At 39.1% G+C, this 72,089-nt stretch overlaps 4 protein-coding genes across 4 annotated transcripts; 2 read left to right on the top strand and 2 right to left on the bottom strand.

Annotated features, from left to right (window-relative positions):
- Positions 1 to 7,562: 7,562 nt before the first annotated feature.
- On the top strand, positions 7,563 to 8,495 carry LOC109554239 (olfactory receptor 8B4-like). Its single transcript, XM_019954557.2, has one exon. It carries the CDS (start codon positions 7,566 to 7,568, stop codon positions 8,493 to 8,495), a length of 930 nt encoding a protein of 309 aa, XP_019810116.2. The 5' UTR covers positions 7,563 to 7,565.
- Positions 8,496 to 27,820: 19,325 nt separating this feature from the next.
- Positions 27,821 to 29,379, bottom strand: LOC109554600 (protein SET-like). The gene is given in 2 exon segments (XM_019955221.2): positions 27,821 to 29,078; positions 29,080 to 29,379. Coding segments are annotated over 2 exon segments (876 nt in total). The 5' UTR covers positions 29,365 to 29,379; the 3' UTR covers positions 27,821 to 28,487.
- Positions 29,380 to 45,776: 16,397 nt separating this feature from the next.
- On the bottom strand, positions 45,777 to 46,709 carry LOC109554065 (olfactory receptor 8C8-like). The gene has a single exon (XM_019954363.2). The coding sequence runs from the start codon at positions 46,704 to 46,706 to the stop codon at positions 45,777 to 45,779; it is 930 nt and encodes a 309-aa protein (XP_019809922.1). The 5' UTR covers positions 46,707 to 46,709.
- Positions 46,710 to 69,509: 22,800 nt separating this feature from the next.
- On the top strand, positions 69,510 to 70,460 carry LOC109554227 (olfactory receptor 8B3). Its single transcript, XM_019954548.2, has one exon. The coding sequence runs from the start codon at positions 69,516 to 69,518 to the stop codon at positions 70,458 to 70,460; it is 945 nt and encodes a 314-aa protein (XP_019810107.2). The 5' UTR covers positions 69,510 to 69,515.
- The last annotated feature ends 1,629 nt before the right edge of the window (positions 70,461 to 72,089 follow it).

Genomic DNA, 72,089 nt, shown 5'->3' with positions numbered 1-72,089 from the left:
TGTCAGCCAGCATTCTTAACTACAAACGGAACACTGATTTTGGTTAACTTCTTCCAAAAAAAGGGAGTTGTCAGGAAATGAGGTGGTTCACAGAAACTCACAGCAGTTTTTGGAGACAGGTAGCATCTAGGAGAAGCCAGGTGGTAGAAGCCCAGCCAAGTCACACCTCAGAACTGTCTGGTTAGGCTGAGCTGGCTGCTCCTGTTGGCCACCAACACCTGACATTTGTTACCGATTGACTGATTTTTGTCTCTTTTTTTGTGCGTGTGCCAAAAAAGAATATAAATTGTTTCTCTTTTTTGTGTCACAGAAAGAGCATGGGAATATCTGAGCTGAGCTCAGGTCTTATGTTCTCAAGATTTCACAGAAAAAGGCCAAGTTCTGACTCCATCCAAGGCTTACACAAGGGAGGGTCTCCAAATGCAGGAGTGCCAATGCTGGACAGTCACGAACAACTAGTTTCATCACTATTTACTTTTTGAGTTTTAAACCTGAATTTCACTTCCTCAGGGAGGACATCCCTGACCCTCCAGATTCAGGAGAGCACCGCCCTCCCCCCCCATTAAATGGTTTCATAGCAACCCATAACTTCTTTCTGGCACACTTACTGTATTTCCAATTAATTATTAAAGTTAATTAATTATTAGACTCAATTAGAAGCAGCTGTTTATTTTCTCCATCTAAATTACCTATTTGAAAGAAAAGGGACTACGTGTTTCCACTATTGCTTTACTTTTAGTGACAAACACAGGGTCTAGAATGTGGTAGATGTGCTCTATATATCTACATTTCTTATGTTTTATTTGTTGCTATTGCTACTGCTAAGTCACTTCAGTCGTGCCTGACTCTGTGCGACCCCATAGACAGCAGCCCACCAGGCTCTCCCATCCCTGGGATTCTCCAGGCAAGAACACTGGAATGGATTGCCATTTCCTTCTCCAATGCATGAAAGTGAAAAGTGAAAGTGAAGTCGCTCAGTCATGTCCGACTCTTAGCGACCCCATGGACTGCAGCCTTCCAGGCTCCTCCATCCATGGGATTTTCCAGGCAAGAGTACTGGAGTGGGGTGCCATTGCCTTCTCCAATGTTTTATTTGTAAATGATAGCTATTCCCTCCTTCTCCCTAGTTGAGGCTGACTTCTGGATAATTTTTACTATCCAAGTTACTTACTTTTTCTTCACCTGTGTCTAACAGGCTGTTTAACATATTCAAAGGATTCCTCATTTCAACAATCATGTTTTATTTCTAAAAGCTCTGTTGGAGGGAATTCCCTGGTTGGAGAACTAAAATCCCACAAGCTGCACAGTGTAGTCAATAAATAAAGTTTAAAGTCTTTAAAAATATGTGATTTTTCCTTTATATGTTATACTTTCATTTTTTCCCCTTTGAATACATCAAATATATTTATTTTGTGTTCTGCCCCTGATAAACATAATAATTTTGCAGATCTGGCTCTATAGATTGTGATTTTTCATTTATGGTGATTATTAAGCTGGTGGCTTATTTTGTGTTTGTTTAGTAATTTTCACTAAGAGTTTATGATCCTTGGGTATTTATCATGGGAAATCCTTTGATATTTTGATTTAAATTGTATTTTCCCAAGAAAGATTTTTTTTTTTTTGGTTATATATGTAATATGGATTTTCTGCCTAAAACACAGAGGTGGTTAGAACTTTTCAGGGGATATTTTCTCTCTTTTTCTGCCCTTTTAGAGCCAAGGCCAGGACAGATACATATCTCTGCCCTCTTCCTATGTGAATTTTTTTCTTTCTCTAATTAAGCCATAGGAGATGTTTCCCTATGGGATCCAGTATTATGAGTCAATAATGACACCAAACTCCCAACCTGGCAACCCAATTAAACTCCAAATCTGGGCCACAGGGAATCGACTAGCTCCCCAAGGACAAACCCCAGGTCCAGTGCCTGTGCACCCCTCTGGATTATTCTCTTTGCTCTCACATGAATTCACTTAGTATCTGCCCCCTCAAATATCAACAAATAGATGACTTTTATATTTTATTCTGAATTCTTAGTTTGCCACAGTAGAGATTTTTCTGAATATAAAGTTTGCAAGATTGCTAGAAATAGCTAGTCTTAATAAAAATAAAAAAGTGAATACACTGACTTCTATTCTGATGAACAGAGATGATTCTTCCTTATTCGTTCATTGCTGAGCCATTGCCACATATCTGCAAAACTGTTATTTAAGAGGGAGAAATGCAGTGGGTAAGAAATTATATACTAAAGAGAAATATCTATTTTCTTCATAAAAATAAACCTCAGAAACATCATCTAAATATGGAACTGGAAAAAAGTTTCTCTGAGTAGTGAAGGGGAAACAGAATCCAGTCCTGCGAAACTGTCCTGGCAATTTCCCTTGAGTATGCATCCTGATGCAGCATGCGATCTCTAGATGGCTTCTGGGAAAAAAAAGTGAGCATTAGTTGCCCAGTCATGTCTGGCTCTTTGTGATCCCATGGATTGTAGCCAGCCAGGTTCCTTTGTTCATATAATTCTCCAGGCAAGAATACTGGAGTGAATAGTCTTTCCTTTCTCCAGGGGACCTTCTCAATTCAGGGGTTGAACCCAGGTCTCCTACATTGCAGGCAGATTCTTTACCATCTGAGCCACCAGGGAAGTCCAGAGGGCTTCTGCTCCTCCTTAGCACTGGATAAATGACCATAAACTTTCTGCTTTGTAGTTTATCTGGAGACAAAGCCAGATGGTCCAATGTAAGTGAGAGGCTGGGGATGACAAAAGAGGAATAAGAGTAAGGAGAGAGGAAGAGGGAAGGGGGACGAAGGAAGAAGGACGGAGGAAGGGAGAAGGAGGAAGGAGAGAGAGGGACAGACAGCGAATTGCAAGCTGTATTCTTCCATGGCTGAGTCACATAGCATCACTTCTGCCATATTCTTTGAGAAATCCCAAGTCCCTGCCTAGATGCAAGGGTAGAAAGCATAGACACCATCTCTTTATTGGAGGACAGCTTTCCTTCCATTGTATTAAGAGCATGTGGGATGTAAGATGTACGTGTACGTGTGTGTGTGCACGTGTGCGCATGTCTGCATGTGCTAGAATGCCATCTTTGCAAAGAATAACCTGCCACTCATGCACACTGTATAGTTGTTATAAACCCAGTATTACATACCCAGCATAAGGCTAGGACTCTGAAGTTGCTTTATATGTATTAATTCTTTTTCTTCTTGATTTACTAAGCAAAATGGCTGTCTGGGGAGGCCTTACAAATAGATGTGAAAAGAAGAGAAGTGAAAAGCAAAGCAGAAAAGGAAAGATATAAGCATCTGAATGCAGAGTTCCAAAGAATAGCAAGAAGAGATAAGAAAGCCTTCCTCAGTGATCAATGCAAAGAAATAGAGGAAAACAACAGAATGGGAAAGACTAGAGATCTCTTCAAGAAAATTAGAGATACCAAGGCAACATTTCATGCAAAGATGGGCTCGATAAAGGACAGAAATGGTATGGACCTAATAGAAGCAGAAGATATTAAGAAGAGGTGGCAAGAATATACAGAACTGTACAAAAAAGATCTTCACGACCCAGATAATCACGATGGTGTGATCACTGACCTAGAGCCAGACATCCTGGAATGTGAGGTCAAGTAGGCCTTAGAAAGTATCACTATGAACAAAGCTAGTGGAGGTGATGGAATTCCAGTTGAGCTATTTCAAATCCTGAAAGAGGATGCTGTGAAAGTGCTGCACTCAATATGCCAGCAAATTTGGAGAACTCAGCAGTGGCCACAGGACTGGAAAAGGTCAGTTTTCATTCCAATCCCAAAGAAAGGCAATGCCAAAGAATGCTCAAACTACCACACAATTGCACTCTTCTCACACGCTAGTAAAGTAATGCTCAAAATTCTCCAAGCCAGGCTTCAGCAATATGTGAACCGTGAACTTCCTGATGTTCAAGCCGGTTTTAGAAAAGGCAGAGGAACCAGAGATCAAATTGCCAACATCCGCTGGATCATCAAAAAAGCAAGAGAGTTCCAGAAAGGCATCTATTTCTGCTTTATTGACTATGCCAAAGCCTTTGACTGTGTGGATCACAATCAACTGTGGAAAATTCTGAAAGAGATGGGAATACCAGACCACCTGACCTGCCTCTTGAGAAACCTGTATGCAGGTCAGGAAGCAACAGTTAGAACTGGACATGGAACAACAGACTCGTTCCAAAATAGGAAAAGGAGTACAACAAGGCTGTATATTGTCACCCTGCTTATTTAACTTATATGCAGAGTACATCATGAGAAACGCTGGACTGGAAGAAGCACAGCTGGAATCGAGATTGCTGGGAGAAATATCAATTACCTCAGATATGCAGATGACACCACCCTTATGGCAGAAAGTGAAGAGGAACTCAAAAGCCTCTTGATGAAAGTGAAAATGGAGAGTGAAAAAGTTGGCTTAAAGCTCAACATTCAGAAAACAAAGATCATGGCACCCGGTCCCATCACTGCATGGGAAATAGTTGGGGAAACAATGGAAACAGTGTCAGACTTTATTTTTTTGGGCTCCAAAATCACTGCAGATGGTGACTGCAGCCATAAAATTAAAAGACGCTTACTCCCTGGAAGGAAAGTTATGACCAACCTAGATAGCATATTCAAAAGCAGAGACATTACTTTGCCAACAAAGGTCTGTCTAGTCAAGGCTATGGTTTTTCCTGTGGTCATGTATGGATGTGAGAGTTGGACTGTGAAGAAGGCTGAGGGCCAAAGAATTGATACTTTTGAACTGTGGTGTTGGAGAAGACTCTTGAGAGTCCCTTGGACTGCAAGGAGATCCAACCAGTCCATTCTGAAGGAGATCAGCCCTGGGATTACTTTGGAGGGAATGATGCTAAAGCTGAAACTCCAGTACTTTGGCCACCTCATGCGAAGAGTTGACTCATTGGAAAAGACTCTGATGCTGGGAGGGATTGGGGGCAGGAGGAGAATGGGGACAACAGAGGATGAGATGGCTTGATGGCATCACTGACTCGATGGACGTGAGTCTGGGTGAACTCTGGGAGTTGGTGATGGACAGGGAGGCCTGGAGTGCTGTGATTCGTGGGGTCGCGAAGAGTCAGACACGACTGAATGACTGAACTGAACTGATGGAAGATCAGTTTTCATGCTTTTGGACTTCATGTGAATCAAATCTTAAAGTATACACTCTTTTGTCTTGGCGTCTTTTGCTCTGTAATAGGTTTGTGACATTTATTTAACTTTCATGAACATTCTTGGCATATTGTTAGGTATACATATACACTTTTTTAAATTTGGTATATATCTAAGTGTATAATTTCTGGGTAAAATATATGTTCAAATTTGTTAAATACTACTCATCAATTTATTGCATCATGTATAGCAATATACAATGTTCTACTATTGTACCAATGATTATAATGTAGAATTCCGCCAATGTTTTATTCCTTGTTCCCAAATAATTCTTCACTCCCTGTTCCTCTTTCACCTATGTTAGGTGGGTAGGTGCAGTGTAAATTTATTTGCTTTAGGTTTTTTGGGCTAGGTATAAATTGGAACTAGCTTGCAGTTAATGCCCTTCCCATATTTAAGCCAAAATCTACTGACAAGAAGGTACTGGTTGGCCAGGAAGAGCAGGTTCAGTGAAAGAGAACTCTTAGGGTAAGAGAGAGCGAAAGACAGAGACTGTCTTAGTCAGAAAGTGGAGAGAAGTCAGTAGGAGACAGCAGGAGCAGGAGGATTTGAATAGTTGCTTATGCTCTTTTTAGTAGGGTGACCATATAATTTGTTACCCAAATCCAGACACTTTTGAGAGTGAGAAGGTTTGCTATTAATAATTATACAGGGATAATGGATGTAAATCAGGAATGTTCCAAGCAATCTAGGATTATTTTAGGCATCCTCAGTGGAAACTTACAAATGCAGTTGCTCACATATCTTTGAAAATTTCTTAGAATATTCATGTAGCAGATGACATGGAGAACAATTTTGCCATCTGAAAGATGACAGAATTAAAACCTTTAGGTACATCTCCTGTTAATACCTTGGCCTGCACACATCCATAGAGTAAGTTTGTGAAGGTGTGTGTGTGTGTATGCGGGTGTGAGCGCATGTGTGAGTGTTTCTTTGCATAAGTGGTACCTTAGTCTCATTTATAGTGAAAGCCAGTCTATAGCGCTTGGTAGAGCTGAGGGTAGGTGGTGTTTGTGACTGCGGTGCTGGTGGAATGTCTCCAGTGTTCTGAGCAGCTCATGGTGCTAGAAACATTTTGTCAGAGGTGCTTTTCATACCACCTACAAGTCTGACCTAACTTTTTTTTGGTCCTATTCTCAAATCTCCCTTTACAAATTTGGAAATAGTGGTTAAAATAAGTATCGGATCATCCTCCCTTAATGTCAAGTGTAAGTGCCAAGATTTAACAAAGGATAGAAAATCTGAGCCCCACCCCCCCACCTCAATTCAGCACTAAACATGAAATCCTCAGAGTTTAGGAGAAGTTTGAGTGAACACCTGAGTCCCAAGATGCTAGGTAAACATCATCATCCAGGTTGTAAACAAAGACAGTCCAATTTCTTCCCTGTAGGGACATAACTCTGAGAAATTACCTAGGGATTGAGACTGTATCTAATCAGATCCCTGAGATCAAGTAGCCCAAAGTTCTCCATGATATACCAGCTGGGGTTCTGGTGAAAATGAGGGTTGCTTTTTTTTTTTCTCCTAAAGTTGATATTTACCATCTGGGAAAATCCACCAACAGAAATCTTGGTCTATTCCTAGAGCACCTTGGAGACTGGGGTCTGTAAAAAGCTCTGATTCTCAGCACCTAGGGAATCAGAAGAGTTAAAACATGAAGCTGTCTGCTTTATGCACTAACACCATTTTATCCTTTGAGCTAATGGAAAGAGATTGCTTAATGCCCAGGACTGAAGGGCTGGGAGGAGGAAGGTGAATGTCTGACTCCCATTTTTCCTTATGGCTTTCTTTTAAATTCACAATCAAGGGGTCTGAGAAGTACTGATCCCTTCTTTACTCTTGAAACTGATTCTGGTGTCAAATTCAGTGAAGGGACTAAAAGGAGGAAGGCAGGAGGTGCAGAAAGAGGGGACAACTTTTGGCTTCCTCTCAGGTGGGGACCTCTTATGTGGTTGGGAGGGGGCGGCAGGGTGAAGGGAGACAGTATGGGAGAGGAGAGCCTGTCTCTCAGAGTCTGAGGCACAGTGGGTTCAGGTTGTACTCCTGGCTCTTGCAAGGTCTTTCTGAGAGTCGCTGGGCAGCCAGTTCAGGTGCTCCATCTCCTGATCTCCTGAGTGCAGACAGAATTCTTGCTGCCCATGCTAACAGACTCTAGCCTGGATTCATGATCAGCCCAGGGGAGCTAAGATGTAGTCACAGACACATTGTCAATAGCTTGGCAGGGCCGGGGTGGGGAGAGGGCATATAGATGAGAGAAGAAAGGCAAAAAGGAGGGCATTCATGCACTGGCTTATCTTCTAGACTTTTTTCCATCAGCTATGCTTGTGACTATAATCATTTGAAACATTTTGTCCCTTGTTTCTACAGACAGCTCCCCAGAAGAGAATGGCTCTGGTAAACAGCTCCTCATTGACTGAGTTCATCCTCGTGGGATTATCAGAACGATCAGAGCTTCAGCTCCCCCTCTTCCTCCTGTTTTTAGGGATCTATGTGTCCACGGTGGTGGGCAACTTGGGCTTGATCACCTTAATTGCGATGAATTCTAGCCTTCACACTCCAATGTACTTTTTCCTCTTCAACTTGTCTTTTATAGATTTCTGTTATTCTTGTGTGTTTACCCCCAAAATGCTAATTGATTTCATATCAGAAAATATAATTTCTTATGTGGGATGCATGACACAACTATTTTTCTTCTGTTTCTTTGTCAATTCTGAGTGCTATGTGTTGGTATCGATGGCTTATGATCGCTTTGTGGCTATTTGCCATCCTCTGCTGTACACGGTCACCATGTCCCCTCAGGTCTGTTCACTGATGATGCTTGGTTCGTACATGATAGGGTTTGCTGGGGCCATGGCCCACACCGGAAGCATGCTGAGACTGAGCTTCTGTGATTCCAACATCATCCACCACTATCTGTGTGAAGTCCTCCCCCTCTTGCAGCTCTCCTGCACCAGCACTCACATCAATGAGCTGGTGTTTTTTATTGTTGTTGGAGGGGTCATCACAATATCCAGTATCAGTATCTTCACCTCATATGCTCTGATTCTCTCCAGTATCCTCCGTATTCCTTCCGCTGAGGGCAGGTCCAAAGCCTTCAGCACATGTGGCTCCCATGTAGTTGCTGTGGCTCTGTTCTTTGGGTCGGGGGCATTCACCTATTTAACAACCTCTTTTCCTGGATCAAAGGACCAGGGTAAATTTGCCTCAGTCTTCTATACCAATGTGGTTCCCATGCTTAACCCTTTGATCTACAGTCTGAGGAATAAGGACGTTAAACTTGCTCTGAGAAAAACCCTGAAGACAGTTCTCTTCTGAAATGGTTCTGTTTGCATCAGTCACTTATTGGTAAGCATCATGCTCAAGAATATTGTATCTACATGTGGAGGACTCTTAGTCTTTCTTTTTTAAGTGAGGTCTTCTCTCTACTTAAAAAAATTGCAAATATCTTACTTGTACTCTTTTTGTTTATACCATTTCAACTGGTTCACTGCATGCAAGTTAGCATCTATTAGGTGCCTATTGTTTATTGGACTCTATATTAGGTCCAAGAGATGAGTAAGATGAGACTGTGTGCCTTCCATCCTTTTCTTGGTAGGCTAAATGGGTTTGTTCAAGCAACTTTTCTGGCTGGGAGATGGGGAAGGTGGTTGTATAAAAATCCTGGAGAATGAATTTATTTTTCTTCAGTTATGAGAACAGGCTTACCAAAGATGAAAGGTAGCTATAACTTGGGTGATAAGTAAGATAGCCTTCCAACTCCTAGAAAGGTTTGCTTGGCTAGGAGAAATGTAAATCATCTCTTTCATATACATCCACATCCATATAAGAGAAAGCCTCATTTAAGAGCTGTTTATATGGCCTGAAATGCAAGATAAATCAAACCTAAATCTTTCTTTTTAAAGTTTCAAAACTCTTAGGCCATGGATTAGTAACCATGGGGTAGGTGGTTTATAACTGGGCCAAATCCTTGGGCTCTGGGGTCTAAGTCTGAAAGCAAAATAATAAGACAGAAATTCCATGGATTTACAACATGTTGTTAACTGCTAACCTCTACCCTGCCCTGGAGGTACTGTGCATATTATAGACATTTAGGACAATTCTTTTATTCTTTACAGTAGATTTAGATTATATTGCCTCTGAGGCTGTGTGTGTGTGTGTGTGTGTGTGTACATGTGTTACAGTTAATTACTAGAGAATCAGGAAGAAAGAGGAGTCACATTACATTTTCCACTTGCAGGAAGACTTGAAAGGGACCCCAGTTTTGAGTGCCAAAGAGTGCTCTGTACTACTCTGTTGAAGACTCCCCTATTCTACAATGGATAGCTCAGATTGTGAGGAGTACAACCTCATAAAGTTCCTTGTGTGCTGGAATGAAGCTGAACTTAGGGTCAAACTAACCCATATGGGAGGCTGGAGGACCGAGACTTGTGGCGGGGTCAGAAGAATGGGATCCTCTCTGTGTAGTCTGGAACTTGGGGTGTCCATGAGGAGACTATCTGCAAAGAGCACTTAGTACTTTTGGAAGTGGGGAGCGTCACATAAAGTACTCAGTCTATATATTTTACTTTGCTCATAATTTTCCAACTCATCCATAAAACCGGATAGTTCCACAGTGTATAGCAGCATGAGAAATGAGTAAACAAAGAGAAATAAGACCTTCTTCACATTTACCTCTCTGCTGACATCTGCTCCAGTGGCAGCATCATACTAAGAGGAAAGGTAGTTCAAGTGTTCCAGGTCATGGCCAGAAGCAAGGCTCTGAGATGGAGCCAAGAACAGCAAAGAGAAGCATCTTCAGCATGAAACTAAGGAAGAGATGTGAAATAAAACTTATTTTCTCCATGTCTGGGCACTGTTTAAGGTACTTTACACATATTGTGCACATGGAGATAACCAGATGGTCAATACCAAAATCAGATTGATTATATTCTCTGCAGCCAAAGATGGAGAAGCTACATACAGTCAGCAAGAACAAGACTGGGAGCTGACTGCAGCTCACATCATGAACTCCTTACTGCAATTATCAGACTTAAATTGAAGAAAGTAGGGAAAACCACAAGACTATTTAGGTATGACCTAAATCAAATCCCTTACCATTATACACTGGAAGAGACAAATAGATTCAAGGGATTAGATCTGATAGACAGAGTGCCTGAAGAACTATGGATGGAGGTTTATGACATTGTACAGGAGGCAGTGATCAAGACCATCCCCAAGAAAAGAAATGCAAAAAGGCAAAATGGTTGTTTGAGGAAGCCTTATAAATAGCTGAGAGAAGAAGAGAAGCTAAAGGCAAAGGAGAAAAGGATAGATATACCCATTTGAATGCAGAGTTCCAAAGAATAGCAAGGAGAGATAAGAAAGCCTTCCTCAGCGATCAATGCAAAGAAATAGAGGAAAACAATAGAGTGGGAAAGACTAGAGATCTCTTTAAGAGAATTAGAGATACCAAAGGAACATTTCATGCAAAGATGGACACAACGAAGGACAAAACAGAATGGACCTAACAGAAGCAGAAGATATTAAGAAAAGGTGGCAAGAATACACAGAACTATACAAAAAAGATCTTCATGTCCCAGATAACCACAATGGTGTGATCATTCACCTAGGGCCAGACATCCTGGAATGTGAAGTCAAGTGGGCCTTAGAAAGCATCACTACGAACAAAGCTAGTGGAGGTGATGGAATTCCAGTTGAGCTATTTCAAATCCTAAAAGACGATGCTGTGAAAGTGCTGCACTCAATATGTCAGCAAATTTGGAAAACTCAGCAGTGGCTGCAGGACTAGAAAAGGTCAGTTTTCATTCCAGTTCTAAAGAAAGGAAATGCCAAAGAATGTTCAAACTACCACACAATTGCACTCATCTCACACGCTAGCAAAGTAATGCTCAAAATTTTCCAAGCCAGACTTCAATAGTATGTGAACTGTGAACTTCCAGATGTTCAAGCTAGATTTAGAAAAGGGAGAGGAACAAGAGATCAAATTGCCAACATCTGTTGGATCATCAAAAAAGCAAGAGAGTTCCAGAAAAATATCTACTTCTGCTTTACTGACTATGCCAAAGCTTTTGACTGTGTGGATCACAACAAACTGGAAAATTCCTCAAGAGATGGGCATACCAGACCACCTGACCTGCCTCCTGAGAAATCTGTATGCAGTCAAGAAGCAATAGTTAGAACTGGACATGGAACAACATACTGGTTCCAAATTGGGAAAGGAGTACAACAAGGCTGTATATTGTCATGCTGCTTATTTAAATTCTGTGCAGAGTACATCATGCAAAATGCTGGGTTGGAGGAAGCACAAGCTGGAATCAAGATTTCAGGAAGAAATATCAGTAAGATCAGATAGGCAGATGACACCACCCTTATGGCAGAAAGTGCAGAAGAACTAAAGAGCCTCTTGATGAAAGTGAAAGAGGAGAGTGAAAAAGTTGGCTTAAAATTCAACATTCAGAAAACTAAGATCATGGCATCCGGTCCCATAACTTCATGGCAAATAGATGGGGAAACAGCGGAAACAGTGTCAGACTTTATTTTTTTGGGCTCCAAAATCACTGCAGATGGTGACTGCAGCCATGAAATTAAAAGACGCTTGCTCCTTGGAAGAAAAGCTATGACAAACCTAGACAGCTTTAAGAAGCAGAGACATTACTTTGCCAACAAAGGTCCATTTAGTCAAAGCTATGGTTTTTCTAGTAGTCATGTATGGATGTGAGAGTTGGACCATAAAGAAAGCTTAGTGCCAAAGAATTGATGCTTTTGAGCAGCGGTGTTGGAGAAGACTCTTGGGAGTCCCCTGGACTGCAAGGAGATCCAACTAGTCTATCCTAAAGGAAATCAGTCTTGAATATTCATTGGAAGGATTGATGCTGAAGCTGAAACTCCAATACTTTGGCCACCTGATGCAAAGAACTGACTTATTTGTAAAGACCCTGGTGCTGGGAAACATTGAAGGCAGGGGGATAAGGAGACAACAGAGGGTGAGATAGTTGGATGGCACCACTGACTCAATGGACATGAGCCTGAGCAAGCTCTGGCAGTTGGCCATGGACAGTTAAGCCTGGTGTGCTGCAGTCCATGGTGTCACAAAAAGTCAGATGTTACTGAGCAACTGAACTGAACTGAACTAGCTGCTCAGTCACGTCCAACTCTTTGAGACCCCATGGACTGTAGCCCACCAGGATCCTGTGTCCATGGGGATTCTCCAGGACAAGATTACTGGAGTGGATTGCCATGCCCTCCTCCAGTGGATCTTCCTAACCCAGGGATTGAACACATGTCTCCTGCATTGCTGGCAGATTCTCTAGCATTGCAGGCAGATTCTTTACCATCTGAACCACCAGGAAAGCCCTCACACACATTACTACTGGAGAAACCACAGCTTTGACTATACAGACATTTGTTGGCAAAGTGATGTCTCTTTAATATGCTGTCTAGATTTGTCATAGCTTTCCTCCCAAGGAGAAAAAGTTTTAATTTCATGGCTGCAGTCACCATTTCAGTTATTTTGGAGCCCAAGAAAATAAAGTCTGTCACTGGTTCCAATTTTTCCTCTTCTATTTGCCATGGAGTGATGGGATCAGATGCCAGATCTTAGTTTTTTGAATGCTGAGTTTCAAGTCAGCTTTTTCATTCTCTTCTTTCACCCTTATCAAGAGATTTTTTAGTTCCTGTTTACTTTCTGTCAATAGGATGGTATCATCTGCATATCTGAGATTGTTGATATTTCTCCATGCAATCTTGATTCCAGCTTGAGCTTCATCCAGCCCAGCATTTCACATGATGTACTCTGCATATATGTTAAATAAGCAGGATGACAATGTACAGCCTTGATGTACTCCTTTTCTAATTTTGAGCCAGTTCCATGTTTGGTTCTAACCGTTGCTTCTTGCTCTGCATACAGGTTTCTAAGGAGACAGGTAAGGTGGTCTGGTACTCCCATCTTTTTAAGAATTGTCCATAGTTTGTTGTGATCCACACAGTCAAAGGCTTTAACAGAGTCAATGAAGCAGAAAAAGATGTTTTTCTGCAACTCCTTTCTCTATGACCTAACAAATATTGGCAATTTGATTTCTGCTTCCTCTGCCTTTTCTCAACCCAATTTTTACATCTGAAAGTTCTTGGTTCATGTACTACTCAAGCCTAGCTTGAAGGATTCTGAGCATAACTATGCTGTCATGTGAAATCCGCATAGTTGTAGAGTAGTTTGAACACTCTTTGGTATTGCTATTCTTTGGACTGTGAGGAGATCAAGACAGTCAGCCCTGACAGAAATCAACCCTAAATATTCATTGGAAGGATGATCACTGAAGCTCCAATTCTTTTGCCAACTGATTTGAAGAGCTGACTCACTGGAAAATATCCTGATTCTAGGAGAGATTGAAGGCAAAAGGAGAGGGTTGTGGCAGAGGATAAGATGCTTATATATCATCCCCGAATCAATGGACATGAATTTGAACAAACTGGGAGATAGTGGAGGAAAGAGAAGCCTGGTGCACTTTAGTCCATGGGGTGGTAAAGAGTTGAACACGACTTAGTGATTGAACAACAACGTATATTAACTCACTGAAATTGTGTTAATGCTCAGGACTGACTTTTAGTCAGTCTTCTGGACTTAGCTGAGGACTGTCTACATCTAGGCACGTGGAGACCTGGGGATATATTAGTAAGAGTCAAGAATAAGGAAGGGTAAGAATAAATAAAATTTGATATGCATTAAGGAAAAAAATTACCATTGGTATAAATGAGTGGAAATAAGGAATGTATCAGAACTATAAAGATGTGAGTGGAAAGGGATATTTAGGAGATAAGTTCATTAAAGCCTAAGAACAATTTTCTTTACATGCATCCCATATTTGCACTGAGGTGACTGGAGGTGAAGGTATAAGTACTGAATGAGACACTGGCTTGGATTCCTTTGTCACTGAAGATCTGAAATGACAAAAAACTCAGAGGCACTTTTCCTGGTTTCTGTAACAGCCAGTAGGAGCAATTTTTGCTCCCCCAGAAAAGACAACATTTTATAAATTATGAAGATCTTCACCTCTGTCACAAGCTAAGGATAGGCCATCTTGCATACCCTTTTAGGCTGGTGATGAGGAACTGTTGGTTCTTAAATGGTCAACAAATAGGAACAAGCTTGGGGACTTGCATTTAAGAGTAAGTGAAAAATATGATGTGATGCTCTGATAGGTGTCCTAAACGATGTCCCTCTGCCACAATACCAAAATTCTGTCACCTCATGACATCATGCCAATTTGACTTTCAGCAAGTAAAAGTTTCTCTTTAGGAAACATTATTAAAGTCAGGATTCCTCTGGGTTCACTCTTTGGTCTACTCTTTTGGGTTCTTCCTTGAACATCTCTCCAGCTCCCATGGGTCCAACAATCACATGCTTGATCTTAAATCCATAACGCTGGTTTAAATCTATGTTTATAACCTATAATTAATTGTAGTTGGCAATATAAAAATATTGTCAGATACCAAACAGAATTAGGTAACGATTAGGTAGTGACTCTGCATTCAGATGCTTATATCTTTCCTTTTCTCCTTTGCTTTTTGCTTCTCTTCTTTTCACAGCTATTTGTAAGGCCTCCCCAGACAGCCATTTTGCTTTTTTGCGTTTCTTTTCCATGGGGATGGTCTTGATCCCTGTCTCCTGTACAATGTCATGAACCTCATTCCATAGTTCATCAGGCACTCTATCTATCGGATCTAGGCCCTTAAATCTATTTCTCACTTCCACTGTATAATCATAAGGGATTTGATTTAGGTCATACCTGAATAGTCTAGTGGTTTTCCCTACTTTCTTCAATTTAAGTCTGAATTTGGCAATAAGGAGTTCGTAAGAGCCTGAGCCACAATCAGCTCCTGGTCTTGTTTTTGTTGACTGTATAGAGCTTCTCCATCTTTGGCTGCAAAAAATATAATCAATCTGATTTTGGTGTTGACCGTCTGGTGATGTCCATGTGTAGAGTCTTCTCTTGTGTTGTTGGAAGAGGGTGTTTGTTATGACCAGTGCATTTTATTGACAAAACTCTATTAGTCTTTGCCCTGCTTCATTCAGTATTCCAAGGCCAAATGTTCCTGTTACTCCAGGTGCTTCTTCACTTCCTACTTTCACATTCCAGTCCCCTATAATGAAAAGGACATCTTTTTTGGGTGTTGGTTCTAAAAGGTCTTGTAGGTCTTCATAAAACCATTCAACTTCAGCTCCTTCAGCAGTAGTGGTTGGGGCATAGACTTGGATTACTGTGATATTGAATGGTTTGCCTTGCAAACAAACAGAGATCATTCTGTCGTTTTTGAGATTGCATCCAAGTACTGCATTTCAGACTCTTTTGTTGGCCATGATGGCTACTCCATTTCTTCTGAGGGATTTCTGCCCACAGTAGTAGATATAATGGTCATCTGAGTTAAATTCACCCATTCCAGTCCATTTTAGTTCGCTGATTCCTAGAATGTCGACATTCACTCTTGCCATCTCTTGTTTGACCACTTCCAATTTGCCTTGATTCATGGACCTGACACTCCAGGTTCCTATGCAATATTGCTCTTTACAGCACTGGACCTTGCGTCTATCACCAGTCACATCCACAGATGGGTATTGTTTTTGCTTTGGCTCTGTCCCTTCATTCTTTCTGGAGTTATTTCTCCACTCATCTCCAGTAGCATATTGGGCACCAACTGACCTGGGGAGTTCCTCTTTCAGTATCCTATCATTTTGCCTTTTCATACTGTTCATGAGTTCTCAAGGCAAGAATACTGAAGTGGTTTGCCATTCCCTTCTCCAGTGGACCACATTCTGTCAGATGCAAAAAGCAAATGAGAAAAGGAAAGATATAAGCATCTGAATGCAGAGTTCCAAAGAATAGCAAGAAGAGACAAGAAAGCCTTCCTCAGCGATCAATGCCAAGAAATAGAGGAAAACAACAGAATGGGAAAGACTAGAGATCTCTTCAGGAAAATTAGAGATACCAAGGGAACATTTCATGCAAAGATGGACACAGTAAAGGACAGAAATGGTATGGACCTAACAGAAGCAGAAGATATTAAGAAGAGGTGGCAAGAATACACAGAAGAACTGTACAAAAAAGATCTTCACGACCCAGATAATCACGATGGTGTGATCACTGACCTAGAACCAGACATCCTGGAATGTGAAGTCAAGTGGGCCTTAGAAAGTATCACTATGAACAAAGCTAGTGGAGGTGATGGAATTCCAGTTGAGCTATTTCAAATCCTGAAAGATGATGCTGTGAAAGTGCTGCACTCAATATGCCAGCAAATTTGGAGAACTCAGCAGTGGCCACAGGACTGGAAAAGGTCAGTTTTCATTCCAATCCCAAAGAAAGGCAATGCCAAAGAATGCTCAAACTACTGCACAATTGCACTCATCTCACACGCTAGTAAAGTAATGCTCAAAATTCTCCAAGCCAGGCTTCAGTAATATGTGAACCGTGAACTTCCTGATGTTCAAGCCGGTTTTAGAAAAGGCAGAGGAACCAGAGATCAAATTGCCAACATCTGCTGGATCATGGAAAAAGCAAGGGAGTTCCAGAAAGACATCTATTTCTGCTTTATTGACTATGCCAAAGCCTTTGACTGTGTGGATCACAATCAACTGTGGAAAATTCTGAAAGAGATGGGAATACCAGACTACCTGATCTGCCTCTTGAGAAATTTGTATGCAGGTCAGGAAGCAACAGTTAGAACTGGACATGGAACAACAGACTGGTTCCAAATAGGAAAAGGAGTACATCAAGGCTGTATATTGTCACCCTGCTTATTTAACTTATATGCAGAGTACATCATGAGAAACGCTGGACTGGAAGAAACACAAGCTGGAATCAAGATTGCCGGGAGAAATGTCAATCACCTCAGATATGCAGATGACACCACCCTTATGGCAGAAAGTGAAGAGGAACTCAAAAGCCTCTTGATGAAAGTGAAAGTGGAGAGGGAAAAAGTTGGCTTAACACTCAACATTCAGAAAATGAAGATTATGGCACCTGGTCCCACAACTTCATGGGAAATAGATGGGGAAACAGTGGAAACAGTGTCAGACTTTATTTTTTTTGGCTCCAAAATCACTGCAGATGGTGACTGCAGCCATGAAATTAAAAGACGCTTACTCCTTGGAAGGAAAGTTATGACCAACCTAGACAGCATATTCGGAGAAGGCAATGGCATCCCACTCCAGTACTTTTGCCTGGAAAATCCCATAGATGGAGGAGCCTGGTAGGCTGCAGTCCATGGGGTCACTAGAGTCGGACACGACTGAGCGACTTCACTTTCACTTTTCACTTTTATGCATTGGAGAAGGAAATGGCAACCCATTCCAGTGTTTTGCCTGGAGAATCCCAGGGATGGGGAAGCCTGGTGGGCTGCTATTGGGTCACACAGAGTCGGACACGACTGAAGCGACTTAGCAGTAGCAGACAGCATATTAAAAAGCAGAGACATTACTTTGCCAACAAAGGTTCGTCTAGTCAAGGCTATGGTTTTTCCTGTGGTCATGTATGGATGTGAGAGTTGGACTGTGAAGAAGGCTGAGCGCCGAAGAATTGATGCTTTTGGACTGTGGTGTTGGAGAAGACTCTTGAGAGTCCCTTGGACTGACAGAAGATCCAACCAGTCCATTGTGAAGGAGATCAGCCCTGGGATTTCTTTGGAAGGAATGATGCTAAAGCTGAAACTCCAATAGTTTGGCCACCTCATGCAAAGAGTTGACTCATTGGAAAAGACTCTGATGCTGGGAGGGATTGGGGGCAGGAGGAGAAGGGGATGACAGGATGGTATCATTGACTCGATGGATGTGAGTCTGGGTGAACCCTGGGAGTTGGTGATGGACAGGAAGCCCTGGTGTGCTGCGATTCATGGGGTTTCAAAGTGTCGGACACGACTGAGCGACTGAACTGAACTAACTGACTAGGTTGTGACAGTTCTGGAGAACAGAGAAGAATAAACTGTTCTTGATATCTACATATTCTCCTACATTCTAAACAGGTAGGAAAATACAGAGATGAGTGACAGACGCCAAGTCCAGGAAGAACTTCAGGTGGAGATTGGGAATGAAAGGCACTGATCGACTCTGTGGGGCAGTGATGACAAGATAGTGCTAAGCCCCAGCCCATGTATTAGAAAAACATTGCCGTCTCTCCTCTCATATGTCTGTAAGTGAAATCCATCATTTACTAACTGCTTCAGCTACTGATAACATGTCTGACTGCAGTGGTTTAAGCATATGAGGGTTTTTTTTTCTCTAACATAAACGGCATCTTGAAGTAGGCAGTCCAGGGCAGATAGGTGGAGTGAGTCCTCAAGGACTTAGTGTCTCTTTCTCTCTTCTCAGTAGTGACTTCATTCTAGTGGATACATCATGGTTTCCACACGGCTGCTAGCCTCATATGGTTTGTCCACAGCCCAAGCAGCAAGAAGACAAGGGGGCAAAGGAGGGCAAAAGGTGCTTTTACTGACATCTCACAAACCACACCTACTTACACGGGAAACTGGGAAACTTGGCATTCAATTCAGAAAATTGTCACCAAGGGAAATAAATTAGGATTTTGTTATTAATTAAGAGAGAAAATGGCTGCTGGGTAGGCAGTCAGCAATCTCTACCACTTGCCAATAGGGAGCAGGTCAGAAGTGAGCACTTTCCATTCCTATTATTGTTTCCTTACTTAGTTCACTCTATGAGAAAACGACAGATTAACTTGACAGATAAGACTGAAAAAGACTGGTGAGTTGGTCATTGATGGAACTGTACCCATTATCTCTTCATCACTGTCTTGTTTGTATTTAATTAAGGCAAATGCTTAGAAAGTACAAGCCAGATGTGTGATATTGCATTTCTACCTTCTTCTCCTGTCCTTTACTGGGTGAAGCTAGGGTCCAGGTTCTGAGAGGCAGGTGCAAGTCCTGACACTGATTTCCTTAATCAGTTTTGCTATTAATAAAGATGTAATGGTATTTTGATCCTCCTTTGACTCCTTGTACTTGACCTGAATAGTAAGATTTCATATGGGAAGATATTGAGTTATTAATATTGCTAATCTCTTACATTATGATTATCTTTGTGCTTTTGGTATAAAGTGACCTCTGGTAACTGAAGCTCTTATTTTCTTACGCTCTGAGACACTCCCTCGTGACTTGCATGGTTATTAGAAACTATAGGAGAGGAATATAAACTTTCTTCTATCCATCTCAAGTTCATTGACTAGCGCACTAAAATTAGAATGATGAAAGAGAGATTAACAAGAGAAAAATGACAGAAATGAATTAACATGTGTGCTGGGCACACACACAGGGGTACTCAAGGATGAGTAACTGACTCCAAGGGGTGGTTAGAACTTGGGCTTAAATAGCATTTTCACAAAGAACAATAAATTTGTAGAGAAGTTACAAGGTAAAGGAAAAGAGCTTTGAGCTTCTGGGGTGGCAAACTGTGGGAAGGTACTGATAAATATATGAGGAAAACTAATGGAAGACCAGGTCTACTGAGTAATGTTTTTAATGTAGGTTCTTCTGGTGAGGTCTTTGGGCTTAGAAGAGTCTAGAGTTTTTGCCAGTGATTAACTTCTGTCTCTTCTGGGAAAGAAGGGAAAGGAACACATTTACACATTTATGTCCTGATTTTAGATAAAGAGGGAAAGATTTTTTTACATCTACTTTTTCTCAATAGTCTTGTTTAAAATAATCCTTAATACCAGCATGGTATATTTGGGTAGGATATATTCTGCTGCCATTCAAATCCATACTAAGAACAAAGTTACTGAGAGTACATGAAAATGCAACTCAAATAGGGGCATGGTCAGAAGGACTCATTGACAGCTAATAGGGAAATATGACCAGTTTCCCTGGTAGCTCAGCTGGTAAAGAATCCACCTGCAATGCAGGAGGCCCCCGGTTCGATTCCTGGGTTGGGAAGATGCCCTGGAGGAGGGAACAGCTACCCACTCCAGTATTCTTGCTTGGAAAATCCCACGGATAGAGGAGCCTGGCAGGTTATAGTCTATGGGGTCACAAAGAGTTGGACACAACTAAGTGACCAAGCACAGCACAGGGAAATATGACAAGAAAAATTAGGCTAGGAAATCTGTAATTTCACAGAAAAGCAAGATGACTTGCTTACCTTTTAAGATTCATCCAAACAGTTACGGGTTCAACATATATCCACTAAATTCTCACTAAGTTACAGGTGGAGAATTCAAGTTTCACTTAAATGGGATCATTAGGGCTTGAAACTGTCTTTTTTTCCCCATTAATATGCACAACTGCATGCCCTAACTAATAAATAAGCTAAGGAGGGTTTGATTGATACTACTTTCTGAAAACTGAGAATCCTAATTAGAACATATCCCTAATTAGAACAATCTGACATCTCCTTGGAGGCAGGACAAGAGTACTTAACAAGCTGACAATCAGTAAAGAATAAATATATTTAATGGTGTAAAACAGACATTAAAGAATATTTATTTTTGGCTAAAACTTGATGGTGGAGAAAAAGGAGCAGAGGGAAAAAGAAGAGGAAATGTATTAGTTGCATCATTGATTATAATGGGGAATTAATAGACACAGTAAGGGAATTTTATAGTTATTATAAAAGCATGTATCATCACAAAAATACAAGCTTTTCTAAGTATCAGCATTTCATACATATAAGGAAGAAGGCAAATCATATAGTTAATGTAAATAAAAAATGAGGTATCATAACATAAAATATTATGACAAAACTAAAGCGAACATTACATAAATGTAATTGTCCTAACTTCTTTATTAGTTAAAAAAGTATTAGGCTGGATCATAAAGTAAAATACAAATCCATGTTACATACAAAAACCTAGCTAAAACCAAGTGATTCAGAAAGATGAAAAATAAGACAGTGGCCAAAGATACATTAAGTCAATGCAAACAAATGAACAAACAGTGTGAGTATCAGTTAGAATGGAAGTCAGGCCAAAACTAGTAAGCACCCTTAATAATGTTAAGGGTAAAGTTTACAATGTATATGTGAGAGTTGTGACTCTTTATGTCCTAAATAAAAAAACAGCAGGACTGCTGCTGCTGCTGCTGCTAAGTCGCTTCAGTCCTGTCCGACTCTGTGCGACCCCATAGACGGCAGCCCACCAGGCCCCCCCGTCCCTGGGATTCTCCAGGCAAGAACACTGGAGTGGGTTGCCATTTCCTTCTCCAATGCATGAAAAGTGAAAGTGAAGTCGCTCAGTCGTGTCCGATTCCTAGCGACCCCGTGGACTGCAGCCTAGCAGGCTCCTCCGTCCGTGGGATTTAAAGAAATAAATACACTAATGGAGGGAAACTTTAAGTTACCTTTCTCAGTTCATGATAAAACAAACTTACTGAAAAACAGAAAAAAAATTTGCATGACAAATATATAAAACATGTGTATGTGTACAGGTATACATGTAGCTCTGTTTCCGAGAAACTAGAACCACACCTTCTTATTAAGAAGTCAAGACAGCCACATAAATGAATAGGTGTTTGGTCACAGAAGCAAACCTCAATAAACGTTATGTGTTAGAAAGAGTCCAGATAATGTTCTCTAGTGAAGTGAAGGCACTCAGTTGTGTCCGACTCTTTCATGGACTGTAGCCTATGAGGTTCCTCCCTCCATGGGATTCTTCAGGCAAGAATACCGGAGTGGGTTGCCATTTCCTTCTCCAACTGTGTAATTAAACTTAATTACTTAAGTAATTAAGAAAACAAAAGTTCTCTATTACTTGAATATTAAAAGCTATTTGTATTTTTTTTTACTTTTTAATTTATTTTATTTTTAACTTTACAATATTGTATTGGTTTTACCATATATCAAAAGGTACTTATAGGTAAGAGAAAATGCAAAACGATAAAGCATCTAGAAAATGGATATGAAACTTTGCAACATTTCACAACTCATGGGATATGTGTACTGTTAAAATAGGAATATAAAGTGTAACTTTAAATACTGTATAATAAATGAAACAATGAAAATAAACTAAGCACTTAATCAGGAAAAATCATAAAATTAATAAAAATAGAGGGTAGGAAAATAGTTTAACATATTGAATTATTAATAGAAAATGAATCAATAAATAGTTTTTCTTTGCAAAACTTATACATTTATTACTATATTTTCTAAATTTAGAAAAAAAAGGGAGGGCAAATACTAAATTTAACAAATATTGGAGAAATAGAAATAGAGGAAATAAAAAAAAGAATCCAAACTATTTTATTTTGTTCTATTCTTTTTTTTAAAATTTTATTTTATTTTTAAACTTTACAAATTGTATTAGTTTTGCCAAATATCAAAATGAATCTGCCACAGGTATACATGTGTTCCCCATCCTGAACCCTCCTCCCTCCTCCCTCCCCATACCCTCCCTCTGGGTCATCCCAGTGCACTAGCCCCAAGCATCCAGTATCGTGCATCGAACCTGGACTGGCAACTTGTTTCATACATGATATTATACATGTTTCAATGCCATTCTCCCAAATCTTTCCACCCTCTCCCTCTGCAACAGAGTCCATAAGACTGTTCTATACATCAGTGTCTCTTTTGCTGTCTCGTACACTGGGTTATTGTTACCATCTTTCTAAATTCCATATATATGTGTTAGTATACTGTATTGGTGTTTTTCTTTCTGGCTTACTTCACTCTGTATAATAGGCTCCAGTTTCATCCATCTCATTAGAACTGATTCAAATGTATTCTTTTTCATGGCTGAGTAATACTCCATTGTGTATATGTACCACTGCTTTCTTATCCATTCATCTGCTGATGGACATCTAGGTTACTTCCATGTCCTGGCTATTATAAACAGTGCTTCGATGAACATTGGGGTACACGTGTCTCTTTCCCTTCTGGTTTCCTCAGTGTGTATGCCCAGCAGTGGGATTGCTGGATCATAAGGCAGTTCTATTTCCAGTTTTTTAAGGAATCTCCACACTGTTCTCCATAGTGGCTGGACTAGTTTGCATTCCCACCAACAGTGTAAGAGGGTTCCCTTTTCTCCACACCCTCTCCAGCATTTATTGCTTGTAGATGTTTGGATCGCAGCCATTCTGACTGGTGTGAAATGGTACCTTATAGTGGTTTTGATTTGCATTTCTCTGATGAGTGATGTTGAGCATCTTTTCATGTGTTTGTCAGTCATCTGTATGTCTTCTTTGGAGAAATGTCTATTTAGTTTTTGGGCCCATTTTTTGATTGGGTCATTTATTTTTCTGGAGTTGAGCTGTAGGCGTTGCTTGTATATTTTTGAGATTAGTTGTTTGTCAGTTGCTTCATTTGCTATTATTTTCTCCCATTCTGAAGGCTGCCTTTTCACCTTGCTAATAGTTTCCTTTGATGTGCAGAAGCTTTTAAGTGTTTTGTTCTATTCAAATGGATTAAAAGGCTTGGCTAAAATAGTCCATTTTCTAGGAAAATAATGCTGGAACATATAGGAAACCTGAAGAGTCCAATTCCATAAAATAAACTTGTCAAGAGTTATATTACAAAAATTACCACTCACAAGTGGTTTCACAGGAGAATTCACTGAAGAACATATAATTCCAATACTATTTAAACTGATCTAAAGCCTAAAAAAAGAAGAAACACTTCAAAATTGTTTTTAAAAGTGTAACACCAATGCCAAAGATACAAAAGAGGACCAACCTCATTTTTGAATATGAATACAAGCATCCAAAATAAAATATTAGCAGATATTTCAGTAAGAGAAAAAACAGAGGTTCATAATATCTAAGCAGAGTTTTTTACATGGGTACATGGATGGTTCAGTATTAGGAAATCTACTAATATTTGTTAATAGAACTAAAGAGAAAACTCTTATGATCAACTCTGCAGATGCTGAGAAGATATATATTAAAAAAATCATCATCATATAATGTTGACTAAAATCACCTCAAAAAATAGGTCTTTACAGGGACAATCTGAAGTTTGGACCGCTCTCTGTCTCTCAGCTAGGACTAAGAACCTTATTGGGGTGTTCCACTTTTATTTCTAGCTATATATATGTGTGTGTGTGTGTGTGTGTATAATGTTCATCAAACTGTTTGCTCTCTTTGGAATAAATTCACAGAGACATTTCATATGTCAAATTTCTTTCTTGGCCCTGAGAATCTCATGCTATATTAGGTAAAAATGTAACATTTCACTGTCTTATTGATTTGAATTTATAACTCTTTTTATTTTCTTTTTCCAAGTTCTGGACATACATTCTGGGTTCCATAATTTTAAAAGCAAGAATCATAGTGTATTGTTCAAGGACCAAAGAGCTACCTGCAGCATGAAATTTCTTTGTTTTCTTAATTGGGCAAAACAGTTCCCTGGTGCAAATGAAGATCTTTTATTCCTCTTTGAAAAATGAAAGAAATGTGGCAGAGAAGCTTCCTAACAGTGAACTGAATACTTTCCGTGCAACTTCCACTTGTTTTTAATCTTTTTCAAAGGTAGAAATAATGTGTATTCTCCTGGCTAAAACACATGAGTAAACTGAATTTCAGAGTTAAGAATCTGCTGAAGGTCACCAGAATGTAGCAGATCTTATTTTTAAACTCCACTTTACTTGGCTCCAACTCCTGTGCTTTTATGCACCAATAAACATGGCCTTCTAGAAAAGAATGTGAAAAAAAAAAAAAAGGAATATGAAATAGAGAAATATGAGAGGAACAGAGAGCGAACAATCTGGAGAAATGGTTCTAAGTCAGCATGAAAGAGAGGATAGAGTCAGTGTTGGTGCCCCAAATACAGTTTACTTTGGTTTAGATTCCAAAGTAGAAACTTGTACATGTTCTTAAAAAGTTCGCCTCCAGGGCTGGATGGAAAAAGTCAGCTACAAGAGAATATTTAACCTTGCTTTGTTTTCAAAAATAACTCTCTTGGAGGATGGGTCAACCTCATTCTGGTAATACATCAGAATCTTCAGGGACATTGTGTATAGTAAAAAAAAAATTATTGTCACATGATATTGAATACTGAAAGTAAAATATATACAAATAATGTCATAATACAATTTAGTGATATAAAATATTCTGGTGAGAATACACAAAAGATAGAATTTATCCTCTTGACACCATTTATACTAAAAAATGGCAAATAAGGTTACTCCTTATAGGCTTCCCTGTAGCTCAGATGGTAAATAATCTGCCTGCTGTGCAGGAGGCCCAGGTTTGATCCCTGTGTTGGGAAGATCCCCTAGAGAAGGGAATGGCAACCCATTCCAATATTCTTGCCTGGAGAATTCTGTGGACAGTGGAGCCTGGACGGCTACAGTCCATGGGGTCTCAAAGAATCAGAAATGACTGAGTGACCAACACTTTCACTAAGAGGTATATATCAGTGTCTTGGGATTTGTAAAATTTAAATTTTTATCAAATGGTTTACACATACTGCTTTATAGAACATAAATTATATTGCTGAACATTTAAAACTAGTTTTTATGTTCATGACACTTTATACACAACTTTTTACTGTACTACTCTATTCCAGGTATTAGCAATAGAGCAGTAAACAAAAGAAAACAAAAAATACTTGGAGCTTAGATTCTAGATATTTATTACACTGGAATAATTAGTTAATATTTGTGTATGTTATTTACATTGTGATGATCATGTCTCACACATATCTTACACAACATAGTAAGTGTCCAGTAAGTTTTGCAAATTGAATATATTCAACCTGTTTAATTTAATTTTTCTCTAAAAACATCATTTAAAAAAGTTTTTGTTTTAATAATAAACTGAAAATTTTATATAAGAAGTTATGTAAAATCTCTGGTTATACATCCAGGGCCTAAGAAGATGCAGAATATAAATTTTAAGCAAAATTTACTTTTTTAAGAAACAACTTCACTGAGTCACCAGCACAACCTGGTGGTTGCTTAAATGAACTACTTCGTTCAGTGTTTAAAAGTTTTTCTTGTGAGTTGTGTCTCCATTCTTGCATTGATTTGGCTTTTTCTTTTTTTGTATTTAAAAACCACACTAAGAAATTTATGACAATTGTAATTAAAATTTATACAACTTTTTGTAAAACAAATGTAAATATTTTTTAATTTTTAATATAAATTTATTTATTTCAATTGGAGGCTACAATATTGTAGTGGTTTTGCCATAAAAATCCTGTACATATTGGTCCTCTAACAGCAATGTGCTTGGAATATCTGTCTCCTTTCCTAGTTAATTTATTTCTAAGGGCAAGAAGAGTGTTATGAATTTTTTTTTTAATTAGAATCCCTCTTCCTATAGGAACTTAATATTCTGCAAGTTAAAAGTAATTATTGTTTTACTACTTTGCAAAATTTTAAAGGGTTTGTGGATTTTGCAGGTGGTTTGCACTCATTTAATAGAGCCTGGGATTTTGTCACATTCGTGATATTTATAATCTGATTGGCTCTTCTTCCAAGTGACTGTGACTAGAAATAACTGGGAAGAAGCTGAATGACCATTTGCCAGAAATATCTTAAAAGGTATTTTACCATGAATGGGGCCAGTTGTACTAGACAACCTCTGATTCTAAGATTGCAAAACTAATAATGATTCATTAAAAGAGATCATTTTCATCTACTTGTACTTCCACTAGCTAATGCTGGAACTCAACTCCTGTGAAATTTCCACAAGAGCTTCAGGGAGTCTCTGGAAAGGTCTTGGTGAGCTCAGAAACCAGTGGTCTCACAGGCAGCGCACTACTCCTTCCTGCAACCTTCTCTCTGCTATCTTCTCTCATCAGAGCTCATAGACCAGCCTATGGGAGCACAGCCACATTCTCCAAGGCTGTTACCAGCTCCTGACACAGCATTCCACTTCCTCAGTACCTTGTTTCCCATCCCCCACACTCATCTGCTGCTCTGAATGGTGGCCACTTTAATTTTTTTTTCTTTTTTCACATATCTAACAAATTCTTCAATTTGTTGATGTGGTGTATCACACTGATTTGTGGACACTGAAAAATTCTTGCATCCCTGGGATGAATCCCATATCATCATGACGTATGATCTTTCTAATGTATTGTTGAATTCAGATTACTGGTATTTTGTTGAGGATTTTTGCATCTGTGTTCATCAGTGATATTGGCCTGCATCTTTTTTTGTGTGATGTCTCTGTCTGGTTTTGGTATCAGGGTGATGGTGGCCTTATAGAATGAGTTTGGAAGTTTTCCTTCCTCTGCAATTTTCTGGAACAGTTTCGAAATGATAGGGGTTAACTCTTCCCCAAAATGTTTGACAGAATTCACCTGTGAAGCCCTCAGGTCCTGGACTTGTTTGTTGGAAGCTTTTTAATTCATTTCAATTTCAGTGTTTGTAACTGGTCTGTTCATATTTTCTATTTCTTTCTGGTTCAGTCTTGGGAGACTGTACCTTTCTAAGAATTTGTCCATTTATTCCAGGGTGTCCATTTGCTTTCTTCGGCATTGCCTTTATTTATTTATTTATTTTTTTTGTGTACACATTTAGTTTTATTGTAACAAAGCAACTTGTACACTTTTAACGTTTAAAACTGAGCATCATCTTTCCTTTCCAGTGAAACAAAAAGAAAAATTTTAAAATAAACAGGAACAAAATTACAATAGAGAATGTCAATTGCAAATAAGATCCTACAGGTTCTGCTGATTCTCCCATCGAGTGGCAGGGCTTAAGTCATCATTAGGAGAGAATTTTATTTTAAAAGTGTCATCTTAAACTGCAAGGATGTCCGTTAAACATCACAATTAAACATGCCAAAGAAGAAGCCATGTTGTCAAAATGCCCACTTAACCCACCCAAACATCTCAAACCCACCCTTTGCTGACCTTCTATAACCCCATTTTTTAAAGTTTTTTTTTTTCTTTTTTTAACAAGAGAAAGTAGACAGATACATGTTGGTAAATGCTAACTGTCCATATTCACATAGAGACACAGTGTAATCTCTGAGCCCAATATACAGAGAAAGGAGGAAAAAAGCTAGAATTCTATGCACTACTACACAGGGGCCTAGCACCCTCCAGCTTCCAGCAGAGCTAAGGGAGCAGAAGGTTTTTCTTTTTTTCCCACAGAGCATGGTGGTGTTGATTCCATAGTTTTTGTTGAGACAGGAAGGGATAAAAATGAATTTGGAACAGAAAGGGGTAGAGATTCTTGTCCCACTGAATTCTGCTCAAGGTATTTCCCCCCCAAATAAGTTGTGAACCATGGTATAAAGGAGAAAAGAGACCTCAAAAACAGGGCGACTGAGCACAAGAGGAGGAAAAAAAAAAAAAAAAAAGACTGCAACTTGCTCCCAGGGACTGGAGAAAATTAAAAAAGGTTGGAATCCATCAGTGTTCCATTAGTCATCTTCTCCTTCATCTTCCTCTCCTTCCTCCCCCTCATCATCATCTTCGTCTTCTTCACCTTCATCCTCATCTCCTTCATCAATGTCTTCCAATCCTTCTTCCTCTTCGTCGTCGTCGTCATCCTCTTCTCCTTCCCCTTCCTCATCATCCATGTCAGGAACCAAGTAGTACTGTAATGGATTTGGCCAAATATCATCTTTGATGACCTCTCCTAACTCATCTGCACCTGCATCAGAATGATCAGTAAACCAGGTGAAGAAGCTTTCTGGTTCCTCATGCTGTCTCTTCCTGCTGGCTTTATTCTGTGTTTGACTTGATCGTTTCGTCAAATCCTTTCCAGATTTCCATTTGATTTCAGTGGACTTTGAAGATGGATCACCACTCTCATTCAGATGAAATTCTTTGGAGAGAATTTTATTTTCGAAGTAAGGGTTTTCATCAAAATAAAAATCTATTCTGTAACCTGATTTAATGTCTTCAAATTCTGTCACTTCAACTCTTGTCAAATAATGCAGCGCCTCTTCATCCTCCTCCCCAAGCAGTGCAGACACTTGTGGATGGTTAACAAATGTTGTTACCCAAAAAATTTGGGATTTTGGCGATCAATTCTGACCTCTTCTGAAAAAATGGTTGGCGGAGTTTGTTATATTTCTGTTCTACTTTCAAAATCTCCTCACTGGCTTGTTCATTAAGTCTGTCTATTTCATTTTGTACTTCATCAATATGTTCAATTGCTTCTTGCTGTTCTTTTTCTTCCTTCGGCAAGTTTGAAGAAGCAGATGCCTCGTCTGGCCTGGAGGCAGGAGTCGGCCTGGCCTTCTTCAGTTTCTTCGCTTGGGGTGGAAGAGAAGACTGGTGTTTGGGGGCCATGCTGGGGAAAAAAAGCCAAGAATCCTCCCAGGGGAAGAGAGAGGAACTGCGAGCTCAGAGAACTCCGGCATTGCCTTTAATTGCACTCATCTCGCACGCTAGTAAAGTAATGCTCAAAAGTCTCCAAGCTAGGCTTCAGCAATATGTGAACCGTGAACTTCCTGATGTTCAAGCTGGTTTTAGAACAGGCAGAGGAACCAGAGATCAAATTGCCAACATCTGCTGGATCATAGAAAAAGCAAGAGAGTTCCAGAAAAACATCTATTTCTGCTTTATTGACTATGCCAAAGCCTTTGACTGTGTGGATCACAATCAACTGTGGAAAATTCTGAAAGAGATGGGAATACCAGACCACCTGATCTGCCTCTTGAGAAATGTGTATGCAGGTCAGGAAGCAACAGTTAGAACTGGACATGGAACAACAGACTGGTTCCAAATAGGAAAAGGAGTTCGTCAAGGCTGTATATTGTCACCCTGCTTATTTAACTTATATGCAGAGTACATCATGAGAAACGCTGGACTGGAAGAAACACAAGCTGGAATCAAGATTGCCGGGAGAAATATCAATCACCTCAGATATGCAGATGACACCACCCTTATGACAGAAAGTGAAGAGGAACTCAAAAGCCTCTTGATGAAAGTGAAAGTGGAGAGTGAAAAAGTTGGCTTAACACTCAACATTCAGAAAACTAAGATCATGGCATCCGGTCCCACCACTTCATGGGAAATAGATGGGGAAACAGTGGAAACAGTGTCAGACTTTATTTTTCTGGGCTCCAAAATCACTACAGATGGTGACTGCAGCCATGAAATTAAAAGACGCTTACTCCTTGGAAGGAAAGTTATGACCAATCTAGATAGCATATTCAAAAGCAGAGACATTACTTTGCCAACAAAGGTTCGTCTAGTCAAGACTATGGTTTTTCCTGTGGTCATGTATGGATGTGAGAGTTGGACTGTGAAGAAGGCTGAGGGCCAAAGAATTGATACTTTTGAACTGTGGTGTTGGAGAAGACTCTTGAGAGTCCCTTGGACTGCAAGGAGCTCCAACCAGTCCATTCTGAAGGAGATCAGCCCTGGGATTTCTTTGGAAGGAATGATGCTAAAGCTGAAACTCCAGTACTTTGGCCACCTCATGCGAAAAGTTGACTCATTGGAAAAGACTCTGTTGCTGGGAGGGATTGGGGGCAGGAGGAGAAGGGGACGACAGAGGATGAGATGGCTGGGTGGCATCACTGACTCGATGGACGTGAGTCTGGGTGAACTCTGGGAGTTGGTGATGGACAGGGAGGCCTGGAGTGCTGCGATTCATGGGGTCGCAAAGAGTCGGACACGACTGAGCGACTGATCTGATCTGTCCATTTGCTTGGCATACAGTTGGTTGCAGTAGTCTCACGATCCTTTGTAATTCTGTGGTCATTTGTAACTTTTCTTTTTTCATTTCACATTTTATTGATTTGTATCTTCTCCCTTTTTTTCTTGATGAGTCTGGCTAAAGGTTTATTAATTTTATTTCTTTTCAAAAAACTAGCTTTTAGTTTCATTGATCTTTGAAATTATTTTTTGTCTCTTTCATTTATTTCTGCTCTGATCCTTATAATTTCTTTCCTTCTACTAACTTTAGGTTTTGTTATTCCTTCTTTCTCTTGTTTTATATGTAAGGTTAAGTTGTTTATTTGAGATTTTTCTTGTTTCTTGAGATAAGATTGTATTACTATAAACTTCCCACTTAGAACTGCTTTTGCTGCAACCAATAGGTTTTGGACCATTGCACTTTCCAACAACAACCAAAAAAACCCAGATAGGTATTTTCTGATTTCCTCTTTGATTACTTCAGTGATCCACTGGTTGTTTAGTAGCATACTGATTGGCTGCCACGTGTTTGTGTTTTTATAGTTTTTTTTTTTCTTATAGTTTATTTCTAATCTCATTGAGTTGTGATCAGAAAAGATGCTTGATATGATATCAAATTTCTTAAATTTACCAAGGCTTGCCTGTGGCCCAGTATGTGGTCAATCCTGGAGAACGTTCCATGTGCACTTAAGAATGTGTAGTTTGCTGCTTTTGGATGAGATGCTGTATAAGTATCAATTAAGTTCAACTTGCCTAAAGGGTCATTTAAGACCCGTGCTTCCTTATTAGTTATCTGTATGGATGATCTGTCCATTGATGAAGGTGGGGTGCCAAAGTCCCCCAATATTATTGTGTTACCATCAATTTGTCCCATTATGGTTGTATTTGCCTTACATATTGAGGTGCTCCTATGTCAGATGCATATATATTTACAACTGTTATGTCTTCTCTTGGATTGATCCCTTGATCATTATGTCGTGTTCTTTTTTTTTGTCTCTTATAATTGTCTTTGTTTTAAAGTCTATTTTGTCTGATATGAGTATTGCTATTTCAGCTTTCTTTTGATTTCCATTTGTGTGGAACAACTTCTTCCATCCCCATACTTTCAATCTGTGTATGTCCCTAGGTCTGAGGTGGGTCTCTTGTAGACAGCGCATATACAGGTCTTATTTTTGTACCAACCCAGCCAGTCTATGTCTTTTGGTTGGTGCATTTAATCCATTTACATTTAAGGTAATTATTAATATGTATGATCCTATTACCACTCTCTTAATTGTTTTGGGTTTGTTTTTGTAGATCTTTTTCTTCTCTTGTATTTCCTACCTATAGAAGTTCCTTTGGTATTTGTTGTAAAGCTCATTTGGCGAATTCTCTCAACTTTTGCTTGCCTGGAAAGCTTTTGATTTCTCCATCAAATTTGAATGAGAGCCTTGCTGGATAGAGTATTCTTGGTTGTAGGTTCTTCCTTTTCATCACTTTAAATATATATATATATATATATATATATATATATATCTTGCCACCTTCTGGTTTGTAGAATTTCTCCTGAGAAGTCAGCTGTTAACCTTATGGAGTTCCCTTGTATGTTATTTGCTATTTTTCCCTTGTTGCTTTTAATATTTTATCTTTGTCTTAAATTCTTGTCAATTTGATTATTATGTGTCTTGACATGTTCATCCTTGAGTTTATCTTGCCTGGGACTGTCTGTACTTCCTGGACTTGGTTGACTGTTTGCTTTCCCATGTTAGGGAAGGTTTCGGCTACTATTACTTCAAATATTTTCTTGGATCATTTCTCTCTCTCTTCTTCCTCTGAGACCCCTATAATGTGAATGTTGGTCTGTTTAGTGTTTTCCCAGAGGTTTCTCAGGTTATTTTCAGTTCTTTTCATTGTTTTTCTTTTTTTTTTAAATTTAAATTAATTTATTTTAATTGGAGGCTAATTACTTTACAATATTGTATTGGTTTTGCCATACATCGACATGAATCCACCACGGGTATACACGTGTTCCCAATCCTGAACCCCCTCCCACCTCCTTCCCTGTACCATCCCTCTGGGTCATCCCAGTGCACCAGCCCAGAGCATCCTGTATCTTGCATCAAACCTGGACTGGTGATTCATTTCTTATATGATATTATACATGCTTCAATGCCATTCTCCCAAATCATCCCACCCTCTCCCTCTCCCACAGAGTCCAAAAGACTGTTCTATACATCTGTGTCTCTTTTGCTGTCTCACATACAGCGTTATCATTACCATCTTTCTAAATTCCATATATATGCATTAGTATACTGTATTGGTGTTTTTCTTTCTGGCTTACTTCACTCTGTATAATCGGCTCCAGTTTCATCCACCTCATTAGAACGGATTCAAGTGTATTCTTTTTCCATTGTGTATATGTACCACTGCTTTCTTATCCATTCATCTGCTGATGGACATCTAGGTTGCTTCCATGTCCTGGCTATTATAAACAGTGCTGTGATGAACATTGGGGTACATGTGTCTCTTTCATTTCTGGTTTCCCCAATGTGTATGCCCAACAGTGGGATTGCTGGATCATAAGGCAGTTCTTGGAGAAGGCAATGGCACCCCACTTCAGTACTCTTGCCTGGAAAATCCCATGGACGGAGGAGCCTGGTAGGCTGCAGTCCATGGGGTCGCTAAGAGTCAGATACGACTGAGCGACTTCCCTTTCACTTTTCACTTTTACGCATTGGAGAAGTGAGAGGGTAACAGGCAGGAAGGCCAGGGGTCTCCAAATAGAGGAAATAGCCTGCAAATGTCAGACATTTTTATCTCTCTTAAGCGGCAGGAGGAAACAAACTAGCAATATTTTTTCCTTCTCTATACAAATTTAAAGGGAGGTTTCTCTTAAAATACTGTGTTGCCATAATGACACCCGGTTTCGCCTGAAGTTAGCTATTCTCGAGCCTAGAGATAACCAATGCCTTTTTCTTATGGAAATGTTTGTCTTAAGCTATGCTAATGTACTATGCCTTTACCCCAAACTCTGTCTCCAAGTCGGTTCCGCCTCTTGGCCCAGAACCTACTTGACAAACCAGTATGGATATTGTTCCCCTAATCTTTGTAAATGAAACTATTTGTATGGTGGTCTGCCCTTCTTCAAGATTCAAGTTAATCATTTTATGGCCCAGGATAAACCATTTGGTGCCAAGATTATCCCAAAATGCATCTTATGGGTGAGGGGCCTGGTGCCATTCTGAATTTTAAGACATTCCTTTCTTTCATTAACAGACTGCTTGTGACTATATAACATCCAGCTAAAGACTAGCAGGGGGGTACTCTTTCTGCCCCCTTCTGATGCCTATGTCAGAAGCTTTCTCTATCTCCTTTATACTTCAATAAAACTTTATTACACAAAAGCTCTGAGCGATCAAGCCTCGTCTCTGGCCCCGGATTGAATTCTTCTCCTCCGGGGGCCAAGAATCCTGGTGTATTCGTGTGATTCAACAACAACCTTTCAGAAGGAAATGGCAACCCACTTCATTGTTCTTGCCTGGAGAATCCCAAGGACGGGGGAGCCTCATGGGCTTCCGTCTATGGGGTCACACAGAGTCAGACACGATTGAAGTGACTTAGCAGTAGCAGGAGTAAGGCAGTTCTATTTCCAGTTTTTTAAGGAATCTCCATACTGTTCTCCATAGTGGCTGTACTAGTTTGCATTCCCACCAACAGTGTAAGAGGGTTCCCTTTCCTCCACACCCTCTCCAGCATTTATTGCTTGTAGACTTTTGGATCGCAGCCATTCTGACTGGCATGAAATGGTACCTCATTGTGGTTTTGATTTGCATTTCTCTGATAATGAGTGATGTTGAGCATCTTTTCATGTGTTTGTTAGTCATCTGTATGTCTTCTTTGGAGAAATGTCTATTTAGTTCGTTGGCCCATTTTTTGATTGGGTCGTTTATTTTTCTGGAATTGAGCTGCATGGGCTGCTGGTATATTTTTTATATTAGTTGTCAGTTGCTTCATTTGCTATTATTTTCTCCCATTCTGAAGGCTGTCTTTTCACCTTGCTTAGAGTTTCCTTTGTTGTGCAGAAGCTTTCAATTTTAATTAGGCCCTATTTGTTTATTTTTGCTTTTATTTCCAATATTCTGGGAGGTGGGTCATAGAAGATCCTGCTGTGATGTATGTCGGAAAGTGTTTTGGCTATGTTCTCCTCTAGGAGTTTTATAGTTTCTGGTCTTATGTTGATATCTTTAATCCATTTGGAGTTTATTTTTGTGTATGGTATTAGAAAGTGTTCTAGTTTCATTCTTCTACAAGTGGTTGACCAGTTTTCTCAGCACCACTTGTTAAAGAGATTGTCTTTTCTCCATTGTATATTCTTGCCTCCTTTGTCAAAGATAAGGTGTCCATAGGTGCGTGGATTTATCTCTGGGCTTTCTATTTTGTTCCATTGATCTATATTTCTGTCTTTGTGCCAGTACCATACTGTCTTGATGACTGTGGCTTTGTAGTAGAGCTTGAAGTCAGGCAGGTTGAATCCTCCAGTTCCATTCTTTCTCAAGATTGCTTTGGCTATTCAAGGTTTTTTGTATTTACATACAAATTTTGACATTATTTGTTCTAGCTCTGTGAAAAATACCATTGGTAGCTTGATAGGGATTGCATTGAATCTATAGATTGCTTTGGGTAGTATACTCATTTTCACTATATTGATTCTTCCAATCCATGAACATGATATATTTCTCCATCTATTAGTGTCCTCTTAGATTTCTTTCACCAGTATTTTATAGTTTTCTATATATAGGTCTTTAGTTTCTTTAGGTAGATATATTCCTAAGTATTTTATTCTTTTTGTTGCAATGGTGAATGGGATTGTTTCCTTAATTTCTCTATTTTCTCATTATTAGTGTATAGGAATGCAAGGGATTTCTGTATGTTGATTTTATATCCTGCAACTTTACTATATTCATTGATTAGCTCTAGTAATTTTCTGCTGGAGTCTTTAGGGTTTTCTATGTAGAGGATCATGTCATCTGCAAGTGTGAGAGTTTTACTTCTTCTTTTCCAATTTGGATTCCTTTTATTTCTTTTTCAGCTCTGATTGCTGTGGGCAAAACTTCCAAAACTATGTTGAATAGTAGTGGTGAAAGTTGGCACCCTTGTCTTGTTCCTGACTTTAGGGGAAATGCTTTCAATTTTTCACCATTGAGGATAATGTTTGCTGAGTGTTTGTCATATATAGCTTTCATTATGTTGAGGTATGTTTCTTCTATGGCTCCTTTCTGGAGGGTTTTTATCATAAATGGATGTTGAATTTCATCAAAGGCTTTCTCTGCGCCTATTGAGATAATCATATGGCTTTTTTTTTTTTTTTCAATTTGTTAATGTGGTGTATTACATTGATTGATTTGTGGATATTGAAGAATCCTTGCATCCCTGGGATAAAGCCCACTTGGTCATGATCTTTTTAATGTGTTTTTGGATTCTGATTGCTAGAATTTTGTTAAGAATTTTTGCATCTATGTTCATCAGTGATATTGGCCTGTAGTTTTCTTTTTTTGTGGCATCTTTGTCAGGTTTTGGTATTAGGGTGATGGTGGCCTCATAGAATGAGTTTGGAAGTTTACCTTCCTCTGCAATTTTCTGGAAGAGTTTGAGTAGGATAGGTGTTAGGTCTTCTCTAAATTTATGGTAGAATTCAGCTGTGAAGCTGTCTGGACCTGGGCTTTTGTTTGCTGGAAGATTTTTGATTACAGTTTCAATTTCCGTGCTTGTGATGGGTCTGTTAAGATTTTCTATATCTTCCTGGTTCAGTTTTGGAAAGTTGTACTTTTCTAAGAATTTGTCCATTTCTTCCTCGTTGTCCATTTTATTGGCATATAATTGCTGATAGTACTCTCTTATGATCCTTTGTATTTCTGTGTTGTCTGTTGTGATCTCTTCATTTTCATTTCTAATTTTATTGATTTGATTTTTCTCCCTTTGTTTCTTGATGAGTCTGGCTAATGGTTTGCAATTTTATTTATCCTTTCAAAGAACCAGCTTTTGGCTTTGTTGATTTTTGTTATGGTCTCTTTTGTTTCTTTTGCATTTATTTCTGCCCTAATTTTTAAGATTTCTTTCCTTCTACTAACCCTGGGGTTTTTCATTTTTTCCCTTTTCTAGTTGCTTTAGGTGTAGAGTTAGGTTATTTATTTGACTTTTTTCTTGTTCATTGTTTTTCTTTAGTCTGTTCCATGGCAATAATTTCCACCATCCTGTATTCCAGGTCACTTATCCATTCTTTTTTCTCAATTATGCTTCTATTGATCCCTTCTGGTGTAGTTTTCAACTCAGTTATTGTATTGGTCATCTCTGTTTGTTTTGCTCTTTAGTTCTTCTAGAGCTTTATTAAATATTTCTTGCATGTTCTCAATCTTTGCCTCCATTCTTTTTCTGAAATCTTGGATCATCGTCATTATCGTTATTCTGAATTCTTTTCTGGAAGGTTGCCTATGTCCACTTCATTCAGTTGTTTTTCTGAGTTTTTATCTTGTTCCTTCATCTGAGACATAATCCTTTGCATTCTCATTTTGATTAACTTTCTGTGATTGTGGTTTTCATTCTGGCAGTGAGAGGATTGTAATTCTTGCTTCTATTGTCTGCCCTCTGGTGGATGAGGCTATGTAAGAGAAAATCTGATGTGGGTTTCAGGATCTTCACAATAGTGAGAAACTCCAGTGGTATTCTGTTCTCCAGTTTGTGGGCTACTGGACCCAGAAGGTACAGGATTTGATTTTATCATGATTGCATCCCTCCTCCTGTCTTGTTGCAGCTTCTCCTTTGTTGGTGGGTTCAAGTGTCTTCCTGTCAATGGTTGTTGAATAGTTGTGATTTTGGTGCTCAGCCATCTTCCCAGTGGGCCCATCTAGAATCTTCAGAATCCCCTGGTGTATTTGGGTAGCATTATTAGTGGGGAAATGTATTCAGATAGGAGCAACATGCACATAGGATGCTTAACAGTATGTGTGAAGAACAGAATAAAACTTAAGAAAGCTATTCAAGTATGTACAGTGTTGCCTGAGTGAAGTCAATGTTGCTCAGTCATGTCTGACTCTTTGTGACCTCACTGTAGTCTACTAGGCTCCTCTGTTCATGGAATTCTCCAGGCAAGTATACTGGAGTGGGTAGCTGTTCCCTTCTCCAGGGCATCTTCCAAACCCAGGGATCAAACTCAGGTCTTCCACATTGCAGGTAGATTCTTTACCATCTGAGTCACCAGGGAAGCCCCAAGAACACTGGCCTATACCTTCTCCAGGGGATTTTCCTGACTCAGGAATCAAACCAGGATCTCCTGAATTGCAGGCAGATTCTTTATCAGCTGAGCTACGAGGGGAGCCCTACAATATTGATTACATTGATATTGTTCATCTTGAGTTACATTCAAGATAATAAAAAAATTAATCTAAATGGGTGATATCTTAAGATTTTAGTTTCAAGGAGAATATAATTTAAAAAAATTCCCTTAAATGATTTAATTTCTATTTCTGAGATAAAACCCTGTATCTTTTAAAAAATTAAACCTTTTAAAATAGTAGATTCATATGCAGTTATTAAAGTAATACAGGGATGCTGTGTACCTTCTATTCAACTTCACCCAATGGTAACACCTTAAGACTATAATATAGCAGCACAACCAGAATATTGATACTGATACAATGCATTGACCTTATTCAGACTTCTCAGTCTTACTTTGATTCATTCATATATGTGTATATATATAGTTCTATACAAGTTTTGTCACATATATAGGTTTGTATGTTCAATACCTCAGTATTTCAATATACAGATTTATCACCACAAAGATCTCTTGTGATGTTCTTAATTTGTTATATTTATCTTCCTCCTTAAACTTCATTCCCAGCTTTTAACTCTAGTCCTTAAGCCACTAGTCTGCTGTCTATATTACTTTTCCTTTAATTAATATCATTTAAATGGAACAATACAATATTTAACATTTTGAGACTGACTCTTTTCACTTAGTGTAATTCCCTTGAAATTCATCTCGACTATTACCTGTGTCAATAGTTCATCCATAATTCTGTGTGAAGATGTTTTCCTTGCTTTGGGGTGCATCCCCAAGGTTGTAACTGCTAGGTAGTCACATGTTCAGTTTTAGAAGGAACTAACAAATTGTTTTCCAGAGTGATTTTAACATTTTATATTCCTACCCTGAATTTATGATTGTTCTAGTTTTTCTGTATCACTGTCAACATTTGGTTCTGTCACTGTTTTTCATTTTAGAAATTCTGATAAATATGCAATGCTATTTCATTGTGGTTTTAATTGTATCATTGGAAGGACTGATGTTGAAGCTGAAACTCCAATACTTTGGGCACCTGATGTGAAGAGCTGATTCATTTGAAAAGACCCTGATGCTGGGAAAGATTGAGGGCAGGAGGAGAAGGGGACGACAGAGGATCAGATGGTTGGATGGCATCACTGACTCTATGGATATGGGTTTGGGTGGACTCTGGGAGTTGGTGATGGACAGGGAGGCCTGGCATGCTGTGGTTCATGGGGTCGCAAAGAGTCGGGCATGACTGAGTGGCTGAACTGAACTGAACTGATGATGCTCAACATCTTTAAGACCTTCCTCACCTTCAGTGAAATGTCTATTCATATCTTTTTCTCATTTTCTACTTCTTTACATTTTGAGTATTTTTAAAAAATATATAATCTTGATATTTTTGTGAGATTTTATGCTTGCAAATATTTTATCTTTATCTCCTCTTCTTTTTATCTTTTGAACAGGGTATTTGACTGAGCCAAATCATTTAATTTTGGTGAGTTCAAATTTGCAAGTTTTTCCTTTTATAGACTGTGCTTTTGATGCCAAGTCTTAAAAATCTATGCTTAGCCCTAAATCTTAAAGGTTTCCCCCTCATCTGTGTTCTTTAAGCCAGTTAAATGAGTTTAATATCATTGGGCTTTTGTCTTAACCTCCAACTCTCTATCTTAGTTAGAAGAGAAAGTTTCAAAAACAGGTGCTGTAAGATCAAAATCTTCCAAGCAGATTTTCTTGGTGATCTTAGCTAATAGTTTACTTTTCCTCTTCTATGGTTATTAGGAGACTATGAGTCAGAGAAAATCCCACCATGAACTCCATAGGGCAAACACCCGTTATCATTAACTTTCATAATGAAATAAATTATTTGGTGCTTTTCATTTGTAATTCTGATGATATTTGGGAAAGATTAGGTGATACCAAAAACAACAACAACAACAAAAACCAAAAAAGCAAAAAAACAACCCAGAAAAACACAAAATCTTCTCTCCTTTAAAAAAGAAGCAATATTAATCACAAATGAAAAAGGGTCACTTTTATCTGAGTGAAACCAAATTGCTTCCTTCATGGACTGACTTTTCTTAATCATATTTTGATGTATTTTCTGTTTGATATAATTAGAGAAACAGGATATTTCATAACTACAATTCCTCATCATAGTGTGAGTTCATGAATGTAGGGAACTGTTTTGTTCTGTATTATATCTCACATGTAGCATCTACTATGATAGGTGTTCAAAAGTTTTTTGTAGAATGATTGAATTAATCAATCAATGAGTATTAGCACTAATTATTTAGGAGAGTCATCACTGCAAGAAAGATCAGAGCAGTGAATTCATTTAGTGTTCTGTTTCTAAATAATAGAGGTATAGTGAAAACAGCATGAGTTTTTTCAGGCTAGTAACCCTGGAGATGGAGAAGGCAATGGCACCCCACTCCAGTACTCTTGCCTGGAAAATCCCATGGACAGGGGAGCCTGGTAGGCTGTAGTCCATGGGGTCGCTAGGAGTCGGACAAGACTGAGCGACTTCACTTTCACTTTTCACTTTCATGCATTGGAGAAGGAAATGGCAACCCACTCCACTGTTCTTGCCTGGAGAATTCCAGGGACGGGGGAGCCTGATGGGCTGCCATCTATGGGGTCGCACAGAGTCAGACACGACTGAAGTGACTTAGCAGCAGCGACCCTGGAGAGGGAGGCATCTCTCCATGCTTTCCTGTAACACACAGTCTCAAGTTCTGAGGTTCGTGTTCTGCTGGTTCATCTATATTCATTTTGATAGCATTCTTTAGGCAGGTTGATAAGTAGTCCAAGGCCCTTAGGGAGGTATACATTCTGTAGCAGGCCTTGTCCAAGTTATAATATACCTTGCTCAAAGGCATGTTCTTTTCTCCTTAACAGGAATTTGTTCCTTTTGGTCAATCTTGTGCTGATGTTATCTCAAGATGTATGCCGTGGGAAAGGGGTCTGGTAAAACTTTTACAACCTTGAAGCATTCTTTTAATCTATTGTTAGTAGCTGACTAGAAGGTATATAAAGCTCTGCTCAAGTTAACCATGACTGTGGCGGTGGGGGAGGGCGGTATTTTTTTACCCCCTTCTGATGTCTATGTCAGAAGTTTGTTTATCTATTTTCAATAAACTCTCCTTCCTCACTACAAGCCTTGAGTGGTCACTGCTAACTGTCCAGCTCTGTGAGGAAATTCCTCTTCCTCAATAGGGGCTGTGAGCTTGGGTATGACACATACCCTGACCTCATCTCATCCAGGTTGGTTTCAGCTTCTGAGCTGAAAGTAAACCAAAATGGGCAACATGGGTATTTACACCCATCAATCAGAGATATTTGCTCTATTCCTAAACTCAATATTCGGGGGGTTTATGTTAAATCTCTGAGTCTTCATCCTCTTTGGCCTGCTGCAATCTCCCCTAGCTTCTTCTATTGATGCCCAGCCTAAGTTTTGGACACCTGACTATATTACAGCTTCTGCTGCAACTGAGTAGATCCTTACCCTAAATTCTAGGCCACACCTTAGACATCATCCAAAATGAATTGCTGTTAACGTTTTATTATATTTCCTTTCAATCCTAATTTTTAATTGCCATATAAATTCCACTTCATGCTTATGCTCTCTCTGGAGTGCTTCATACTTTGTCATCTTCATGCTTTTCTTTCTTGAATGTGCTCTCCTTGTCCTGCTCCCACACTTTTCATCCAATAATACACACTTCTACTTTTGTTCAGTTAACTCATTTCCTTCTTCTAGTCTCTGTTTGAATGTTACTTTCTTCATTAAGTCTCCCAGCCTCTTAAGCCAATCTTATGCTTGGGTACCAATGTACCTATTATCCTGTGGCTATAAGTGTTTGTTAGGTTCCAGCACAGACTATCAGATCCTTTAGGGCAAGGGACATGTTTAAATTATTTGTCATTGTATCAAGATGTCAGGGGTGTTTTTGTTATGTATGCAACAAGTTTCTAACCTGGGAAATATACAGGAGAGAAGAGTGTGGAGCTGAGAGCCAATGAGCAATGAGTTCTTGCTGTTTTGTTGATTCTTTTCTATTCTAAATTTAATCCTAAATAAACATTGTGGGCTCCACAGTCCATGGTGAGTTAAGTCCACATTATGCTGAATTTCACTGAGCACCAAACTGCCACAGTGCTATCACCAAACATCCTGAGAATGGGATTTGAAAGTAGGTTAAATTAGACAATCCAGGTGAATTGTCTTTTTGATACTCATAGTTTTTAATATAAGCAACATTTGCATGTAACTCATCTCTAACAGTTTCTAGCGGCAAAACCCCCAAATTGTAGCAGATGAGGTTTATGTTACATGAAAAAGACTCATTATTGGGAAAGATGATATTATTACTTGCCAGAGAAGGAAGCTGGAAGTTTCTCTTTTGATAAGTGAGGTACAGAGGAGGTTATAAAAACTATCACTTTTGATTATTACTTATGAATCAGAACACCTTAAAGCCAGTTTTCACAATGTTTAATTTTTCATATACTGTACATACTTTTTGCCAGTTTTTCCATGATTTGGCATGTATGAATGCAGGAGAAAATACCATTCTCAGGGTTTATGTTGATAAGCAAGTGACCCTAGGAATTTATAAAAAGAACACTGAGGTTGTAGGCAGTCGGTGTGAGACTGTAAAACTACACTTGGAGAAAAGGCAGAACCAAGGCAACCCAGAGGCCAGGGGCAGGGCATATTTCAGCAGAAACAGTCTTGACACAATGCCACACCCCTGCTCTTTACAATTGACATGGGCCCTGGCTACTGCTGCAGCCACCAAAATAGTTCTCAACTGTCTCACTGCATTCACATCATTCCCATTCAGGTTAATTTCTCAGGTGGAAGCATGCAACTAGGTCAGTGTGTCTCTTTTCTGTGAGCCTAGAGACAGAGGGGAGGTGTTTCTCTCCTACATGGATTTGATAGTAGGAAGCTGGGCAGTGAATCTTTTCAACATGACAGTGAATGGAAGCTTATCCTCCAAGATACATGCCTACGCATTTGTTTTCTCATATTTATTGAAACAGTGAACTTATATTTTCAACTCCAGTTAGTGGTTTATTTACATAATATTCAATATGACATTTGGGAGTGGAACACTTGCTGTTTTTTCTTTGCATGTGATTAAACTGATGCCAAGAAAATTCAGGTCATTTTCCTTTAACTTGTTTCAATCTGTCTTCATATTTTCAAGATGCTTTTTATCTCTGGCAGGAGCATTGGATACTGGGGGAACCAAACAGTAAGCCAGCTGGCAAAGTAGAAAAATAATATCCAGAAGCTTAGCCCCAGCATCATGAAAAAAAGTATAGAAGGAGGTATTTGTACCAAGAAGCAATTTAACACACTAAAAGAAATATATTCCATTAGGGCAACTGGACAATAATCATTAAATAGTCATATATATATATGTGTGTGTGTGTATGTATTCTTAGGCTTAATAAATGCACTCTAAAATTTTTTTACACATGACTAACAATTTATGTATTGGTTTATTAATTTCAAATTTTCAGGTAATAACAAAAGACTTGGATTAACCTAGTTATCTATCAGAAAGAGACTGATCAAATACACTTTCGGGCATTTGTACAAAAATTTTTACATAGGTGTATTAAAAATTAATACTATATATTTGCTATATATTATCTTATTGATTTTACAGAGATGGTAGCATTCTTTTTTTTTTAATATTATTATTTTTTTTAATTTTATTTTATTTTTAAACTTTACAATATTGTATTAGTTTTGCCAAATATCAAAATGAATCCGCCACAGGTATACCCGCGTTCCCCATCCTGAACCCACCTCCCTCCTCCCTCCCCTACCCTCCCTCTGGGTCGTCCCAGTGCACCAGCCCCAAGCATTCTATGTGCCCTCTGATTTAATCTGCCTTTTATCTTAGATGTACCATTTCCTGAGTCACAACTAGAAGATAAGTAAGCCTTAGGATTTAGGAAAGAGTAAATTAATTCACATGATGACAATGTGCAGTTAGCCTGCCTAAAAGCAAACATTTCAGACTGGAACAGTGGTATAGGAGGGTTTTCTCCACTTACCAATATATTCTGTGTTCCAAAAATGTCACAGTCGCTTTGAAGGCACAGCTAATTTATTTACTTGGTTTTATTATCTTCTACTAACTTAGGCATGGGGCTTTCCTGGTGGCTCAGTGGTAAAGAATCCGCCTGCCAATGCAGGAGACACGGTTCTATCCCTGTGTAGGGAAGATCCCCTAGAGAAGGAAATGGCAAACCATTCCAGCATTCTTGCCTGGGAAATCCCATGGACAGAGGAGCCTGGTGGGCTATGATGTGGTGACAAAACAACAACAGCTAATGTAGACATAGGTTACATTTTGGAGATAGGTTTTAAATTTCATATATATGATAAGAAGTAAACACATCCCTATTTTATCTTAAGTTTCTGAAGGTAAAATTGCATACTTTACCTAATTTATGTTGTAACCAAACCAAGCAGTTCTTTTTTCCAAAAGGAATCTAAATTCTTCAGGAGGAACATGTTACTTTCTAAATAGGAGTACTGGTTACTTGAAGCATTAGTTGTCAATTTGAAAGATACCTATGTTACAATAGACTCAGGAATAAGCAAAAGCTGAGGGATTCCATCATCACTAGACCTGCTTTATCAGAAATGCAACAGGCTGTACTTCAAACTGACAACAGAATGGCATTTTTTTCTATTGTATCAAAATAGACCCTTTTTCAATTTTGAAGATTTATAGCCACAGATTTTAAGAAAACTCATTTCTGGAAAAAAAGGAAAGTTTTTACAAACATAAACTTTTAGTTTGTTTTGCACAGCATGAGGGATCTTTGTTCCCCAACCAGGGGTCAAACCTGCAGCCTCTGGAGTAGAAACACAGAATCTTGAGCACTGGACTGCCAGGGAAGTTCCTAGTTTGCTTTAGAGAAAACCTGTATCAAACAAGTTCAAGCTATTAATTTCATCAATATTTATTTTTGTCAGATTCTAGTCTAACCACGTGTAGGAGAAAGGAATAAACAGTAGATGGCCAAATTCTATTTGATGAGGTAGAGGTGTAACAGTGACTGAACATGCACAATACATGCATATATACACATATATCATATCCTCGATGCTATTACTGTTATAATAAGTCAGACTAAGTTAGCTTTAAAGTAACTACATTCATTTCTCTCAGCTCCTACTTGGTACTAACACATTTCATACTTAACCTTATAAGTGAATACTTGTGATCTCTGTTGACTAATCATAAATATTTCACAGATACCACTGAAGCTTTGCTGAGTCTGAAATGCAGTATAATAGAAAACATGACTAAAAGAGCTCTGAAATTCTAGAAAATTTATAACTTATACGGTAGAAATTCCTAAAATGGTTAAACATAGAAAGGTCCATATTAACATTGTTTTCAGGGAAAGCAAAGAGGGGTGGGCTCATCAGTCAACATTCCACATTCATGATGATATATGAAAAGGACATGGAAAGGCAAAGTGCAATGTGGTCTAAAAAAGAGGAGGAATCAAACTGAGCCCACTGATAAGGATAAAGCTCATTCAGTGAGTAAGCACAGATCTGAGAACAATCATGAGACTCAATAATATTTGTGTGTTTAAATGGCATGATTAGAGAGCAAAAAGGATCTCAGGCAAAAACCTTGTTCTGAAGAAAATTATGGAAAAACACATTCACACATACACAAAACATGGGCACACACACATCTGGTTCTGCTTAGTTTGCAACTCTCCTCAGGGTTTTGTTCACTGCAAGTCTGACATCCTTATTTCTTAGACTATAGATGAGGGGGTTCAACATGGGAACTATATTGGTATAAAATACTGATAAGAACTTCCGCTGGCCAATGGAACCATCTGAAGAGGTCTTGAGATGTGTGCACAACCCAGAACCATAGAAGAGGGCAATAGTTATTATGTGGGAGCCACAAGTACTGAAGGCTTTGGACCAACCCTGAGCTGATGAGATGTGGAGGATATTGGAGAGGATCAAAGCATAAGACACAAAAATGATGAAGCTAGATATTATTACAACTGTGCTCACAACAATGGAATCCACTAGCTCACTGGCATCAGTGCGGGTGCAGGACAGCTGGAGGAGGGGGAAGATGTCACACATGTAATGATTGATGATGCTGGAATCACAAAAGGACAATCTAACCATGTCTCCTGTGTGGACCATGGCACCAGCAAACCCCATTGCATATGAACCAAACATGAGCAGAGAACAGACCTGAGGGGACATAGTGACTGTGTACCAAAGGGGCTTACAGATGGCCACATAGCGATCATAGGCCATGGCTGTCAACACATAGCATTCAGAGTGGACAAAGAAACAGAAAAAAAACAGTTGAGCCATACATCCTTCAAAGGAGATGGTGTTCTCTGACACAAAGCTCATCAGCAGTTTAGGGGTAATGACCAAGGAGTGGCAGAGATCTATGAAGGACAGATTGAAGATGAAGAAATACATGGGAGTATGAAGATGAGCGTTCAGGTATATCAGATTAATTAAGCTCACATTCCCTACCACAGTGAGCATATAGTTCACGAAGAAGAGTAAGAAGAGGGGTAACTGCAGTTGAGTGAGGTCTGTAAATCCCACCAGGATGAACTCAGTTACTGAAGAATCATTTCCCACAACCATTATTGACAGTGGTGTGATCTGTGAGGAAATAAGAAAAGAACGTTACATCAGGGAGGGATTCAGATCCTTTGTTTCTAGGCTGAAGACTTGTTCCACCGGGGCTCAAGTGTGACTGTTGGGACAGCAAGCGATGACTCCCTATCTTTCAACTTTCTTCTCACAACTGTCTTTTCATGTTTTCAAATCTCAGCTGCAACTCCTCATCTCCTCTTGACTGACTAGCAGAGGCCTAAAGTAATGTTCACATTGGAGAGATAAAGAAACAATATTTTGAAGATATGACTAGGATGGCCAAACCCATACAGCAAGAAAGGAAAGGAGTCCAGACTCGTACTTGGGACGACTTCCTATGGAAATTCCTGAAGCCTGGACAAAGAAGTCAGTGTGATACCCACTGTGCTCACTGCTCAACTCACTCTCTCCTTCTTGTTATTTGTTTGTTTGTTGTTCAGCTGCCAAGTCGTCTCCGACTCTTCGCGACTTCACGGACCGCAGCACACTAGGCTCCTCTATTCAACACTATATCCCGGAGTTTGCTCAAATTCATCTCCAATGAGTTGGTGATATTATCTAACCATCTCATCCTCTGTCACCCCCTTCTCCTTTTGTCTTCAGTCTTTCCCAGCATCAGGGTCTCTCCCTCTTACCCTTTAGAAAGTCAGCACCAGACTTAGTTAACATGCTGAGACTGTCCCCATATGATTCTGCATTTCTCCTACCTATTCCCTTTATCCAATCTTACCTCAAAATCACAATGAATTGTTTAAGAAGGGCAGGTGGTTTCCCACACCTCTCCACTGCAGTAGTGGTGGGAATGAAAACATCAGAACAGAGAAGACTTGCTGTGCAATTTCCTTCTACCTGGAGGTCTCTTAGGCCATAAGTGTTCTTATCCTTTCCCTGGCCTGAAGGATACAAAGGTTCTGACCGTGGAGGAAGCAACACCCATCTATTTGTGGATTTACATATAATGTCTTCAGGACCAGGCAAATGCAACTGCTTTCTGTCTCCAAACCATCATCTGGCTGATAATGTGAATGCATCTCATTCTCTGTGGATCTCAGCAACCTGTTTGGAAGCTTGGAAAATGAGCCTCATTTAAGATTAAAGTTTGATCAGGCTCCTTAGGGAAAAAATTATTGAGCCTGTGTTTACATACTTCATCAATAAGTTGATATTGGTACCTTTGGGATTTAATGTTCCTCTCCAAGTATCACTTCACATTAAGAATTTATTGATGTATAATAAATTACCATAAACTGTAGTGACTTAAATAAATACCCAGTTATTCCATAAATTAAAGGTCTGGTATGGCATGGCTGGATTCTCTGCTCAGGCTAAAATCAGGGTGTGGGCAGGGCTTTGCATTTTCTTCTGGGGACTCTACAGAGAATTTTTTTCCAAACTCCTTCAGGTTGTTGGAAGAACTAAATTTCTGTGGTTTCAGAACTGAGAGCTTCATTTTCTTGTTGACTGTCAGCTGCAGGTCTCTCTCAGTTTGCATAGGCTGCCTGTATTTATCATCATGTAGCCCTCTTGTCTTCAATATGGCAGTAAATGGAACACTGAATCCTTTTTAAAAATTTTAATTGAGACATATTTAAATTTATTTAGATACATTTGAGAAACAGTATCACAGGAACATCTTGAAATTAATTTTTACTACTTTTACTCATGCCTTAATTATAAAGTAATATGTGCTTATTTTTGAAACCACAGATGATTGAGACATATATCAAGTAAAAAGTGCCTGGTCCTCTCCATCTTTTCCTCCAAAGATAAAGTATAGTTGACTAACAATGTTAGTTTCAGGTGTATTGCAGAGTGATTCAGTTATACATATACATGCATCTATTCTTTTTAGAATTCTTTTCCCATTCAGGTTATTACAGAGTAGTGAGCAGAGTTCCCTGTGCTATACAGTAGGTCCTTGTTTGTTATCTATTTTAAATGTAGCAGTGTGTAAATGTCAGCCCCAAGCTTCCAATCTGTCGCTCCCTCCAGCCCTTCCTTCCTGGTAACCATAAGTTCATTCTCTAAGTCTATGAGGTTCTTTCCATTTTGTGAGTAAGTTTGTATGTATCATTTGTTTTTATATTCTGCCTATAAGCAGTATTATATGATATCTGTCTTTCTCTGTCTGGCTTTACTTAATATGATGATCTTCAGGTCCATTGATGTTGCTGCAAATGGCATTATTTCATTCTTCTTTATGGCTGAGCAATATTTTATTGCATATATGTATCACATCTTCTTGATTAATTCCTCTGTCAATGGGCATTTAAGTTGCTTCCTTGTCTTGGCTACTGTAAGCTGTGCTGCAATGAACACTGCGGCATATGTATCATTTCAAAAACTATGTTTTTCTCTGGATATATGCCCAGGAGTGAGATTGTTGAATCATATGGTATATCTATGTTTAGTTTCTTATGGAACTTCCATATTGTTCTCCATAGTGGTTACACCAATTTACATTCCCTCCAACAGTGTAGGAGAGTTCTCTTCTCTCCACACCCTCTCTAGCATTTATTGTTTGTAGCCTTTTTGATGATGGCCATTCTGACTGGTGTGAGGTGATCTCACTGTAGTTTTGATTTGAAGTCAAGTGGGTCTTAGGAAGCATCACTACAAACAAAGCTAGTGGAGGTGATGAAATTCCAGCTGCTGCCAAGTCACTTCAGTCGTGTCCAACTCTGTGTGACCCCATAGACGGTAGCCTACCAGGCTCCCCCGTCCCTGGGATTCTCCAGGCAAGAACACCAGAGTGGGCTGCCATTTCCTTCTCCAATGCATGAAAGTGAAAACTGAAAGTGAAGTCGCTCAGTCGTGTCCGACTCTTGGCGACCCCATGGACTACAGCCTACCAGGCTCCTCCATCCATGGGATTTTCCAGGCAAGAGTACTGGAGTGGGGTGCCATTGCCTTCTCCAGAAACTCCAGCTGAGCTATTTCAAATCCTAAAAGATGATGATGTTAAAGTGCTGCACTCAATATGAAAGCAAATTTTTAAAACTCAGCAGTGGCCACAGGACAGGAAAAGGTCAGTTTTCATTCCAATCCCAAAGAAAGGCAGAGCTGAAAGAATGTTCAAACTACCACACAACTGCACTAATTTCACATGCTAGCAAAGTGATGGTCAAAATTCTCCAAGCTAGGCTTCAAAAGTATGTGAACCAAAACTCCCAGAAGTTCAAGCTGGATTTAGAAAAGGCAGAGGAACCAGAGATCAATTGCCAAAGTCTGTTGGATCACAGAAAAAGCAAGAGAATATCAGAAAAACACCTACTTCTGCTTAATTGACTATGCTAAAGCCTCTGACTGTGTGGATCATAACAAACTATGGAAAATTCTTAAAGAGATGGGAATACCAGACCACCTCACCTGCCTCCTGAGAAAACTGCATGCAGGTCAAGAAGCAACAGTTAGAACCAGACATGGAACAACAGACTGGTTACAAACTGGGAAAGGAGTACATCAAGGGTGAATATTATCACCCTGCTTATTTAACTTCTATGCAGAGTACATCATGCTAAATGCTGGGCTGCATGAAGCACAAGCTGGAATCAAGGTAGCTGGGAAAAATATCAATAACCTCAGATATGTAGCTGATACCACACTTATGGCAGAAAGCAAAGAGGAACTAACGAGCCTCTTGATGAAGGTGAAAGAGAAGAGTAAAAAAGTTGGCTTAAAACTCAACATTCAAAAAAAGATCATGGCATCTGGTCCTATCACTTCTTTGCAAATAGATGGGGAAACAGTGTAAACAGTGACAGACTATTTTTGGGGGCTCTGAAATCACTGCAGATGGTGACTGAAGCCATGAAATTAAAAGATGCTTGCTCCTTGGAAGAAAAGCTATGACCAACCTAGACAGCATATTAAAAAGCAGAGACATTACTTTGCCAACAAAGATCTGTATAGTCAAAACTATGGTTTTTCTAGTAAGCATGTATGGATGTGAGAGTTGGACCATAAAGAAGGGTGAGCAATGAAGAATTGATGCTTTTGAACTGTGGTGTTGGAGAAGACTCATCAGAGTTCCTTGGACTGCATGAATATCAAACCAGTCAATCCTAAAAGAAATCACTCCTGAATATTCATTGGAATGGCTGATGCTGAAGCTGAAGATCCAATACTTTGGCCACCTGATGTGAATAACTGACTCATTACAAAAGACCCTGATGCTGGGCAAGATTGAAAGCAAGAGAAGGGGCCTACAGAGGACAAAATGGTTGGATGGCAGCACCGACTCAATTGGCATGAGTTTGAGCAAACTCCAGGAGTTGGTGATGGATAGGGAAGCCTGGCGCGCTGCAGTCCATCGGGTGGCAAAGAGTCGGACACGGCTGAGCAACTGAACAACAACAGAAATAATGAGTTGATGTTGAACATCCTTTCATGTGACTCTTGGCCTTCTGTATGTCTTCTTTGGAGAAATGTCCACTTAGGTCTTCTGTCCTTTGTTGACTGGGTTATTTGTTTTGGTGCTTTTATGCGTCATAAACTGTAAATTTTGGAGACTAATCCCTCATCAGTCGCATCATTTGCAAATATTTTCTCCCTATCTCTCTGTTGTCTTTTCATTTTTAAAAATTTTTTCCTCTACTGTGCAAAGGTTTTTGAGTTTAAGTAGGTCCCATTTGTTTATTTTGTTTTTATTTCCATGGCTCTGGGAGAGGGATTGAAGAAGAAACTGCAACAATTTATGTCAGACAGTGTTCTGTCTATATTTTCCACCATATACTCAGATCACATGAAACTATGTAGCTCTTATATAGGTACCTGCTTTGACAACTTCCCGTGTCAACATGTGGCAGGCATGAACATTATTGCCCTTTACCCAAGATTACCCAACAGGTATTTTGAGCTTTTAAAGTCCAAAATGAGGAGAAGAAATAAAGAGAAAGGAAAAGACTCATTATCTGCTGCTCACTATCCATAGTTTTAATTTTAGTATTCTGTTAAAAGAGATGCATCTTTCAAACATGACCAACACCAAGATAATGATCTCATCCTCAATTGCGTAATTCTGGGTGAGGTTTCAAGAGAGTATCGTTCTCACAAAGTGATTGGAGAGAGACCAACCCAGTGAAGAATCTCACTCCTTGCTTGATTTTGCTTCTTTTTCTTCTTTTCCTTGTTTCAATCTTTAAGATTTTTATTTTTAGGACCATTATAACATAGAGGTCTATGCTATGTTATGTGTGTTTTATTTCTTTACTCCACACACATTATTTTCACAATTTTAATTTTTTCTTCTCTTGAGGTACCAAGAGGTGACACTTCAGATTGCATATCCTTTCTATTCCCTTCCTGTATATCTTGCTGTGATCTCTCATGACGCATTTTTCTTTTCACATTTAGAAAAAAAAAGAAAAAGTGTGAACTTTTTCTTTCTGACTGTGGCTTTGGATCAAATTAAATCTATCACAACCAAAACGCTTTCATCTTCCCAACAGCTTTTTCCACCTGCTCTTGATCATTGGAAAAGCTTGAAGCTTCCATTGTAGAAGTGAGAGAAACCGTTACCTAGGATTTGCTTTTCCTTTCTTAATTTACAGTTATTTTGAAGTGTGAGCATTTTCTTTGTCTTTGGATTATGCTATGAATATTGTTTTTTATGGAGTTTTACTTGTTCTTATTGTTCTGTATTGCTTTTACCAGAATCATTGGGAGGTGCAGGTCTAGGCATTTGCTTTTTTTTTTTTGGTTTCCTGAAAGTCTTCTTAAAAATAATATTTTAAGATATTTGCATATTTTAAAAAAGTATATTGTATTGATTTAGAGATGTGGCAGCCTGGATTATAGGAGAGTTTGGGGGAGAATGGATACATGTCTTGGAGAAGGGAATGGCAATCCACTCCAGTATTCCTGCCTGGAGAATCCCATGGATAGAGGAGTCTGGTGGGCTACAGTTCATAGGGTTGCACAAAGTTGGATACAACTGAAGTGACTTAGTACGACATGGCGTGGCAGAGGTAGTTTACCTCTCAGTGAACTCAAAAATACTTTTTTTATTTTAGTTTGTTAAAAACACCATTCATGATTTAGATTTGTGTTACTTCAGAAAAAGTAAATATTCAGAAGATTACTAGATCTGTTACTGGAAATATCATGACTAGTTTATTCAAGCCAACCATCTTGTTGGAAATAACTATACTGTCATACAAAATACAGACTTTTTCCTTATAAAATTGAAAAGCTGAAAGAACGTAAAAAATTACTAGGTCAAAATAGATTATGTGAAAAATCGTTTATCTATTAAACAAATTGAATTAGTAAGTAATCCTTCACACACATGTGCTCACATCTTGTGCTCACAAGCCTAATGGCTTCACAGGTTAATTTTATCATACATGAAAAGAAGAAATAATACCAAGTGTATGCAAATTCTTTCAGAAAAGAGATAAAGAGAAAACATTTTTCAAATATATTTTATGAGGCAGCATAACCTGGATATCCAAATAAGACATAGAATTACAAGGAAAATATATACCAATATTCCTTATAAACATAAGTGCAAAAATCACTTATACAATATTACTAATCTAATATTGTGTTCTATAAAAATGATAATGCTTTATAATTAAGTGGGGTTGAGCAAAAGAAATCAAGGTTGGTTATACCTCTGAAAACCATTCAATATAATTCACAATATTAACAGAATAAAGGAGAAAACAGTATCATCAGATAAGTAGATACTGAAAAAGCATACAGTAAAAAATATCCATTTATCATAAAAATCTCAGAAAAACAGGAACAGAAAAGAATTCTCTCAGTTTAGCAAAGGGAATTTATTAAAAAATCTAACATAATTAATGGTAAAAGTTGAAAGCTTTCCCTGTAAGATTGGAAACAAGCGAAGAATGTCCTCTTTTCTCTATATTTGGTGGAGCTTAGTTAGTGAAATTAGACATTAAAATAAAATAAAATGATATCAAGCTTAAAAAGAAGATAAATTAGCATTATTCTTAGAAAATATGATTATTAATGTAGAAAATCCACAAAATAAAAATATTAGAATAAGCAGATGTACCAAGATCTCAAGATATAAGGTCATTAAACATAAATTGACTGCATTTCTAAATGCTAGCAACAAATATTTGGAAAATGAAATTAATAAAAATACCATTTACAATAGCATAAAACTAAAATTACTTAGGAATAAATTTAATGACAGATGTACAAACCTCTAAACTGAAAACTTCAGAACCTTGATCTGAGAAATAAAAAGTTTACAAATAAAGAGAGATACACCATGTTTGTGGATTGGAAGATCTGATGTTGTTAACATTTCCATTTCCCCCAAAACCGATCTGACATTCAATGCATTCCAATTAAACACAGGGGTTCAATGGCTTCAAAATGCTGAGAAAAAGTTACATTTAAACTAGAATTTCATACCTTACTAAACTATGAAAAAAATAGGAAGCCAAAACTAAAGAAATTTCAGAAATGCAATGTCTCTAAAGTTTGCATTCCATGCACCCTTTCTAAGGAAATTAATGGAGCATTTGTGTTATCAAAAATGAGGAAAAACATCGACATAGTCAAGAGGAGTCTAAAAAGGCACACCAACTAAATGTAACGTAACTTTGATGAGATCCTGGAACTGAAAAAGGACATTAAGTAAATAGTAAGGAAATCTGTGTATAGTATGGACTTTAGCTAATGATAACATAACAACACTGGCTTGCTAATTGTAACAAACACATTGTAAGATGTTAATGTTAATAATTGGGGAAATAGTTGGCAGTATATGGGAATTCTTTGTATTATGCTCATTTTTTTTTCTATAAATCTAAAACTGTCCTAAAAAATAAAGTTCATTTAAAAAAATGAAGAAACCAAGAAACAGGAAAATATGGGATGCAGAAAACAGAGGATCTAAGATACATAAGAGGTGAAGAGAATCCTCAGAAAGAAGGTGAACAGGGATCTCGAGATGTTAGATTTTCACTAAAGTAAGAGGACAGTGTATCAACACTTGAGTGGATCATGAATTTCTCAGAAAGACTTCTTAAGGAAGGCAACATTTTAAGAACAGCAGCTAACATCATATAGCTACAGCTGAATATACTGAAAGGAGATCTGTACAAAAGGGATAAATCAGAGAAATCTATGGAATATTAAGCAAATGAAAGCACCTAAAAATATTCCCTTCAAGGAAAACAACAAATCAAATGAAAGCAATAATTATATTTGATGTACCTCTGTAAATAGTGTTTAAAATTGTCTTAATAATGTTAACTGCCAATGTTTACCTAAATTTTTAGTTATAACCATATTGCAATAAAGAGAGTGTGGGTGTGTATGTGTGTATGGTGAGAGTGAGGTAAAAAAGATTCCATAGGAACTCACACTGGAAACTATCGCGTGTTTAGTTGTTCAGTCATGTCGTGTTTGACTCTTTGCGATCTCATGGACTGTAGCCCACCAGGCTCCTCTGTCCATGGGGACTCTCCAGGCAAGAATATTGGAATGGGTTGCCATTTCCTTCTCCAGGAGATATTCCCAGCCCAGGGATCAAACACAGGTCTCCCACTTTGCAGGCAGATTCTTTACCGTCTGAGCCACCAGGAAAACCCAAGAATACTGGAGTGGGTAGCCTATCCCTATTAGAGTAATTTAAACTTTAGACAAGAAGCTTATCAAATCAATGTACCTTAGAGGGTACACCAGGGTACCCTGAGACCAGGGTTTCAAAGAGATATGTTCTCTGAGACTGGAGGTTGGATAAAGTTGAGTGAGAAGAATATGTTTACATTTAGTTTATGAATTTAGCTTGTTGCCTAGGGGTGAAAAAAGCTTAATAATAATGAGAAAACAGAAAGAGAAATTAAGGAAACAATTCCATTCACCATTGCAACGGAAAGAATAAAATACTTAGGAATATATCTACCTAAAGAAACTAAATACCTATATATAGAAAACTATAAAACCCTGGTGAAAGAAATCAAAGAGGACACTAATAGATGGAGAAATATACCATGTTCATGGATTGGAAGAATCAATATAGTGAAAATGAGTATACTACCCAAAGCAATTTATGGATTCAATGCAATCCCTGTCAAGCTACCAACGGTATTCTTCACAGAGCTAGAACAAATAATTTCACAATTTGTATGGAAATACAAAAAACCTCTAATAGCCAAAGCTATCTTGAGAAAGAAGAATGGAACTGGAGGAATCAACCTACCTGACTTCAGGCTCTACTACAAAGCCACAGTCACCAAGACAGTACGGTACTGGCACAAAGACAGAAATATTGATCAATGGAACAAAAGAGAAAGCCCAGAGATAAATCCATGCACATATGGACACCTTATCTTTGACAAAGGAAGCAAGAATATACAATGGATTAAAGACAATCTCTTTAACAAGTGGTGCTGAGAAAACTGGTCAACCACTTGTAGAAGAATGAAACTAGAACACTTTCTAACACCATATACAAAATTAAACTCCAAATGGATTAAAGATCTCAACGTAAGACCAGAAACTATAAAACTCCTAGAGGAGAACATAGGCAAAACACTCTCCGACATACATCACAGCAGGATCCTCTATGACCCACCTCCCAGAATATTGGAAATAAAAGCAAAAATAAACAAATGGGACCTAATTAAAATTAAAAGCTTCTGCACAACAAAGGAAACTATTAGCAAGGTGAAAAGACAGCCTTCAGAATGGGAGAAAATAATAGCAAATGAAGCAACTGACAGACAACTAATCTCAAAAATATACAAGCAACTCCTACAGCTCAACTCCAGAAAAATAAATGACCCAATCAAAAAATGGGCCCAAAAACTAACTAGACATTTCTCCAAAGAAGACATACAGATGGCTAACAAACACATGAAAAGATGCCCAACATCACTCATTATCAGAGAAATGCAAATCAAAACCACAATGAGGTACCATTTCATGCCAGTCAGAATGGCTGCGATCCAAAAGTCTACAAGCAATAAATGCTGGAGAGGGTGTGGAGAAAAGGGAACCCTCTTACACTGTTGGTGGGAATGCAAACTAGTCCAGCCACTATGGAGAACAGTGTGGAGATTCCTTAAAAAACTGGAAATAGAACTGCCTTATGATCCAGCAATCCCACTGCTGGGCATACACACTGAGGAAACCAGAAGGGAAAGAGACAGGTGTACCCCAATGTTCATCGCAGCACTGTTTATAATAGCCAGGACATGGAAGCAACCTAGATGTCCTATAGCAGATGAATGGATAAGAAAGCAGTGGTACATATCCACAATGGAGTATTACTCAGCCATTAAAAAGAATACATTTGAATCAGTTCTAATGAGGTGGATGAAACTGGAGCCTATTATCCAGAGTGAAGTAAGCCAGAAAGAAAAACACCAATACAGTATACTAACGCATATATATGGAATTTCGAAAGATGGTAACAATAACCCTGTGTATGAGACAGCAAAAGAGACACTGATGTATAGATCAGTCTTATGGACTCTGTGGGAGAGGGAGAGGGTGGGGATATTTGAGAGAATGGCATTGAAACATGTATATATCTTGTATGAAATGAGTCGCCAGTCCAGGTTTGATGCACGATACTGGATGCTTGGAGCTGGTGCACTGGGATGACCCAGAGGGATGGTATGGGGAGGGAGGAGGGAGGAGGGTTCAGGATGGGGAACACAGGTATACCTGTGGTGGATTCATTTCCATATTTGGCAAAACTAATACAATATTGTAAAGTTTAAAAATAAAATAAATTAAAAAAAAAAAAAAAGAAAATAATGACCAGTGGAGAAGCAGCATTGAGAATCACAAGTAAATGTTGAATACAGTTTGGGGCACTTTAACTTGAGGTACATAAATAGACATAAAACAGAATTGTTCAGGAGGCAAGTGGGGGACAGGTTCAGGTGATACATACTGGTGAACAGGAATGAGCAGAAGGAGAGCAAATACTTGTCAGACTCCTTCTATGATTCAGGCAGTGTTTCATTATTTTACATGTAATAAGTCATTTAATTCAAAGGACAATTACTCTCAAGTTACAGATGTGGATACCAAGGGTGAAAGAGGTCACATAAATTGTCTAAAATCTCACAATTAGAAAGTGGAGACTCAATCTGGATTTAAATTTCAGACCATCTGACTTGATAGTCTCTTCCTTTAAATGCTTTCCCACAAGTCTGAACTTCAGGGAGTAGAACCATTGACTCCCTTTGTTCTCCTGACAGTGAGGGCAAAACATATTCACAACTACATTACATGATATAACTGTGGCCAACTGCTCAGAACTGGGTGAACATCCTTTGTCAGTACCAGTACAGCTGCTATTCCTTTGGCTTGCCCCACTCTTGCAGAACCTCTGTCTACCAAGCTGGTGTCCACATCTGTAAGATGCTTTGTTCGCCAATCCTGGTTTTATAATCTCAAACCAATGATCTGAATTCCCATCTTCTTTTAATTAACTCTATTTAAAAGAGCTAGTAATTTTTTCTACTTTTATTGAGATATAGTTGACGTACAGCAGTGAATTAGAGTCACTTTCTACTGTTTATTCACATTAACTCGAATACAGTATTTTCTCCTCACATATGTAAGCCAAAGTATGAACTGACAAAACACTTAGCTGTCAAATGGGTTAAATTTGAAGTTAGAAATATGAATAAACTTTGCAAAATAAGATTTTAGGGAGTTTTAATTCTCAGTTAATCAATCACTGAAATTTGTGTAATCTTTGTACCTCACTTCTCAAATGAGAAGGCTCTAGTTTCTTCTTTGGCAAACAATGTCACTAGTGGTTTTCCCCAAAAGTTCTGTTTCATGTAACATAAATTCATTTGCAACAAATGAGTTCGGATTTTTCCACCCAAAATTGGATTTTTCCACCAAAAAATATCAGAAGTTTCAAATACAGTTCATATTTTTTGAAAACAATAGGTAAGTCAAATTAAAAGGACCTTCTTCAGCGGAATGTCCAGTTATAGCTGAGTGGGCAGGTCAGCAAATCTCCACGGCACATCTATAAACTTGGACAGAATTGGCAAACACAATGATTCCAACATTCTGGAAATCAACCAATGCACACAACAATATGAGAAATATTGATGTTTCAAAAAGTGTTTAAGTTCACGTAAGAATAAAGGGAGTCTGTGATATTTTACAAAGGACTCCTCCCAGTGCGAAATTTTGACTGGATATTTTAAGGTTAAAGATAAAAAGAATTGTGTTTAGATGCTGTACTCTAGTTGCTGAATTCATTTCTCACAGTGTTTGCAATTCTGAAACCTTATTCCATAGGTACTGGGATTGACGGAGCAATAATAAATGATAGATAATAAAAATCTTGTATTCAAATGCCTTTTCCAGACTGATTAGCTTATGATGAATAATATTGCGGGAAGTAAGGGACACATGCTCCATCTGCTCGACTCCACCCACCAGTCACCACCGCTGCTTCAGTTTTAGGCTTGCCTGCAGCTCAACAGGCGTGAGAGCCAAGGGGGCTCCATCACAACCTCCCAAAGCTCAAGAGGCAGTCCCAAGGCCCTACCGCAGCCTCCCCCGGAGACCTGTATCTTAGCATAGGGGCAGCCTCACTCTTATTGTCCTTGGAGAGTCTCCGAAGACTTGGACGGTGCAGGAAGCAGCTGGAGGCCTGGCTCAGTCCTGAGTGAGAGCTCCCCGGTCTCTGGCATGGGCTGGGCCCTAAGGGAAGCAGCCTGAGGGCTCCGGGTGGCCGGCTGGACAGGAGTGACCCCCAAGAAGACTTCCAAAGGAGACGAGTAGGGGTTCGCGGGCTATGGGCACGTGTGGCCTGGGCCACCACCGAGGCCTTGTACGGTAGCAATTGCGAGATGGACGGCACAGAAGCCACTCAGGCAGATCAGTGGCCAGCGCCATCTGCCATGGCCTACAGCAGCCTCAAGCTAGGCCGCCCACCAGCTGCTGGCAGCCTGGCCCCTGACGTGTCCCACAAGGACAAAGGTGCATCTTTTTGCTTTGGAGCCTGGGGGTCCCAGGCCAGCTGAGCTGCCCATGGCTGGGAGGACCCTTATGTGGTGTCGAGTGGAGCATGCGCACAAGAAGACTGCTCACAGCCATCTGGGAGAGTCTGCAAAATGGAGGCGCAAGGCCCCGGCCGGCCAGAGGATGTGGCTGAGGAGGACACGGGGGCCCATCAGGTGAGTGAGTTCACAGGCAAGATCCTGGAAGCCGCTGAGCATAGCCAGACCGCGGCTCCCCTTGGGGCCCACCCAGTGGATGCCCTGCCCTTGACCTTGGCCTCCCTGGTCTCCGGGGTCTGGACCCTCACTGTCCCAGGCCTTTCTTCCCCAACTCTGGTCTCTTCTCACACCCCAGTATCTGGGCTCTCAGCCTCTTGTTCTCACACGTGTGCCTCCACCATGTCTTTGGGCTTCAGGCCCCTTTTGGGCCATCTTTTGCTTCAGGGTTCCATCTCTTTGTGCCTCAGTCCACCATTTTGTAGGGGTCACCTTTCTGTACTTCAGTTCCCCCATTTTCTTAAGGCCTCCTCTCTTGAGTTTTCTGTGTTCTCAGGATTTCCCTGTGCTCATAATTTCCTGGCTCTACAGCTTCTTCACTCTTTGCATCTTTGCTGTCTCTAGCAGCCACCATCCTCTGTATTGGGACTTCCCACCTCCTCAGGCCCTTTCTCTCCCACTTGCATTTTAGGCAGATGGAGACTCACTTCCTGTCATGCTTGTGTTCCCATTTCCACATTGCCTACCCGCCTGCCTGCAGGCACCTTTCTTGCTTGTTGTTCAGTCGCCAAGTTGTGTGTCTGACTCTTCTGTGACCCCATGGACTGCAGGTGGCAAGGCCTCACTGTCCCCCAGCATCTCCCGGAGTTTGCCCAAGTTCACGTCCATTGCATCAGTGATGCCAACCAACCATCTCATCCTCTGTTGCCCATTTCTCCTCCTGCCTTCAATTTTTCCCAGCATTAGGGTTTTTTCAAGTGAGTTTGCTTTTCGCATCAGGTGGCCAAAGTATTGGTTTCAGCATCAGGCCTTCCAGTGAGTAGTCAGGGTTGATTTCCTTTAAGATTGATTGGTTTTATCTCCTTGTTATTCAAGGGACTCTCAGTGAGAATGTTCTCTAGTACCACAGTTTGAAAGCATCAATTCTTGGGCCCTCTGCCTTCTTTGTGGTCAGGCTCTCAAAATCATTCATGACTTCTGTAAAGACCATAGCCTTGACTATACAGAACTTTGTTGGCAAAATGATGTCTTTGCTTTTTAACACACTGTCTAGGTTTGTCATAGTGTTCCTTCCTAGAAGCAGTTGTTTTTAATTTCCTTTCCTGATGGCTTATCCTTTTGCTATGAGGAAGCAGAGCTTGTTTCAGGCAGTTTTTGAGGGAGGGGTGGAGCCAGATTAAAAAATGCCTTTCTTGGGAAGTACAATAGGACTGGTCATTGACAAGGGGGCAGGGGCTCCTTAAGGGGTTGCCCTGTCCAGGTCAAATGAAGAAACCTGGCTGACTCCTACCCCAAGGCTCTGGCCAGCATGTCGTGAGGAGTAGATACATTAGGTTTTGCACACAATCAAACCTGGTCTAGATATATGACGTCCCTGCCCATGAATAGTCCCTGGCATGCCCCACAGGCACACAGATACCATTCCCAGCCATGCCTGGAAAGGGGCTGAATGTGGAGCGCTTGTTGTTGAATAGGTGAAGGCAAGAATGATAGCTGCTGAGCCCCAGGACACTACTAGGAGGGTCCTCATGGGCACCTCATGGGCACCGCATGAGGTGGCAGTGGTCCCTGCTTTTACAGATGCCTGGAAGACCCCAACTCCATCCTGTTTTTGGAGCCTTTCCTCTTTGTAACCAAACTGCAAAATATGTCCTCTTACCTTTCTTGTTTTTTTTTTCAGCTCTAGAGGATAACTTTGATTTGGAATGATACCTTTGGTACCAAATGTTTAGAAAGTGCCCCCTTCCCCACACACACCCTAGCCATGTAGGTGCTAGTACTGTGAAAATACTGTTTCTGCTATTTCATTATGAATAGACTTTTGTTTTTAATTTTAGTTATAAGAAATTTCAGGAAAAAAAATTTAAGATACAAGGCCACTGAGCCAAAGTCACAGTTCTGTCTCCCAGCATGAAGAAAGGAGGGTGGTGGGGCTTGGGGGCACTTTTGCTCTCTGAAAGCTCCTTGTTCAACAATGCCACTGCTCACTTGGTGGGAGTGGTGACAGCAGGGAGTTTTGTTCAGGTGGAAAAGGTCAGTGGGTGCTAGATGAACTTGAGTGTTTTTTGACCTTAATGTGTTTGCTGCCAAAATGTTTTCATGTAGCCTGGTGTGTCACTGTTTTGAGATGACCATTCCAGACCTGTTGCTAAAGGAGAACTGTAACAGGCAGTGGAGCATTCTGCCCATGGAGAGGCCATTTACTGGGAGCCCAGTCCAGATCTTGAGAGCCTCTTGTCCTCATCTTCCCACATCTTGCAGCGTAAGACATCTCCTAAAGTGTGATTATGCACATTTTATTGTTAAGATAGTGTACAAACACACAAGTGATGATGTGCATTTTCACAGAAAGTTAATAGTGGGGCATATCCCGTCTTTAAATAATTATAAGACCAACTCAAATTCTGGCCCAGCTCTGCAGGCCTGGGGAAAACCACAGACTTGAGCATGCAGCACCACCCTAGGGAAAGCACAAAGGAGGCTATTAGCAACTGACCTAGCTTTGCAAGGTTGAAAGAAAGCATATAAGTATAAGAGTTCTGCTATAAATTGAAATGAGGAAATGTAGAGCAGGTATCATGTAAAAAAGATCTGAGAAAGCTTCAGACTTACTAGCAGGACTGCCAGAAGATGATTCTCTCCTGAAGCTAGTCAGAAGGACCAGAGGCATGTGACTGATCAGTTTTGAAGATATTAAAACAATATTAAAGGAATTTGAAAAATCAGTGTAACATGACATCAACAAAGGTCACAGTAATTTTCTAGAGACAGAGTCCAAGGAAATGGAGATATGTGATTTGTCTGATGAAGAATTCAAAATAGCTGTATTAAGGAAGTCCAGTGAGCTACAGGAAAACAGAGAAAGACGGTACAGTGAAATCATGAAAACAGAAAACAAAATGATAAGCTTAATAAAGAGATACTGATAGAAATCATAAGAAAGAAAAAGAAATCTTGGAGCTTAATAATGCAGTGAATGAAGTGAAAAAATGTGATAAGAGCAGCAGCGGATTAGATCAAGCAGAAGGACGAGTCTGTGAGGTAGAAGATAGGACATTTGAAATTATACAGTAAGTAGAGAGCAAAGGGAAAAAATGAAAAAGAGTGAAGAAAATTTATGTGAAACGTGGGATGCCATCAAGAGGAATATTGTAGACAGTATTAGAGTCCCAGAGGAAGAAGAATGGATAATGGAAAGCATTCTTAAAGGAATAATGGCTAAGAACTTCCCAAATATGGGGAGATATTTGGACATCCAAATTATAAAGTTAATAGGTTACCCCAATATTTCAACTCAAAATGATCTATCTTCTCTAAGACATATAATTAAGCACTCTGAAATAAAAGAATTTAAGAAAAATCCAGAGGAAAAACAAAGGAGCTCTCATTAGACTGCCAGGAGATTGAATAGAATGAGACAATATACTCAAGTGCTGAAAGAAAAAACTGCCCTGCCAATCAAGAATACTTTACCCAGCAAAGTTATCTTTCAAAAATGAAGGTGAGATAAAGATTTTCCCAAAGAACATCTGAGAGAATTAATTAGCACTTGACTTTATAAGAGTTACTGAAAGGAGTTCTTCAAGCTGAAACAAGAGGACACTAATTAGTAACATGAAACATAAGAAAGTATGCAACATATTGGCAAATATAAATATAAAGTCAAATTCAGAATACACACTGTAAGATGGTGACGTGTTAACCAGCCAACTCTAGTAAATGTTAAAGGACAGAACTATTTAAAAATAGCTAAAACTACAGTAACTTGCTAATGGGTACACAATATAAAAAGAGGTAAATTGTGACATAAAAACATAAAATGTGGGAAAGGAGTAACTTCATAGTGTTTTTGTGTGTTATCAAAGTGTTATCACCTTAAGAGTTATATCTGTAGGATATCTTATGTAAGTCTCATGGTAATCACAAAACAAAAGACTATATTAATACAAAAGAATAAAGAGAAGGGAATAGAAACATACCATTATAGAAAATCATGAAGTCATAAAAGAAGACAGCAAGAGAGAAAGAAAAGAACAAGGGAGTTACAAAACAGCCAGAGAACAATTCAGATCAGATCATATCAGATCAGTAGCTCAGTCGTGTCCGACTCTTTGCGACCCTATAAATCGCAGCACGTCAGGCCTCCCTGTCCATCACCAACTCCTGGAGTTCACTCAGACTCATGTCCATCAAGTCAGTGATGCCATCCAGCCATCTCATCCTCTGTCGTCCCCTTCTCCTCTTGCTCCTAATCCCTCCCAGCATCAGAGTCTTTTCCACAGAGTCAACTCTTCGCAGGAGGTGGCCACACTACTGGAGTTTCAGCTTTAGCATCATTCCTTCCAGAGAAATCCCAGGGCTGATCTCCTTCAGAATGGGCTGGTTGGATCTCCTTGCAGTCCAAGGGACTCTCAAGAGTCTTCTCCAACACCACAGTTCAAAAGCATCAATTCTTCGGTGCTTAGCCTTCTTCACAGTCCAACTCTCACATCCATACATGACCACAGGAAAAACCATAGCCTTGACCAGACGAACCTTTGTTGGCAAAGTAATGTCTCTGCTTTTGAACATGCTATCTAGGTTGGTCATAACTTTCCTTCCAAGGAGTAAGCATCTTTTAATTTCATGGCTGCAGTCACCATCTGCAGTGATTTTGAAGCCCAGAAAAATAAAGTCTGACACTGTTTTCACTGTTTCCCCATCTATTTCCACGAAGTCATGCGACCGGATGCCATGATCTTCGTTTTCTGAATGTTGAGCTTTAAGCCAACTTTTTCACTCTCCACTTTCACTTTCATCAAGAGGCTTTTGAGTTCCTCTTCACTTTCTGCCATAAGGGTGGTGTCATCTGCATATCTGAGGTGATTGAGATTTCTCCTGGCAATCTTGATTCCAGCTTGTGTTTCTTCCAGTCCAGCGTTTCTCATGATGTACTCTTCATATAAGTTAAATAAACAGGGTGACAATATACAACCTTGACGTACTCCTTTTCCTATTTGGAACCAGTCTGTTGTTCCATGTCCAGTTCTAACTGTTGCTTCCTGACCTGCATACAGATTTCTCAAGAGGCAGATCAGGTGGTCTGGTATTCCCATCTCTTTCAGAATTTTCCACAGTTTATTGTGATCCACACAAGAGAACAATTAGGTGGGCTTTATTCCTTACTTGTCAATCATTATTTTAATAGTAAGTGACTTAAATTCTGCAATCAAAAGAAGTAGAATTGCTGGATGGATTAAACAAAACAAAAAAAAACAGACTCAATTATGTGCTTCCCACAAGAGACTTACTTCAGCTTTAAGGACACACACAGACTGAAAGTGAGGGGATGAGAAACGGTGTTCTATGCAAGTGGAAACCAGAAAACAACAGCAGTAACCATACTTATATCAGACAAAATAAACTTTAGCTCAACAATTGTAATGAGACAGAGATGGTAATGATACCATGATGAAGAGGAAACATTACAGCGGATACCACAATAATACAAAGGATCAGATTATTATGAACAGTTATACTCAAACAAATTGAATAGCCTAGAAGACATGGATAAATTCTTAGAAACAAGTCTACCAAGACTGAATTACGAAGAAACAGAAAAAATCTAAACAGATCAATGACAAGTAAGGAGATTGAATCAATAATCAGAAACCTCCCAACAAAGAAAACCCCAGGACCAGAAAATAGATGGTATTACTGGTGAAACACTATGAAGTTACTCCTTTCCCACCTGTCAAATGTTTAAATAAGAATAAATGCTAAAACTTCTCAAACTTTTCCCAAGTGGAAGAAAGAGAACACTCTCAAAACTATTTTACAACCAGAATTATCCTCTCACCAACATCAGGTAAAGACACTATAAGAAAAGAAAACTACAAGCCGATGTCTCTGATGAATATAGATGCAAAAATTCTCAACAGAATTCTGACAGACCAGTTCAATAGCACGTTAAAAAATCATGTCCTGTAATCAAGTGGGATTTAACCATGGAATGCAAGAGTGGTTCAACATACACTAATCAGTAAATGTGCTATACCAGATTAATAGAATGAAAGATAAAAATCATATAATATTTCAGTAGCTGCAGGAAAAACATTTGAGAACTTTCAATGTTCTTTCATGATTAAAAATGACAGGGGTGGATTGTTAATGAGGATAAGGAAACTTTAGGGGGTGATGGAAATGCTCTAGATCTTGACCATGGTGGTCTTCAATGTAACTGTATTCTTTTGAAAGTTGTTGAACTGTATTCTTAAAATGAGAGCATGTTATTGTATCTAAGTTATGCCATCATTAAACTTATTTAAAAAAGAATATTACAAGAAGAACCAGTCTGAACATCTTATATCCCCTGCCCCTGAAACACTTTCCATAAATAAAACAGATTTAGCTTTGCATTAAACAAGAACCTAGTAATTTTTAACTTACTACAGAAGTTTGAATAAATGTGGGTTGTATAAAATGGAATACCACTCAGCAATAAAAGGGCAAGCTGTTGATACAACTAGGATGGACTTAAGAGCATCATGCTTAGGGGAAAATGCCAATATCAGAAGTTATATATTGTATAGTTTCATTTGTTGTCTTAACAACCCACCTATAGAGATGAAGAACAAGTAAGTTAGTGGTTTTTAGAAGACAGAGGTGAAGGTGGGAGGGGATAGGTGTGACTGTAAAGGGGTAATGTAAGGGAGTTCCTTTATGTTAGTAAATGAGTTCTGTGTATGATTGTGGTGGTAGCTACATGAATCTATAAAAGTGATCAAATCACATAGGTCAGACAGAAACATGTGCTGCATATAAAATTTCTCAAAGCTAAATAGAGTCTATAGTTTTGCTTTTATACTACAGTTGCTATGGTAGGAAGTTGGGTGGATTTCAAGGAAATCTATCCAATATTTTTGAAATTTTGTGGGACTCAGTAATAATTTCTAAATAAAATTTTCTTCTCACAGCTTGTGTGTGTGTGTGTGTGTGTGTGTGTGTGTGAGTCACTCAGTCATGTCCAACTCTTTGTGACCCCATGGATTGTAGCCCACCAGGCTCCTCGGCCCATGGGATTCTCCAGGCAAGAATACTGTAGTGGGTTGCCATTTCCTTCTCCATGGTCTCACACGTATAACTGTAAGCTAATACATACATGGGAATTTTAGTCATACTTCTTTATAATGAGGCTTATTTACAGGGATTTTTGTCATAGATTTAATTTTAATCTATCAAACACATATTGAGTCAGAATATGTTAAAGTAAATTTCTATGGGATTATTCTTAAGTAAATAGTGATTTATTAAACAATAACCTCTGAAATCTATTAAAAATCCTTTGGTTTATGTCTATAACATTTTCATAAGCTGATTATTTAAAGAGATTCAATTATTGTAAGTGAAAGTGGCTCAGTTGTGTCTGACTCTTTGTGATCCCATGGACTATTGAGTCCATGGAATTCTGTAGGCCAGAATTCTGGAGTGGGTAGCCCTTCCTTTCTCCAGGGGATCTTCCCAACCTAGGGATCAAACCCAGTTCTCTCACATTGCAGGCAGATTCTTTACCAGATGAGCCACCAGGGAGTTTGTAAAGGGCCATAGTAAATAATCTTTCCTTAAATGTTTGTATATCTTTATGAACTAAAATTCTTAAAACTAATGTTGCCTAGAATTATAATTAGTGAATTTTCAATGACATGAATTATTTGCATCTTTATAAGGGAGGGCAGAGAATCATTTCTTTTATGCTCTGGGGAGTGTATAATCTGTGATGGGAAATTAACATTTACTGTCACAGTTAGGGTGTAAACATACACACTGATTTCTTCCCTGCAGAGTTTATCATGATGGGAAGGTCCCTGGGGGCACCTGTACCTGGATTTCTAATCAGGTTCAAAAGAATTATAAACCTTAAGCAAATGCCATGTGCTCTATGACATGATGATTCAGATGTCTGCCTGTGGTTTCCTTTCAAAATCTCTTGGTAAATTTATAGCTACAAGTTTGATATAAATCATAGACTGACTCTTGGAACATTGAGACTGTGAGATTTATGCCATGATTCTTTGCCTGTGAAGGAAGAAGATTCTGTGGGTACATCCACTCGGCTTTGATATCCCCTAGGCCAGTTCTTCTTCCAAGACATTGGAGGTGAAACATGCATAAAGGGTCAGCACTGAGTTCTGTAAATGGATGGAGAGTGAGTTAACCAAGTTTCTGTATTTTGCTAAATTCCTCTGAAAATGAGGAAAGTATTTATATTGAATAACCCAAAAGTCCAAAGTCAGGAGCTCTGACTCTACTGCCTGTATTGTTCTCAGCATAGCCTCTGTCTTGGCTTTATCTTCATTCTGGTAGCAAGAGAATTATAGCAGTTTCAAGTGACAAATCCAGAACATAGCAATATCAGAATAGATTTGTTTTTTTTTCCTAATTTTTTTTAAATTGAGATGTACTGTACACAAACAGTCAGACATGCCTTGGTTACTGAAAAACAACAAGTTGACATTTTGGGGATTAGTCTTGATGAGGACCTTAGAGATTCATTAAAATGTGTTTTCTATGAAAATGTTAAGAACTCTTATTTAGGTGATACAGGAAACAAAAACACTCCTTTTAAGTTTATATTACATGAAGTCAACATTACAGTAAAGTTTAGGCAAGGTACCAAGCTAGAGTTAAAGATCATTCTTTCATCTTTAATACAACCAGTATAAATACAGGCAGAGAATGAGTGTGGAGATACTCAACTTATTCTTACATTGCAAAACTAACTCATTACCTTCCTTTCTCCTATCTACTTAATGGTCACAGTAGCCTGATTTAGTTATAACAAAATGTGTCAAACAGTTATCCTTTTCACTGAGATATAACAAGGTATCCTTTGCTAGTAAGTATACAGCTTGAAATGTTTTCAGAAACTTAACAACTAACTTAATCAGCACTCAAATTCATTATTTTCTCATTCTTGCCATCCTATAAAACCTAGGAAAGAACATCCAAATTCCTTTATTCAGTCTCTGTGCAACTAGGACAGAACAGAGGAGGGCAGTGTGTGGAAACCCTGAAATGTATGGTTAAGTGTAAAATTTCAGATATCAAGGTTCACCTCAATATCTGTTACCAATTTTTTACTTCCTGGATTCTTTAAGTATCTGAAACTTTAGAGACTATGAGAGACTTCCTGGTTGCAGAATATCTGCATGGTCTTTTCCCTGTAGAAATCCCTTTTTGAAGGAACCTGCAGTGTGTAGTAGGATGATGGAAACATGAGTAGAAAGTAGGAAGTGGTAAATCAGATGAATATGGGGAGAACTGGGGATACTTTCCCACTGCTGAAGCCCATCAGCAAGTTCCTCAGCTACTGTATCTCTCTGTTTTCTAGTGAAGATAGAACAGTTGTTTGTCACATGCAGTTCATTCAAAAGACAGTAATTTAAATGTTGAGAAGTGTGTGGCTTCAAGACACTATGAGGCAAAGAAGTGTTTACATGATTTCTGCCAGACTGAGATTCTTTCTCATAAATAAAGCTCATGTAAAAGTGAGTTTGTAAAGGACAGAGCTGTGTTCCCTACTAATGAAATTTTCTTCTGTTCTCACAGATTTCTGAAGTTGAGAATGCTGGCTAGAAATGACTCCTTAGTGACTGAATTTATTCTTGCTGGATTAACAGACCGTCCAGAGCTCCAGCAACCCCTCTTTCACCTGTTTCTAGTGATCTTTGTTGTCACCATGGTGGGCAACCTGGGCTTAATCATTCTTATTGGTCTAAATTCTCACCTCCACACCCCCATGTACTATTTCCTCTTCAACCTGTCCTTCATTGATCTCTGTTACTCTTCTGTTTTCACCCCCAAGATGCTGATGAACTTTGTGTTCAGCGAGAATACCATCTCATATGTGGGGTGCATGACTCAGCTGTTTTTCTTTCTCTTTTTTGTCATCTCTGAGTGCTATATGTTGACCTCAATGGCCTATGATCGCTATGTGGCCATCTGTAATCCCTTGCTGTATAAGGTCTCCATGTCCCATCATGTCTGTTTGGTGCTCTCTTTGGCTGCATATGTGATAGGGTTTGCTGGAGCGTCTGTGCACACAGGGTGCATGCTTAGACTAACCTTCTGCAATGTGAATGTCATCAACCATTACTTGTGTGACATCCTCCCACTCCTCCAACTCTCTTGTACCAGCACCTATGTCAATGAGGTGGTAGTTCTCATTGTCGTGGGTATTAACATCACAGTACCCAGTTTCACCATCCTAATTTCTTACATCTTCATCCTTACTAGCATTCTTCATATCAAATCTTCTCAAGGAAGATCAAAAGCCTTTAGTACCTGTAGCTCCCACATGATTGCTCTTTCTCTTCTTTTTGGTTCAGCGGCATTCATGTACCTTAAATATTCTTCTCCCGGTTCTATGGAGCAGGGAAAAATTTCTTCTGTCTTCTATACTAATGTGGTGCCCATGCTCAATCCTTTGATTTATAGTTTGAGAAACAAAGATGTAAAAGTTGCACTGAGGAGATCCGTATTTAAAATCCAGAGGATAAACATGTTCTAATTAGTAACAATAATGTAAAGACATTCAATTTTGTACTTAATTTTTATTATCTATCATGAGATTTGTTCAAAATTGCATTACCTCTACGGATTATATTATGTGTGGTGTAATAGACTTGTCTTATCATTTTTCTTGTAGCTGTTCTTGTCTCATTCCTACATATCTCTTGTAACTTGTAACAGTTTTAGTAAACAACTAATGGCATCTTTATAAAAGGAAAATATGAATTGATTTTTGTCAAACTACCTTTGACTAATGGGCTCTTCCAAATTGAACAAGTGTGGTGTTTCTTAAATACATAAAGATAAAATTAGAGTTTGATGGTCTAGACACAAAAGTGCCAAACACTACAGAATAATTCTTTTATGAAACAGTATTGTTACTGGTATAGTCAGAAGGCCTTCCTCAGCGATCAGTGCAAAGGAATAGAGGAAAAAAATAGCATGGGAAAGACTAGAGATCCCTTCAAGAAAATTAGAGATACCAAGGGAACATTTCATGCAAATATGGGCTCAATAAAGAACAGAAATGGTATGGACCTAACAGAAGCAGAAGATATTAAGAAGAGGTGGCAAGAATACACAGAAGGACTATACAAAAAAGATCTTCATAACCCAGATAACCACAATGGTATGATCACTCACCTAGAACCAGACATCATGTAATGAGAAGTCAAGTGGGCCTTAGGAAGCATCACTACAAACAAAGCTAGTGGAGGTGATGGAATTCCAGCTGAGCTATTTTAAATCCTAAAAGATGATGCTATTAAAAGTGCTGCACTTAATATGCCAGCAAATGTGGAAAACTCAGCAGTGCCCACAGGAATGGAAAAGGTCAGTTTTCATTCCAATCCCAAAGAAAGGCAATGCCAAAGAATGTTCAAACTACCACATGATTGCACTCATATTACACGCCAGTAAAGTAATGCTCAAAATTCTACAAGCTGTGCTTCAACAGTAAATGAACTGAGAACTCCCAGATATTCAAGCTGGATTTAGAAAAGGCAGAGGAACCAGAGATCAAATTGCCAACATCCGTTGGATCACAGAAAAAGCAAGAGTTCCAGAAAAACATTTACTTCTGCTTCATTGACTACCCTAAAACCATTGAGTGTGTCAATCACAATAAACTGTGGAAAATTCTTCAAGAGATGGGAATACCAGAACACATGACCTGCCTCCTGAGAAATCTCTCTGCAGATCCAGAAGCAATAGTTAGAACCGGACATGGAACAATGGACTGGTTCCAAATTGGGAAAGGAGTATGTCAAAGCTGCATATTGTCACCCTGCTTATTTAACTTCTATGCAGAGTACATCATGCAAAATGCCAGGCTGCATGAAGCACAAGGTGGAATCAAGATTGCTGAGAGAAATACCAATAACCTCAGGTACGTAATCAACACCACCCTTATGACAGAAAGTGAAGAGGAACTAAAGAGCCTCTTGATGAAAGTGAAAAAGGTGAGTGAAAAAGCTGGCTTAAAACTCAACATTCTAAAAAATAAGATCATGGCTTTGGGTTCCATCACTTCTTGACAAATAGATGGGGAAACAATGGAAACAATGGCATGGGGTCCCAAGTCACTGCAGATGGTGACTGAAGCCATGAAATTAAAAGATGCTTGCTC

The sequence above is a fragment of the Bos indicus genome, chromosome 29 (assembly GCF_029378745.1).
Source record: "Bos indicus isolate NIAB-ARS_2022 breed Sahiwal x Tharparkar chromosome 29, NIAB-ARS_B.indTharparkar_mat_pri_1.0, whole genome shotgun sequence".
NCBI lineage: Eukaryota > Metazoa > Chordata > Mammalia > Artiodactyla > Bovidae > Bos > Bos indicus.
Note: the sequence above shows the minus strand (reverse complement) of the source record. Positions and strands in the feature narration are given on the sequence as shown.

Bases quoted from the DNA above. Each gene is read 5' to 3' on its own strand.
- LOC109554065 (XM_019954363.2), bottom strand. From the start codon at position 46,706: ATGGTTGTGGGAAATGATTCTTCAGTAACTGAGTTCATCCTGGTGGGA.
- LOC109554239 (XM_019954557.2), top strand. From the start codon at position 7,566: ATGGCTCTGGTAAACAGCTCCTCATTGACTGAGTTCATCCTCGTGGGA.
- LOC109554227 (XM_019954548.2), top strand. From the start codon at position 69,516: ATGCTGGCTAGAAATGACTCCTTAGTGACTGAATTTATTCTTGCTGGA.